The sequence below is a fragment of the Triticum aestivum genome, chromosome 5B, assembly GCF_018294505.1.
Source record: "Triticum aestivum cultivar Chinese Spring chromosome 5B, IWGSC CS RefSeq v2.1, whole genome shotgun sequence".
In the NCBI taxonomy this organism is placed as follows: Eukaryota; Viridiplantae; Streptophyta; class Magnoliopsida; order Poales; family Poaceae; genus Triticum; species Triticum aestivum.
Genome location: NC_057807.1, coordinates 127,112,564 through 127,184,652, shown reverse-complemented (window position 1 = coordinate 127,184,652; position 72,089 = coordinate 127,112,564). Strand labels below are relative to the sequence as shown.

Below are 72,089 nucleotides of genomic sequence, written 5' to 3'. Positions count from 1 at the left end.
CGGCCCGGACCGATTTTACGCGTACGCTTACGCGAGACTGCTTCTACCGACGTACTTTGTACATAGGTGGCTGGCGGGTGTCACTTTTTCCAACTTTAGTTGAACTGAGTGTGGCTACGCCCAGTCCTTGAGAAGGTTAAAACAACACTAACTTGACGAAATATCGTTATGGTTTTGATGCGTAGGTAAGAACGGTTCTTGCTCAGCCTGTAGCAGCCACGTAAAACTTGCAACAACAAAGTACAGGACGTCTAACTTGTTTTTGCAGGGCATTTTGTGATGTGATATGGTCAAGACATGATGCTAAATTTTATTGTATGAGATGATCATGTTTTGTAACAGAGTTATCGGCAACTGGCAGGAGCCATATGGTTGTCGTTTTATTGTATGAAATGCAATCGCCCTGTAATTGCTTTATTTTATCACTAAGCGGTAGCGATAGTCGTAGAATCAATAGTTGGAGAGATGACAACGATGCTACGATGAAGATCCAGGTGTCGCGTCAGTGACGATGGTGATCATGACGGTGCTTTGGAGATGGAGATCAAAGGCACAAGATGATGATGGCCATATCATATCACTTATATTGATTGCATGTTATGTTTATCCTTTATGCATCTTATTCTGCTTTGATTGACGGTAGCATTATAAGGTGATCTCTCACTAAATTTCAAGGTATAAGTGTTCTCCCTGAATATGCACCGTTGCCAAAGTTCGTCGTGCCGAGACACCATGTGATGATTGGGTGTGATAAGCTCAATGTTCAACTACAACGGGTGCAAGCCAGTTTTGCACACACGGAAATACTCGGTTTAAACTTGATGAGCCTAGCATATGCAGATATGGCCTCGGAACACTAAGACCGAAAGGTCGAGCGTGAATCATATAGTAGATATGATCAACATAGTGATGTTCACCATTGAAAACTACTCCATCTCACGTGATGATCGGTTTTGGTTTAGTTGATTTGGATCACGTGATCACTTAGATGATTAGAGGGATGTCTATCTAAGTGGGAGTTCTTAAATAATATGATTAATTGAACTTAAATTTATCATGAACTTAGTACCTGATAGTATTTTGCTTGTCTATGTTGTTGTAGATAGATAGCCCATGCTGTTGTTCCGTTGAATTTTAATGCGTTCCTTGAGAAGGCAAAGTTGAAATATGATGGTAGCAATTACACGTATTGGGTCCGTAACTTGAGGATTATCCTCATTGCTGCACAGAAGAATTACATCCTGGAAGCACCGCTGGGTGCCAGGCCTGCTGCAGATGCAACTGACGACGTTAAGAACGTCTGGCAGAGCAAAGCTGATGACTACTCAATAGTTCAGTGTGCCATGCTTTACGGCTTAGAACTGGGACTTCAATGACATTTTGAACGTCATGGAGCACATGAGATGTTCCAGGAGTTGAAGTTAATATTTCAAGAAAATGCCCAGATTGAGAGATATGAAGTCTCCAGTAAGTTCTATAGCCGCAAGATGGAGGAGAATAGTTCTATCAGTGAACATATACTCAAAATGTCTGGGGGTATAATAATCACTTGATTCAACTGGGAGTTAATCTTCCAGATGATAGTGTCATTGACACAATTCTTCAATCACTGCCACCAATCTACAAGAGCTTCATGATGAACTACAATATGCAAGGGATGAACAAGACAATTCCCAAGCTCTTCGCAGTGCTAAAGGCTGTGGAGGTAGAAATCAAGAAGGAGCATCAAGTGTTGATGGTCAACAAGACCACCAGTTTCAAGAAATAGGGTAAAGGGAAGAAGAAGGGGAACTTCAAGAAGAACGGCAAACAAGTTGCTGCTCAAGAGAAGAAACCTAAATCTAGACCTAAGCCTGAGACTGAGTGCTTCTACTGCAAAGGGACTAGTCACTCGAAGCGGAACTGCCCCAAGTATTTGGCGAATAAGAAGGATGGCAAGGTAAACAAAGGTATATGTGATATACATGTTATTGATGTGTACCTTACTAGAGCTCGCAGTAGCACCTGGGTATTTGATACTGGTTCTGTTGCTAATATTTGCAACTCGAAACAGGGACTACGAATTGAGCGAAGATTGGCTAAGGACGAGGTGACGATGCGCGTGGGAAATGGTTCCAAAGTCGATGTGATCGCCGTCGGCACGCTACCTCTACATCTACCTTCGGGATTAGTTTTAGACCTAAATAATTGTTATTTGGTGCCAGCGTTAAGCATGAACATTATATCTGGATTTTGTTTGATGCAAGACGGTTATTCATTTAAATCTGAGAATAATGGTTGTTCTATTTATATGAGTAATATCTTTTATGGTCATGGAACCTTAAAGAGTGGTCTATTTGTCTTGAATCTCGATAGTAGTGATACACATATTCATAATGTTGAAGCCAAAAGATGCAGAGTTGATAATGATAGTGCAACTTATTTGTGGCACTGCTCTTTAGGTCATATTGGTGTAAAGCACATGAAGGAACTCCATACTAATGGACTTCTGGAATCACTTGATAACGAATCACTTTGTACTTGCGAACCATGCCTCATGGGCAAGATGACTAAAACGCCATTCTCCGGAACAATGGAGCGAGCAACAGATTTGAAATCATACATACTGATGTATGTGGTCCGATGAATATTGAGGCTCGCGGCGGGTATCATTATTTTCTCACCTTCGCAAATGATTTAAGCAGATATGGGTATATCTACTTAATAAAACATAAGTCTGAAACATTTGAAAACTTCAAAGAATTTCAGAGTGAAGTTGAAAATCATCGTAACAAGAAAATAAAGTTTCTACGATCTGATCGTGGAGGAGAATATTTGAGTTACAAGTTTGGTCTACATTTGAAACAATGCGGAATAGTTTCACAACTCACGCCACCCGAAACACCATAGTGTAATGGTGTGTCCGAACATCGTAATCATACTTTACAAGATATTGTGCGACATATGATGTCTCTTACTGATTTACCGCTATCTTTTTGGGGTTATGCTTTAGAGACGGCTCCATTCACGTTAAATAGGGCACCATCAAAATCCGTTGAGACGACGCCTTATGAACTATGGTTTGGCAAGAAACGAAAGTTGTCGTTTCTTAAAGTTTGGGGCTGCGATGCTTATGTGAAAAAGCTTCAACCTGATAAGCTCGAACCCAAATCGGAGAAATGCGTCTTCATAGGATACCCAAAGGAGACTGTTGGGTACACCTTCTATCACAGATCCGAAGGCAAGACATTTGTTGCTAAGAACGGATCCTTTCTAGAGAAGGAGTTTCTCTCGAAAGAAGTGAGTGGGAGGAAAGTAGAACTAGATGAGGTAACTGTACATGCTCCCTTATCGGAAAGTAGTTCATCACAGAAACCGGTTCTTGTGACACCTACACCAATTAGTGAGGAAGCTAATGATATTGGTCATGAAACTTCAGATCAAGTTACTACCGAACCTCGTAGGTCAACCAGAGTAAGATCCGCACCAGAGTGGTACGGTAATCCTATTCTGGAGGTCATGTTACTTGACTGTGGCAAACCTACAAACTATGAGAAAGTGATGATGAGCCCAGATTCCGCAAAATGGCTTGAGGCCGTGAAATCAGAGACGGGACCTGTCGTGGAATTGTCACGTTAGATGTCCTTGTGTAAGGACTTAGTCGCGAGGCCAACGCATCTATGTGGTAGCTTGAGAGGGGTTGAGCGGAATCGAGAGACGCAACACACAAGACGAGGATTTAGACAGCTTCGGGCCCCAGAAAACATCATCCGGTAAAAACCCTACATGCTGTTTGAGGCTAGGTCTCATTATCATCATGAGGGAGTCGCCGTAAACCGGCTCTCCTCTTTGTGTCTAGCCCTAAGATTGTTTCTTCTTGCTTGTCGCTTCTTTGGGGAGCCCTGCCCCTCCTTATATATGTTGAAGGGGCGGGTTACATGACTAGTCCTAGTAGGATTAGGATTACTCTATTACAAGTGGAGTCCTAGTCTTGCTTCCTTTGTAGGAGAATAGTCCTTACGCTTTCCTCATAAACCGGCCCACCATTAAACGTGAACCGGCCTTCTGGGCCTTGGGCCTCGTCATCCATCTAACCCGCCCACCGGGTTACTAATGAACCGCCAAGACCGGGCGGGTAGCCCGTGAACCGTCCAGTCCGGCCGGGTTATACTTCCGGCCAGTTTACGCCACGGGGCATATCCCCGACATTAGCCCCCAGTTTAATTTGGATTTATCCATGTTAAACTGATCCTGTAAAATAAACACAAGAACAAACTTGACAGGTTGTGCTCCGGGTTAAGAATTCTTGTAAACCGGCACCTGATCATCCTTAAGTCCTTGTCATTTCCTCCTTCTAGAAAATCCAGGTCAATAAGCTAGCGTCATACTCAATTTGCTGACATTGGTTTCTCATAGAAAAATATTGTGAAGAATAATCCACTTGAGTCGGCTTCCAAAGTGCCGGTTTAAGAAATATTGGTCTTGAAATATTCATCTGATATTTAGCCGATTTGAAGATGTAAAAACTTGCCGGTTTAACATTACCAAAATGGCTGGGTTATAAAAACTGATAATTCCGGGTCATGATTGTTGCCAACGCCGGTTCATGATTATTGATGACGCCGGGTTGCAGACACAGGGTCGTAATGATTGGTGACGCCGGGTCAATTCGGTTTGCTCAAAACAGAGAATTTGAAAATAGTTCTTCGATAATAATATAATACCTGTAGCCCCCAAGTCTTGAGCAGAACAAAGTGATGGCTTAAGACTTGCTTCAATATAAATACTGCCACTTAAGAAGAAATCCATGTTGTTCATCCCAATCACTTAGTAAAAACTGAATAGTCCATATTAGGTAGCCGCCAGGTGTCGGGTTGTCCTGCTTGCAGCAACCTGGGACTTGTAATTGTCTTATACTCATAAAAACTTCAACTAGTGTAGCCCCCAAGGGCCGGGTCATTATGCAATAATGAGCAGGGACTTTGTAAATATAATCCTGTAAACTTTGAACAGCAACGGTGTAGCCCCCAAGGGTCGGCTCAGTAAGATAATATTGAGCTGGGACTTGATATATACTTCAATGAAAATAACATCATATGATGTAACCCCCATCATGGGGATTGAATCCATGTCCACAAGGTTAAGAGCCTTTTGCTTTACCAACTGAGTAGTGGACCCATCAATGATAAATGAAAATTTGTGTACCTTGAATTGTTGACAGGAGCAATTGGTAGCTTCCAAGGGCCAGCTCATTACGATGTGATGAATCGGGTCTTCAATAAGGTGAGCAAACAATGACTTTGCATTAGCCCCCAAGTGCCATGGTGCATGGTGGCAGGGACATGGGACTTGCATATTCGATGTAATCTCAATTTGAATAATGTAGCCCCCAAGTGTCGGGTCGTAAGCCTGCAGCGACTCGGGACTATTCCTTTCGTTGTAGAATAAATCACATCCGTTGATAAAATAATAGCCATTGCGCTAAAGCGACTTTGAAAACCTCAATAATAACGGTTATTAATAACAATAATAAAAATCTAGCCATGTTGGCTATTCAAGATAATACAATCTGGTATGAAAAACCTTATTCATTCAATATCATAATGACAATTCAGCCAAGTTTGTCTATTTGAATAATATAACCCAATGATTTATAATAGCATGATTCCAATGGCGCAATCCAAATATGTAGTGGCGACTTATAGTCCAAAGCCAGGCCGGGTTAACAAACACCGGATAATTTCTCATCATATACTGGCGACTTATCGTCTTAAAGCCAGGCCGGTTTAATAAACATCAGATAATTTATCATCATGCTTTATTCAACCTGTCTCTGCATACAACAAGTTTAAAGTGTCCTGGTGGTTTACCGCCGGACGGGTCATAATGCCCAACATATAACCCAGGTTTATAACCAAGGCTGCACTTAAGAATAATCAAATATGAAATATATCATACCTGTGACATTGAATCTCATCATTGGTTTACCAACTTTTTGTAGTAAGGGAGATAACCCCAATCTTGAGTAATGATAACTCCTTTCATACTGTGCCGTTTTATGATAAAACCGTACCGGGTTGTGATAAACACCAGTTTAACCATATATAATATTGGCGACTCATAGTCAAACCAGACCGGGCTGATAGTCTCCAGATTATGATTTGATCATGTACTGACAACTTGTAATTGAAAGTCAAGCTGGGTTAATGTACACCGGTTTACTCCATATAAGATGGTAACATAAAATCAAACCGGGCAGCTAGTCTCCGGATTAAGATTTGACCATGTTCCGCCAACTTGCAATTGACAATCGAACCGGATTGACAGTGTCGGTTTAAAAAAACGCAACAAAAATAATAGTCATTTAAGAAAAAGACTGAAGCAAAAGGCAATGATAAAAACGTTTGCAAGAAAAAAAATGCTTTATTGAGCTGATCAGATGGTGTTACCATGGTCAGACAGGACCAAGCCCCCAATAGGTATGGCGATGGTTCAAGTCAGCCAGGTCCCCAAATGAAACCGTGGCATTTATGCCGATCAAAAGGCATGGCAATGGTTCGGGTTCGACCAAGCCCCCAAGTGATTCTGTGGCCTTAGGCCGATCAAGAGGCGTGACTGGTTCAGACTTGACCATGTCCCCAAGTGATCTGGTGGCTTTCGCCTATCAAAAGGTGTTGCATTGGTTCGGACGCGACCAAGCCCCCAAGTGACATTGTGGCATTGCACCGATCAAGAGGTGTGACTATGGTTCAGACATGACCAAGCCCCCAAGTGATCAATAACATGATAAGCCAATAAGGCATGATACCCATTTTTGAACCGCACATCATGGCAGCAGGTCCTCTTTGGCACCCTTTAACTTTTTGCAAGAGATAAATCCTTCTTGAGCCGGACGTTAAACCGGATATTGAGAGCTTCAAAGCTTTATGGGAGACATCTTTCCCTTGAACCGGATTTTAAACCGGAATCTTCATTTTCAGCCGAAAATTTTCTGACGGCCTTTAAACTCGAACTTGCGAGAAGTTAATTCCTTCTTAAACCGGAAATTCTTAAACCGGATTTGAGAGCTTCAGTGAGACTAGCTTCCCTTGAGCCGGATTTTAAACCGGAATCTTTTCTGATGACCCGGAACTTCTTCATTGAGCCGGGATTTTGTAATTGTCATATACTTTCTAAGCCGGAAATTTTCTGACAGCCTTCAAATAACAGTAGCCTCCGGGACCGAGTTATCTTTCCCTCCATTGTCCTGGGGTTTTTAAATTTGCTGAAACTGGCAAGACTTGTTGCGTCATATCATCGTACCCCCCGAGTCTCAAGGTGACTCGAAGAGTTGGCTTGAGATTCTCCATATTTGACCGTCATATAAACCGGCATAACTTGTATATCATTGGTGTTGATAGCATGATGTGAATCCACAGAAGGTTGAGGTGACTGCGGCGGGTTATAAATGATCCCGTATGAGCCTGTCAGCAACTCGGCCAATGGTTCCTTCCAACTGGTGATTTGAAGTTAACCAAACTGTAATGGCGGCGACTTGTGCGCCTGCCCAGTGAACCACCCAGTGCAGATAGCGGTTGATAGTATATGATAATTGCCTCCATTTTGCTTGAAAGAAAACCGGGCTACCCAAGCTGTGACTTGCTCATACTCAATAAACAGCTCATGCAGACAGGTGCGGCCCGGTGTGTTGATGTAGACCAGGCCACGAGAGGCGGACGAAAAAGATGACCTTGGCATCAGAGGTGGCTCAAACAGATGAATCGGCCGTGGTACTGTAAGCCGGTGCGGCCGAGTTAACCACGTCGTTTTGATGTAGTGGACAATTGTCCTGCATCAACAATATTGCAGACCAAGGCAAAGATAAAACTGCTCTTCGACAAAAATAATATGTGACAATAAAATATATTTTAGATGGATACCACCTGACTCGTCCGGACAGTAAATGAGTCAGCTGTGGCATGGTAAGCCGGTGCGGACGGAAGAGTCGACCGCGGTGCTGTAAGCCGGTGCTGACGAGCGAGTCGGCCGCCGCGTTGGAAGCGGCGCAGACGCGTGCGAATCGGCCGCGGGCGCGGATGACGAGTCAACCGCGTGCGTTGATGTAGCGGGGGTGACGACTCTCTCATCCGCGCTAGTGCAAAAAATAATACTGGCGCACATCCCTTTGCGACACCTTTATAACGAATAATAGTCCTGCGAAAAAATAGCACAGACCAGAGTAATTGTTCTTAAACAATTTAATACATGCTGATACTATATAAAAAAGATAGCACCTGGTGGTTTGTGCCTGGATGAACAGGACACTGGTATTGGATAAAGTTGGACGCAATCAGATGAAAAAGATAGCCTCAGTGATGCACGCCTAATTTTGGCAATTGTACTTTGGCTCGATTTTTCTTGTGGCTAGCCTTGATGCCCCCCCCCCTTTTTTAACGCCTTCATCTAGTGGTATTTGCCTGAAATTGACTGCAGCTTCACGTAATCACATGACCGAGTACTAGTAGTAGTTGGATTTGACTAGTCTTGTCTTCCACGTGATGGATGATGGTCCTTCTTGGAGATTGTGCCATTGTAATTCCGTTTCAATTAGCACTAGTAGCAAGTCTTTGGAAGTAACTGCCATGGAGACACGGGAAAGCGGTCAGGTTGCAGCCTTTTTCTTTTTTAATGTAGATGACTGCCGCTGATCCATAGTATTTTGCCCTTTGACTCCTTGCGTACTAGTAACAACATCTGGTGTCATGTTGGTTTGATCCATAGACTGTCTTTTTCTGTGATCTGTAGTGCCTTCGTGGCAGAAGAAAAGGCAGCAGTACACGTTTGATTTCTACGGCCTGGGATTTGTGGATGTAGAGCAGCAGCGATTCAGAGTTGATTCGGTTTAAAAATGCGAAGTTGACTCGGAACAGACCGGCGATTCGGACGAAACTGCAGTGAAGCGACGGTGGCTTGGTGCGGCCGTTCAACTAGGGTTGACCCGCCGGTTAAAACATTGCCTTGGTAATTTCTGACTGATGGGATTTGATGCCTACGTGAGTGGCAGCTTTCCTGGTGCGGGTCCCTCCATACTAATTAAGGAAAACGCTGCAATCTTTGGCCACTTTCAATCGTATTCCACGAACCGTGTCGGACTTTCTTGGGATATTGAAATTTTCGTGGACGGCAACCACTCGTACGTGGCCGAGCGGACAGCCGCCCGACACAGTAGTCATCAGACCCGCTCGCCGATTCTCCGCTGACAGCTCTTGTAGCAGTAGTTTTGGTTTTGACGAGAATAATTCCTTCTCTTGATCTAGGTGAGTTATGGCAGTAGCAATGATCCAGCCCTAATGTTCTCTTGATCTTGAATCTCGAATATACCGTTTGACTGTTCGTCGATGATGTAAACTTCTGCGCCGGTTCTTTTCCATCCAGCAAACCACGAACTTCGCAATCCCTAAAGAGATCCCTCCAAGATCTCAACACCACCGTGCGCGGGCCCCACGGTGGGCGCCAACTATCGTGGAATTGTCACGTCAGATGTCCTTGTGTAAGGACTTAGTCGTGAGGCCAACGCATCTATGTGGTTGCCTGAGAGGGGTTGAGCGGAATCGAGAGACGCAACACACAAGATGAGGATTTAGACAGCTTCGGGCCCCGGGAAACATCATCCGGTAAAAACCCTACATGCTATTTGAGGCTAGGTCTCATTATCATCATGAGGGAGTCGCCGTAAACCGTCTCTCCTCTTTGTGTCTAGCCCTAAGTTTGTTTCTTCTTGCTTGTCGCTTCTTTGGGGAGCCCTGCCCCTCCTTATATATGTTGAAGGGGTGGGTTACATGACTAGTCCTAGTAGGATTAGGATTACTCTATTACAAGTGGAGTCCTAGTCTTGCTTCCTTTGTAGGAGAATAGTCCTTACGCTTTCCTCATAAACCGGCCTTCTGGGCCTTGGGCCTCGTCATCCATCTAACCCGCCCACCGGGTTACTAATGAACCGCCAAGACCGGGCGGGTAGCCCGTGAACCGTCCAGTCCGGCCGGGTTATACTTCCGGCCGGTTTACGCCACGTGGCATATCCCCGACAGGACCCATGTATGAGAACAAAGTGTGGACTTTGGTTGACTTGCCCGATGATCGGCAAGCCATCGAGAATAAATGGATCTTCAAGAAGAAGACTCACGCTGACGGTAATGTTACTGTCTACAAAGCTCGACTTGTTGTGAAAGGTTTTCGACAAGTTCAAGGGGTTGACTACGATGAGACTTTCTCACCCGTAGCGATGCTTAAGTCTGTCCGAATCATGTTAGCAATTGCCGCATTTTATGATTATGAAATTTGGCAAATGGATGTCAAAACCGCATTCCTGAATGGATTTCTGGAAGAAGAGTTGTATATGATGCAACCAGAAGGTCTTGTCAATCTGAAAGGTGCTAACAAAGTGTGCAAGCTCCAACGATCCATTTATGGACTAGTGCAAGCCTCTCAGAGTTGGAATAAATGTTTTTATAGTGTGATCAAAGCATATGGTTTTATACAGACTTTTGGAGAAGCCTGTATTTACAAGAAAGTGAGTGAGAGCTATGTAGCATTTCTAATATTATATGTGGATGACATATTGTTGATTGGAAATGATATAGAATTTCTAGATAGCATAAAAGGATACTTGAATAAGAGTTTTTCAATGAAAGACCTCGGTGAAGCTGCTTACATATTGGTCATCAAGATCTATAGAAATAGATTAAGACGCTTAATTGGACTTTCAGAAAGTACATACCTTGATAAAGTTTTGGAAAAGTTCAAAATGGATCAAGCAAAGAAAGGGTTCTTGCCTGTGTTACAAGGTGTGAAGTTGAGTCAGACTCAATGCCCGACCACTGCAGAAGAAAGAGAGAAAATGAAAAATGTTCCCTATGCTTCAGCCATAGGCTCTATCATGTATGCAATGTTGTGTACCAGACCTGATGTGTGCCTTGCTATTAGTTTAGCAGGGAGGTACCAAAGTAATCCAGGAGTGGATCACTGGACAACGGTCAAGAACATCCTGAAATACCAGAAAAGGACTAAGGATATGTTTCTCGTTTATGGAGGTGACAAAGAGCTCGTCGTAAATGGTTACGTCGATGCAAGCTTTGATACTGATCCGGACAATTCTAAATCGCAAACCGGATACGTGTTTAGTGTTTATATCGAATGGTGGAGCTGTCAGTTGGTGCAGTTCTAAACAAAGCGTCGTGGCGGGACCTACGTGTGAAGCGGAGTACGTAGCTGCTTCGGAAGCAGCATATGAAGAAGTCTGGATGAAGGAGTTCATATCCGATCTAGGTGTCATACCTAGTGCATCCGGTCCAATGAAAATCTTTTGTGACAATACTGGTGCAATTGCCTTGGCAAAGGAATCCAAATTTCACAAAAGAACCAAACACATCAAGAGATGCTTCAATTACATCTGTGACCCAGTACAGGTGGGAGACATAGAGATTAGCAAGATACATACGGATCTCAATGTTGCAGACCCGTTAACTAAGCCTCTCTCACGAGCAAAACATGATCAGCACCAAGACTCCATGGGTGTTAGAATCATTACTATGTAATCTAGATTACTGACTCTAGTGCAAGTGGGAGACTGGAGGAAATATGCCCTAGAGGCACTAATAAAGTTATTATTTATTTCCTTATTTCATGATAAATGTTTATTATTCATGCTAGAATTGTATTAACCGGAAACAAAATACATGTGTGAATACATAGACAATATAGTGGCACTAGTATGCCTCTACTTGACTAGCTCGTTAATCAAAGATGGTTAAGGTTTCCTAACCATAGACATGAGTTGTCATTTGATAAACGGGATCACATCATTAGAAGAATGATGTAATTGACTTGACACATTCTGTTACCTTAGCACTTGATCATTTTAGTTTACTGCTATTGCTTTCTTCATGACTTATACATGTTCCTATGACTATGAGATTATGCAACTCCTGATTACCGGAGGAACACTTTGTGTGCTACCAAACGTCACAACTTAATTGGGTGATTATAAAGGTGCTCTACAGGTGTTTCTGATGGTACTTGTTGACTTGGCATAGATCGAGATTAGGATTTGTCACTCCGATTGTCGGAGAGGTATCTCTGGGCCCTCTCGGTAATGCACATCACTATAAGCCTTGCAAGCATTGTGACTCATGAGTTAGTTGCGGGATAATGCATTACGGAACGAGTAAAGAGACTTGCCAGCAACGAGATTGAGCTAGGTATTGAGATATCGACGATCAAATCTCGGGCAAGTAACATACCGATGACAAAGGGAACAACGTATGTTGTTATGCGGTTTGACCGATAAAGAACTTCGTAGAATATGTAGGAACCAATATGAGCCTCCAGGTTCCGCTATTGGTTATTGACCGGGGACATGTCTCGGTCGTGTCTACATAGTTCTTGAACCCGTAGGGTCCGCACGCTTAATGTTCGGTGATGATCGGTATTATGAGTTTTTGTGTTTTGATGTAACGAAGGTAGTTTGGAGTCCTGGATATGATCACAGACATGTCGAGGAGTCTCGAAATGGTCGAGACATAAAGATCGATATATTGGATGACTATGTTTGGACTTCGGAAGTGTTCCGGGCAAGTTCGGGCATATACCGAAGTACCGAGGGGTTACCGGAACCCCCCGGGGAGTGTAATGGGCCTATTGGGCCTTAGTGGAGAAGAGGAGGGGCGGCCAGGGCAGGCCGCATGCCCCCTCCTCCTCTAGTCCGAATTGGACAAGGAGGGGGCCGGCGCCCCCCCTTTCCTTCCCCCTCTCTCCTTCCCTTCCCCCTTCTCCTACTCCTACTAGGATAGAAGGAGTCCTACTCCCGGTGGGAGTAGGACTCCCCCTTGGCGTGCCCTCCTCCTGGCCGGCCGCCTCCCTCCTAGCTCCTTTATATACGGGGGCGGGGGGCACCCGAAGACACAAGTTGATCATTGATCTTTAGCCGTGTGTGGTGCCCCTCTCCATCATAATCCACCTCGGTCATATCGTAGTGGTGCTTAGGCGAAGCCCTGCGTTGGTAGCTTCATCAACACCGTCATCACGCTATCGTGCTGACGGAACTCTCCCTCAAAGCTCTACTGGATCGTGAGTTCGTGGGACGTCACCGAGCTGAACGTGTGTAGATCACGGAGGTTCCGTATGTTCGGTACTTGGATTGGTCGATCGTGATGACGTACGACTACATCAACCGCGTTGTCATAATGCTTCCGCTTACAGTCTACGAGGGTATGTGGACGACACTCTCCCCTCTCGTTGCTATGCATCACCATGATCTTGTGTGTGTGTAGGAATTTTTTTGAAATTACTACGTTCCCCGACACCCTGGTGGGTTGTGCTCACCCAGGGCCGCACCTCCAGTGGTTCTTGGCTCCAGTATTTTTCTTTTATTGTTTAAAATTCTCGAAAAAGTTTCGTTCCATTCCAAGAACTTTTATTTCTGCACAAAAAACAACACCATGGTTGTTCTGCTGAAAACAACGCCAGTCCAGGTTAGTATCATCCAAATCATGCAAATTAGAGTCCAAAACAAGAGCAAAAGCATTACGAAAAGTAGATACGACAGAGACGTATCAACCCTCATTGATGACGAGGGCATCACCGTGGGTGTGACGCCCGAGCGGCGTCTCCACGGGCGCGGTCTTGACGCTGGCGAGCGCCGGCGAGCCGGAGGAGCGGGAGGAGGAGGAGAAGGACGATGACATTCCTGCCATGCGCCTCGACAGCCAAATGTCGCCGCTCCGGCGGGGCACTGGGGCCGGGGCCGCCAGGTACTCGAGTGGCGGCTCGTTGCCGCCCTCGTGGTGCTCGGGGACGTAGTGGAGCGTCCGCCCGGGGACACCCCACCACAGGCGGCGGTCATCGGTGTTGTGGCGCCCCCTCACCGGCGCATTGTTGTTGGAGGCGACCTGCTCCTCGTGGCGGCGTTGGAAGTACACCGCCCAGCTGGCATGGTTGTTGGTGGCATACTCCGAGCGGCCGCGCACCTCCTCTAGCAGGGAGGCCCGAACGCGCAAGATCTCGCCATGGAACCAGTCAGCGTCGGGCTGGGGGGAGATGGGGACGCCTCCGACGCTGAGCCTCCACTGCCCCGACACGTGCATGTCAGGCGGCTCCGGGTAGTTCGCCTCGTGGAGGAGGTATGCCTCCCACTTGTGCAGGGTGCGGCGACTGAAGCCGTTGGCCGCCACACCGTCGGGGAAATGCTCTCCCATCGGCGAATGCAGACGAAGTGGCTGGAGACGGGGAGAGAGAGACGAGATGGGGCGTCGGCGATGAGAGAGGGACTGCGGGGTGAAGGAGAGTGCACCCACTAGCGAGGGAGGGATGGCTTTTTATAGCTGCCGGGGGATGACAGGCGTGTGTGTACGCATGGCGGGAGGGGGACGGCGCGTCACCGCGCCATCACTGCGTGGCCCGTGAGGAATCAATGAAGGCTGACCGGCGGCTGCCTTGGCATGGATTCCCCACGGGAAAATGAGGCGATGAGGAAGACGAGACGCGGCTGGTCGCTGACTCGGCGGGCCCACCAGGCTTTCACGCCAATAACGCTTCCCCCGGCGCCCCCAGCGCACCGGGTTTGGCCTGGGTCCGCCGACGCCAATTTTGGCCCTAACCGTCGAAAACTGGGCTTCTCAGGGCGCGACTGGGCCGATTTTTAGACGCCGGCGATAAAAAGGGCCTTGGGGGCCTGTTGGGGGGCGAATGGAGATGCTCTAAGATCCCAGTAGAAGTATGTGCTTAAGTGTGGACAATCTAGAATTGCTCAAATAATTATAGATTAATAAGATGAAACCGTCAAGCTTTTAGTATGTTATTTCAAAACTAGGGGGGGCATTTTGGCTCCTAGGAGTATTTTCTCCCACATGAACAGTAAATTCAAAAATAAATAGCATTTTAAAAAATTGATTTGTTTGTAGATGTTCGTCTTAGTGTCGCGAGCATGTTTGACAATTTTCATGTGAAACAAAGCAGCAGCGATTGGTCACCGATAAATTGAATTTGGGTGTGACATTTGGCGTAATTTGGTGTTTATTTTTTTAATTTTTTTGCACAAGCCAAAATGCTTAACCTTTTTCTTAAAAATTTACATGTAGCATTTGCATATGACTACGAACATGTAAATTTTTGCTGAGAGTTTTTCTGACAATTCAAAAATCATTTTCACGTGGAGGAGGACGTGCACCAGCAGCCAAATTGGATTTCCATATCGATACATGATATTCCATTTGGCAAGTCAAGGCATGCAACGGCGCCCATAGCCTTTTTGTGGAGCCATTGGGAGGCGGTCATATGAGCTACGTTTAACTGGTCCAGATAGTGACACAGTAATAGGATCCGTGAATCAATTATGTAATTAGAGCATCTCCAATAGAAGATGTAAATTTAGAGACGTAAAAATTTACATGTTCAAAAAGTGCTATTTACGTCTCTAGAAAAAGGTCAAATCCAACGAATGATGCAAAATGGAGATGTAAAAGAGCAACTCCAATAAAAGATGCAAACTAGAGATGCAAAACCGGCCGCCTACTGATAACCCACAAGTGTAGGGGATCAATTGTAGCCTCTTTCGATAAGTAAGAGTGTCGAACCCAACAAGGAGCTAAAGGTAGAACAAATATTCCCTCAAGTTCTATCGACCACCGATACAACTCTACGCACGCTTGATGTTCGCTTTACCTAGAACAAGTATGAAACTGGAAGTACTTTGTAGGTGTTGTTGGATAGGTTTGCAGGAATATAAAGAGCACGTAAATTAAAGCTAGGGGCTGTTTAAATAAAGAAGCAATAAACTAAATATAGCGTGTGTGGAAAAGTGGTGGTAGGAGTTATGAAATTGTCCCTAAGCAATTGACTACTTTACTAGACCGATAGCAAGTTTTATGTGGGAGAGGCATAAGCTAACATACTTTCTCTTCTTGGATCATATGCACTTATGATTGGAACTCTAGCAAGCATCCGCAACTACTAAAGATCATTAAGGTAAAACTCAACCATAGCATTAAAGCATCAAGTCCCCTTTATCCCATACGCCACAACCCCCTTACTCGGGTTTATGCTTTTGTCACTCAAGCAACCCACTATAAGCGAATCATGAACATATTGCAACACCCTATAACGGGAATCCCTCATGCTTGCGCGACACGGAGGGTACAATAAGATAGCAACATAACCACAAGCAAATTAAACCAATCATAGCAATTAACCAATCACCGGTAGGACAATGAAAATCTACTCAGACATCATAGGATGGCAACACATCATTGGATAATAATATGAAGCATAAAGCACCATCTTTAAGTAGAGGGTACAGCGGGTTGCGGGAGAGTGGACCGCTGAATATGGATGGGGGAAGGTGATGGAGACATTGGTGAAGATGATGGAGGTGTTGGTGTAGATCGTGGTGATGATGATGGCCCCCGGTGGCGTTCCGGCGCCACCGGAATGAAGGGGAGAGAGCCCCCTTCTTCTTCTTCTTCTTCTTCTTCTTCTTCTTCTTCTTCTTCTTCTTCTTCCTTGACCTTCTCCCTAGATGGGAGAAGGGTTTCCCCTATGCTCCATGGTCTCCATGGCGTGGGAGGGGCGAGAGCCCCTTCGAGATTGGATCTGTCTCTTTGTCTCTCTCTGTTTTTGCATTCCCTGATTCTGCCCTTTCACCGTTTCTTTTATATTCGGAGATCCGTAACTCCGATTGGGTTGAAACCTTCGCCTAGATTTTTCTCTGAAAATTAGCTTTCTTGCGGCAAAAGAAGAGCATCAACTGCCTTACGGGGTGCCCACGAAGGTCAGGGGCGCACCCCCTGCCTCGTGCCCCCCTTGGGCACCATCTCGCGTTGATTCTTCCTCCCAAATCTCACAAATATTCCAAAAATATTCTCCGTCTGTTTTATCATGTTTCATTCCGTTTGATATGGAGTTTCTGCGAAACATAAAACATGCAACAAATAGGAACTGGCACTGGGCACTGGATCAATATGTTAGTCCCAAAAATAGTATAAAAAGTTGCCAAAAGTATATGAAAGTTGAATAATATTGGCATGGAACAATCAAAAATTATAGAAACGACGGAGACGTATGAACATCCCCAAGCTTAATTCCTGCTCGTCCTTGACTAGTTAAATGATAAAAAGATAATTTTTGATGTGGAATGCTACCTACCATAATCTTGATCATGTAATCTAATCATGGCATGAATATTAAGACACGAGGGATTCAAAGCAATGGTCTATCATTTGACATAAGAACAATAATACTTCGAGCGTACTAATAAAGCAATCATGTCTTTTCAAAAACAACATGCCCAAAGAAAGTTATCCCTACAAAATCATATAGTCTGGCTATGCTCCATCTTCATCACACAAAATATTCAAATCATGCACAACCTCGATGACAAGCCAAGCAATTGTTTCATACTTTTGACGTTCTCAAACCATTTCAACTTTCAAGCAATACATGAGCGTGAGCCATGGATATAGCACTATAGGTGGAATAGAATATGATGGTGGGGGTTATGTGGAGAAGACAAAAAAGGAGAAAGTCTCACATCGATGCGGCTAATCAACGGGCTATGGAGATGCCCATCAATTGATGTCAATGCGAGGAGTAGGGATTGCCATGCAACGGATGCACTAAGAGCTATAAGTGTATGAAAGCTCAAACTGGAAATTAAGTGGGTGTGCATCCAACTTACTTGCTCATGAAGACCTTGGGCATTTGAGGAAGCCCATCATCAGAATATACAAACCAAGTTCTATAATGAAAATTCCCACTAGTATATGAAAGTTATAACTCAAGAGACTCTCTATATGAAGAACATGGTGCTACTCTGAAGCACAAGTGTGGTAATCGGATAGTAACATTGCCCCTTTTTTTCTTTTTTTCTTTTTTTTTTTGGTGGGCTTCTTTTCCCCCCTTTTTTATATTTAGGCTTCTTTGGACTCTCCTTTTTTTGGATAGGGCAATGCTCTAATAATGATGATCATCACACTTTTATTTACTTACAACTCGATACTAGAACAAAGATATGACTCTATAGGAATGCCTCCGGGGGTGTACCGGGATGTGCAATGATCTAGCATAGCAATGACATCAAAAAACGGACAAGCCATGAAAACATCATGCTAGCTATCTTAAGATCATGCAAAGCAATATGACAATGAATGCTCAAGTCATGTATATGATGATGATGGAAGTTGCATGGCAATATATCTCGGAATGGCTATGGAAATGCCATAATAGGTAGGTATGGTGGCTGTTTTGAGGAAGATATAAGGAGGCTTATGTGTGATAGAGCATATCGTATCATGGGGTTTGGATGCACCGGCGAAGTTTGCACCAACTCTCGAGGTGAGAAAGGGCAATGCACGGTACCGAAGAGGCTAGCAATGATGGAAGGGTGAGAGTGTGTATAATCCATGGACTCAACATTAGTCATAAAGAACTCACATACTTATTGCAAAAATTTATTAGCCATCAAAACAAAGTACTACACGCATGCTCCTAGGGGGGAGGTTGGTAGGAGTTAATCGTCGCGCGCCCTCGACCTCCACACAAAGGATGACAATCAAAAAATATCTCATGCTCCAACTTCGTTACATAACGGTTCACCATACGTGCATGCTACGGGAATCACAAACCCCAACACAAGCATTTCTACTAATCCACAGTCACCCACTAGCATGACTGTAATATCACCACCTTTATATCGCAAAACTATTGCAAGGAATCAAACATATCATATTCAGCTATCTACAAGTTTATGTAGGATTTTATGACTAACCATGTGAATGACCAATTCCTGTCATCTCTCTAAATAAATATAAGTGAAGCAAGAGAGTTTAATTCTTTCTACAAAAGATATGCCCACGCTCTAACAAATATAAGTGAAGCAAAAGAGCATTCTACAAATGGCGGTTTTCTATGTGAAGAGAAACAGGCAATCCAAACTTCAATTGATATAAGTGAAGCACATGAAGCATTCTATAAAGCCATACTCAAAAGATTTAAGTGAAGTGAAATGAGCATTCTATAAATCAACCAAGGACTATCTCAAACCAGCATGGTGCATAAAAAAAAGTGAAAACTAAATGCAAAAGACGCTCCAAGATTTGCACATATCGCATGAACGAAGCGAATCCAAAAACATACCGATACTTGTTGAAGAAAGAGGGGATGCCTTCCGGGGAATCCCCAAGATTAGACGCTTGAGTCTCCTTAAATATTTACTTGGGGTGCCTTGGGCATCCCCAAGCTTGAACTCTTGCCTCTCTTCCTTTTCCTCATATCGAGACCTCCTCGATCAAACACTTCATCCACACAAAACTTCAACAGAAAACTCGGTAAGATCCGTTAGTATAATAAAGCAAATCACTACTCTAAGTGCTGTTGTTTCATGGCTTAATCCACTGATAGAAATTGATAGTTTTAGCAAAACAAGTAAACTATGCATCAAAAACAGAATCTTTCAAAAACAGAACAGTCTGTAGCAATCTGAGCATTCACCATACTTCTGGTACCCCAAACTTCTACCAAAATTAGGAAAAATAAACAATTTGTACATAAAGACAGTGCAAAAAGTTTCAGAACCGTTTGACATCCAGTAGAAAATGTAAAATCGCACACTACAGCCAAAGTTTCTGTCCTGCACCGTACAAACCAACAAGCATTGTAAACATCCTAAAGGCAAAACTTAGCACATTATTTTTATAATACAATAGAATTGTACAAGGGGATAATTATTTTTGATGAAAAATTTCTGTAATTAAGATTCACAAAGTTTCCGTGAGCATGAACAAAGTTCAAGGAGCTCTCCCACTTCAACAATGCTTGGCTCTCTCACTTTCACTTTCCTTTTTGAAAAGTTTTGGGTTCCCCTTTTTTTAGACTATATAAAAGCACTCAACATAAATAAACGACTCTCTAAAACTTCCGGGTTGTCTCCCTGGCAGTGCTTTCTTTAAAGCCATTAAGCTAGGCATATAGTGCTCAAGTAATGGATCCACCCGGATCCCAAGGTATATCAAAGCCAATTTTAATTAACAATGATTTGTAATTTAGTAGTGAGCACAAATTAACATATATCATGCAAAAACAAAGTCTAACTCTCTTCCTATGCATCGGCATGTCATAAAAGAACAATTCATGCACACCAAGTAAAGACCAATGCATAGTATAAGCAGTTTCTTGCAATTCTATCATGTTGGAAACATACAGAGGTGGAGATATAGTTCCTCTCTCATAATAATTGCAAGTAGGAGCAGCAAGCACATGCATATTATATCTATCAAAATCATCATGTGTAGTAGTAAAACGCAACCCATCAATATAATCCTTAATAAGCACAAACTTCTCCGATAAAGTGTAGTTTGGAGAATTCAAAAAGATAATAGGACTATCATGTGTGGGTGCAATAGCAACAATTTCATGTTTAACATAAGGAACTATAGCAAGTTCATCTCCATAAGCATCATTCATATTTGCATCATGGCCACAAGCATAGCAAGCATCATCAAAAAGGGGTATTTCAAAAGAATTAAAGGGATCATAGCAATTATCATGGCAATCATCCTTCGGTAAGCATGAAGGGGAATTAAAAAATGTATGAGTTGAATAGTTACTATCATTAGAAGGTGGGCACGGGTAGCTAATCCGCTCTACCTCCTTTTGTTCTTCGCTCTCCTCATCATCTTTTTCATCCAATGAGCTCACAGTTTCATCAATTTCTTCTTCCATAGATTCCTGCAAAATATTAGTCTCTTCTTGGACAGCGGAGACTCTCTCAATAAAATCATCAATATCGGAATTGAATTCATAATTCTCATAGAAATATTTAAGCATAGCAAAATTTTCAGGTCTGTAAACAGCATCATCAAGATTTTCACACTCTTTAAACAAAGATTCAATTTCATAAGCACCTATAAAAGCAACGAATTCTTCTATTTGTTCCACATCATAGTAATCATATATACCATTAGCATAAGAAGCCAAGGTTTTATTATTATTGAATTTCCATGAAAAGGGAAGGTGTTGAGCCTTCATCCTAAAGCAACAAGTATAATCATATCTCAAGCATAGTTCCCGAGCATACCAATGCAACATATGAATTTGATCCCATAATAGTTTCCCTTTTTGTGTCAAGTGATAAACCCTAAAGTATTCATGTTGATCCAACGTGTCTCCCATAACATAATTGAATGGGGTTTTCTCAGGATTATCAAAGTAGTACATAATATTTTTCACATAACCAGCATCAAGGGTTTTAGGAGGTTCCCCATATCCATGAGTAGCAAGTGCACCTAATTTTTTTTGGTATTTCGTGTTCCATATCCATAACTAAAGATAGAGAACAACTTAGAACAACAAATAAAAATTACTTAGTGATAAGGCAAACAATCACACACGAGAATATTCACCCCATGCTATGACTCCCCAGCAACGGCGCCAGAAAAAGGTCTTGATAACCCACAAGTGTAGGAGATCAATTGTAGCCTCTTTCGATAAGTACGAGTGTCAAACCCAATGAGGAGCTAAAGGCAGAACAAATATTCCCTCAAGTTCTATCGACCACCGATACAACTCTACGCACACTTGACGTTCGCTTTACCTAGAACAAGTATGAAACTAGAAGTACTTTGTAGGTGTTGTTGGATAGGTTTGCAAGAATATAAAGAGCACGTAAATAAAAGCTAGGGGTTTTTTAAATAAAGAAGCAATAAAGTAAATATAGCGGGTGTGGAAAAGTGGTGGTAGGAGTTATGAAATTGTCCTTAAGCAATTGACTACTTTACTAGACCGATAGCAAGTTTTATGTGGGAGAGGCATAAGCTAACATACTTTATCTTCTTGGATCATATGCCTTATGATTGGAACTCTAGAAAGCATCCGCAACTACTAAAGATCATTAAGGTAAAACCCAATCATAGCGTTAAAGCATCAAGTCCCCTTTATCCCATACGCCACAACCCCCTTACTCGGGTTTATGCTTCTGTCACTCAAGCAACCCACTATAAGCAAATCATCAACATATTGCAACACCCTACAACGGGAATCCCTCATGCTTGCGCGACACGGAGGGCACAATAGGATAGAAACATAACCACAAGCAAATTAAACCAATCATAGCAATTCACCAATCACCGGTAGGACAATGAAAATCTACTCAGACATCATAGGATGGCAACACATCATTGGATAATAATATGAAGCATAAAGAACCATGTTTAAGTAGAGTGTACAGGGGGTTGTGGGAGAGTGGACCGCTGAATATAGATGGGGGAAGGTGATGGAGACGATGGTGAAGATGATGGAGGTGTTGGTCTAGATCGCGGTGATGATGATGGCCCCCGGTGGCGTTCCAGCGCCACCAGAAGCAAGGGGGAGAGAGCCCCCCTTCTTCTTCTTCTTCTTCTTCCTTCACCTTCTCCCTAGATGGGAGAAGGCTTTCCCCTCTGCTCCATGGTCTCCATGGCGTGGGAGGGGCGAGACAACCTCCGAGATTGGATCTGTCTCTTTGTCTCTCTCTGTTTCTGCATTCCCTGATTCTGCCCTTTCACCGTTTCTTTTATATCCGGAGATCCGTAACTCCGATTGGGTTGAAACCTTCGCCTAGATTTTTCTCTGAAAATTAGCTTTCTTGCGGCAAAAGAAGAGCATCAACCACCTTACGGGGTGCCCACGAGGGTCAGGGGCGCGCCCCCTCTGCGTCGTGGGCCCCTAGGGCACCGTCTCGCGTTGATTCTTCCTCCCAAATCTCACAAATATTCCAAAAATATTCTCCGTCTGTTTTTATCCCGTTTGGGTTCCATTTGATATGGAGTTTCTGCGAAACATAAAACATGCAACAAACAGGAACTGGCACTGGGCACTGTATCAATATGTTAGTCCCAAAAATAGTATAAAAAGTTGCCAAAAGTATATGAAAGTTGAATAATATTGGCATGGAACAATCAAAAATTATAGATACGACGGAGACGTATCACCAACCGCACGACCACTATAGCTACTATGTAGTTGTTGTACTGCCGCTGTTTAGCCGCACAAATTAAAATAAAACATCCGAAAATCAACTTAAAATTTTCACATGTCCACAATATGAAATTATTACATAATTCATCAAACCTGCAAGATCAAATGTAGCATACATACAACATAGTTTTGCACAATACAACAAACATATAAATGAAAATAGGCCGCTCTTTTGTCATGATATTTCCAATACTCCTTGAACAAATCCTTCTGAAGTTGATCATGCGCATCGGAGTCTGTAATTTCATTATACACTTTCAAGAAGCGTTTGATTCGCTCCTCTCTTCTCATCGGCATAAAGCTTATGCCCATCAACTGATAGAAGTTGTGACCTAAACCATGTCCATGCTCATTCTCAATGATCATGTTATGCATGAGCACGCAAGTAGTCATGATATGCCAAAGGGTTTTTTTATCCCAGAACCTAGATGGTCCTCACGCAATAACAAATTGGGATTGGAAAATCCCAAAAGCCCTCTCAGCATATTTCCTAGCCTCCGCTTGTGCATTGTGAAAGATGAGTTCTTTCTTACCTTGGTGTTTTGCAATTGGCTTGACAAAAGTACTCCACCTCAGGTAGATCCCATCCGCAAGATAGTACCTATAGTTTAGATCATGCTTATCATCTAGAACATTCCCTCACAGCAATAATGGTGCGCGCATCAAAACATCCAAACACTCATTGGAAAGGATCATTCCTTGTTCAAGAGGAAAAATGATAGTTCAACCTTATTGAAATAAAAGCTGCGAGCTAGTCTCGACTTGCTAGAAATAAATGCATACGAGTAAAGATACAAAGTACACTAGGATATCCCCCAAGCTTACAATCAAGTCTGAGAGATCTAGGTACTTAGTGTTTATGCTCACTCCTTGGTATCCTTGCAGGCAGTGCAGATGTTCTTGAAGCGTCCTTTAATCTCCTCAATCGCCCTCTACTGATCGTCCACGATCTGGGTCAAAAATTGAAGTTCTGTAGTATTTTGATAAAGAGTATCAACCATGAGACCGATCTTATGGAAGAGACCATCGACCATAATCACTCTAGGTCTTTGATCATCAACCAATAAGAATTAATCCCTTCTCTAATAGTGTTCACACACACTTTAGAAACTTGCTCTAGATTCTTGATCTTTTCCTTTATCTTCTCTGGGATTTGTGGTTCCTTTCCTAGTTCTTTTGAGAGGCCCCAGAGGAAATAACGGAATAGATCCTCGAATATTGAACTAATAAGGGTTTGGAGGATACTCATCTAGAGTGGATTCATCACCCCCCCCCTTGTTGTTTTGGTTCTTCCTCCTTGATCTCCAACACCTTCATCTTGTGGTTGGTCCCTCCTCTCGACATGGTTCATCCTTGAGACTCATCTTCCTGAAGTTCTCCTATCCAATAATCACCACCTCTTTTAGGAAAAGGGATGATGCTGATGGAGGATGAAGTTCATGGAGGCCCCTGCGTTCGTCATGATGCCTCATTCTTCCATCTGGTCATCAGCGAGGTATAGCTTCAAGCATTGACCGTTTATGATCCACGGGGCATATTTTCCTCCTTTTAACCTAACGTCTCTGGAATTGTAAACTTCTTCAATCTCATAGTCATAGGGCTGTTCCCACCAAGATCTGAGCTTCCCTGGAAACAACTTAAGAAGAGAATGAGATAGGAGGACTTTGTTCCCCGCAGCAAATGTTCGTTTCAAGATCTTTTGATTGTGCCACATCTTAACTTTTTCTTTAAACAACCGGGCACTTTCTTACGCATTGTTCCAGAGCTCTCCTAAGGTGTGCATATCTAACAGTCTCTTCTCCCCTACTTCTTTAAGATCAAAATTTGCATTTTGACTGCACAATAAGCTTTGTGCTCTAACTCTAGGAGTAAATGGCATGCCTTACCATATACCATCTTATATGGTGTCATACCCATTGGGTTCTTGTAGGCAGTGAGGTAGGACCAAAGGGTCTCATTTAACTTCCTTGCCCAATCTTTTCTGGATTTCTACACCATCTTCTATAGTATCATCTTTACCTCCTGGTTTAAGAGTTCAACTTTGCCACTTGTTTGAGGACTATAAGAGAGAAGCTACTCGGTGAGTAACTCCATACTTATGAAGGATCCTCCTGATTTTTTTTATAAAATGAGATCCACCGTTAGTAATAAGAACTTTAGGTACTCCAAACTTGGGAAGAATGATGTCATTTATCATTTTTAGTGAGATTCCAGCGTCAGCGTGGTGCGTAGGGATTTCTTCAACTCACTTGGTAACATAATTTATAGCCACAAGAATGTGAGTATTCCCATCGGTGACTGGAAATGGTCCCAAATAATCTAGGCCCCAAACATTTAAAGGTTCACAAACTAGATTATAGTTCATATGCATTTGTTGTTTTCTACCTATGTTTCCTATGCGTTGACATGCATCACAACTTTTAACAAACCTGTGCGCATATCTGAAAAGTGTAGGCCAATAGAATCATGATTGAAGTACTTTGGTAGCGGTTCGGTCCCCAACATGATGTCCTACATAAGGGCTACTGTGGCACTTATCGACAATGGCGTTCATCTCGTGTTCTGGAACAAACCGTCCAATCATGTTATCTAGACCATGACAACAATGATTCATCCCAGAAGCAGTACTTTAACTCACTGAAGAACTTCTTTCTCTGATGATAGTTTATATCCGATGGCATGTACTTTCCTACAAAAAAGTTAGCATATTCTGCAACCAAGGATCTATCTTTTTAATCATAGCCAAACTCTCACCTGGAAAGGACTCATTTATGGGAACGGGTTCGTAAGGTATGATCTCCATGTGTGATAGGTGATCTGCCACCGGGTTGTCTTCGCCCCTTCGATCTACTATATGCAAATCAAACTCTTGAAGCAACAGTATCTATCAAATCAAACAGGGCTTAGTGTCCTTCTTAGTAGCATGATAAATAAGGCACGATGATCCATATGCACAATTACTTTAGATTTAATAATGTAAGGTCTAAATTTGTTACAAGCAAAGACAATGGCAAGTAATGCTTTCTTAGTTGTGGCTAAGTCCTTCTGATCATCATCCAGACTCCTACTAGCATAAAAGGCAACGTTAAGTTTTTTATCATCTCGCTGTCATAGGAGATCCAACAGCATAATTGCTAGCATCACACATTATCTCAAAAGGTTCACCCCCACTTCAGGGGCTGGATGATGGGAGTCGTAATCAGTGCATCCCTAAAATTTCATAAGACTGTGTATAATTCTCATCAAAATAATATGGTACATCTTTCTGCAAGAGGTCAGTCAAAGGTATGAAAGCTTGGAGAAATCTTTAATAAACCTCCAGTAGAAACTAGCATGCCCCGTAAAATTTTGCATTTCTTTTACATCTTGGGGGTAAGATAAATTTTCTGCTACCTCAATTCTCTCTCTATCTAAACAAAACCAGAACCACAATTAGACACTTTAATATAAATCCCACTTCCATAACTTCTTCCACTAGTTGGATTAATATTTTCTCTATGTCTTCGTTGCACACATTGTTGCAGTTCTCTATCGGCTTCTTGAGCTTGCACACTTCATTCTTCCCCGCCTCCATACAATTGGACATTGCATCGTCTCTATTCTCATCTCTTGTCTCAACTCTAGCAAGTAGTGTACGAGCATCTAGTAAGTTTCTTGCTACCAATAGATCGATGTACTCTTCTTCCCAATACCAAAACTTTCATTCATTCTACCCACACTTTTGAGCAAACAATAAGCTACAAATTCTGAAGAACAACCGGAGAAACAAGCACTCAGCCCATCTTTTTTGCACTTGAAGAACACCTATCCTGGATGTTGCGGTGCGGTCGAAACTCGGCGCAACACCTGTCACGGTTAGGGGTCACACTTGATGACCAACAACGGGGAGCCGGCGAGCAGTTGGGCTAGGGTCGAGCCAGGCTGACGGCCACCGTGTGTAGTTGTGTCGGTGGTCGGTCGATGACTGAGCTCCGAGCGCCTAGGGGAGGAGGCCATACCGAGATGCGGTTCAGAGTCGTTGCAGGGGTTGCGTGAGTTGGTACCCGTCAAATCCATCCCAAACGTGATGTCGCAGATGAGAGAGGCCCAAATTCGGGTGGGTGAGGACCGCGGTAGGTCTTCTAGAGCGTTGGCGATGGCGGGTGGTCACCGGTGAAGGTGGGAGTCGACAAGCCGGAGTAGATGCGGCGTGGGGATTATGTGGGAGCGGTCGAAGTGGGGGAGAGAAGATTTGTTAGTATGCCGCTCGGCGGAGGAGTATATTTAGGCACGTGCCAAGTCAAGGAGTAATTTTTTAATCCTTTATAGTACAGTTTATGAGTTCGGCTAGGTGCCGATTAGAGGTGTAAAACAAAACTTTTACTCCTCTATAGCCTTTTAGGGTTCGACTAGAGATGACCGGTAACATAGATGACTAATTATTAGTCTAAATTACTTCCCACTATGACTAGCCTTAGGCTGGCCATAGTGGGGGTGAGGGAGTTCTGGATTAGGGGGTATCCGGACAGCCGGACTGTGTACAACGTTCAGACTATTGAAGCGTGAAGATACAAGACTCAAGACTTCGGCCCATGTCCGGATGGGACTCTCCTGTGCGTGGAAGACAAGCTTGGTGATCCGGATATTGTGTTTCCTTCCTTGTAACCGACTCCATGTAAACCCTAGCCCTCTCCGGTATCTATATAAACTGGAGAGGTTGGTCCTTAGAAGGCCGATCACAATTACAATCATACCATCATAGGCTAGCTCTTAGGGTTTAGCCTCTTTGATCTCGTGGTAGATCTACTCTTGTACTACCCGTATCTTCAATATTAATCAAGCAGGAAGTAGGGTTTTACCTCCATCAAGAGGGCCCGAACCTGGGTAAACATCTGTGTCCCTTGCTTCCTGTTACCATCAGCCTTGACGCACAGATCGAGACCCCCTACCCGAGATCCGCCGGTTTTGACACCGACATTGGTGCTTTCATTGAGAGTTCCTCTGCATCATCGCTGCAAGGCTCGATGGCGCCTTCAATCGTCAACAAAGCGGTCCAGGGAGAGACTTTTCTCCCCGGACAGATCTTCGTGTCCGGCAGCTTCGCACTACGGCCCAACTCACTTGGCCATCTGGAGCAGATTGATGGCTACGCCCCTGGCCACCAGGTTAGGTTCGGAAACTTGAACCACACTGCTGATATTCGCGGAGACTTGATCTTCGATGGATTTGGGCCTGCGCCAGGAGCACCAAACAGTCACGACGAGCACGGCTTAAACCTTCTGTCGTACAAAGCTTGGGATCTAAACCCGGAGCAAGTTGCGTTGCCTAAGGACGGAGGGGTGGACCTCGCCCTGCGGGCCACACACTCATCGGCGACGGAGCCGAACACGGGTCTCACCTCTATGGTGGCCTGTGACTTCGGACCCCCGGATTCACATCCGGATGTTGCTTCCTGTCCGCACGCTCCCGAGCCCGCCGAGCCTGGTTGGGCTCCGGTAATGGAATTCACCGCTGCGGATATCTTCCAGCACTGGCCCTTTGGCGACATGTTGAATTCGTTAAAAACTCTCTCTTTGACAGAAAATCCCGGGCCAAACTATGTCCGGCTCGAGTGGGAAGCAGGTGACGAAGAAATTCGTTACCCACCCACCACCCACTTCATAGCCACGGTTGATGATTTAACCGACATGCTTGACTTCGACTCCGAAGGCATCGACGGTATGGACGACGAAGCAGGAGAAGATTCAGAATCTATGGGGTACCAGACTTCCGCCTCGTCACACGACATATACATGGTGGATACGCCCAAGGAAGATGATGGTGACAATCCGGAAGATGAAACCCCCGGGCAAAAGCCAAAGCGACGGCACAGACGCCGTTCCAAATCCAGCAACAGTAGAAATATCAGCAAGAGCGCCAGAAGGATCGACACTCCGGTTAACCCCGAAGGCAACAACGACCATACAGAACCAGCGGTGGAGCAGGATGAACCAAGTCACGCCGAACACAGTTCGGAGCAGACAAAGCGGCTACCGACGCCGCACACGATCTACATGAGCACCTGGATAAGAAAGCTGGCGCAGCTAGGTCCATCTACGGGTCTAAAGGACACACCCCGGCGAGGGGCTATGGTCATCAAAACGATTATGCCAATCAAATACCAGTTCGGAATAAACACCGGACACAACAACAGCCGACGGCATATGCCACATCACGTCCAGATACAGAGGGGCTGCTCACCCCCTATGCTTTACCGAAGAGGTACTGGACCATGAATTTCCATAGGGCTTTAAACCTGTGAACATAGAGGCATACGACGGAACGACAGAGATCGAGGACTTCATCCTGCATATACACAAGGCTCGCGGGGATGACCTCCACGCCATCAAATACCTTCCCCTCAAACTGAAAGGACCAGCTCGACACTGGTTGAAAAGCCTCCCCGAAAATTCAATTGGGAGTTGGGAGGAACTCGAGGACGCTTTCAGGGCCAACTTTCAAGGGACTTATGTCCGTCCTCCGGATGCTGACGATTTAAGTCACATAATCCAACAACCTGGAGAGTCCACCCGCAAGCTTTGGAACAGATTTCTCACTAAGAAGAATCAAATTGTCGATTGTCCGGATGTCGAAGCCTTAGCGGCACTTAAACATAGCATCCATGACGAATGGCTCGCCAGACACCTCGGCCAAGAAAAGCCAAGGACAATGGCAGCCCTAACAAGCCTCATGACCCGCTTTTGCGCGGGTGAAGATAGCTGGCTAGCCTGTAAAGGCACCAGCGACCCCAGCACATCCGAAATAAGGGATGGCAACGGGAAGCCACGGCGTAACAAAAATAAACGCCAAAACAAGGAAGAGAGCCCGGACAACACAACGGTTAATGTCGGATTCAGGGGCTCTCGACCTGATCAGCAAAAGAAGCCATCTAAAGGAAGCAAAGAGGGACCGTCCAGTCTGAACAGAGTCCTGGACAGACTGTGCCAAATTCATGGCACCCCTGACAAACCTGCGAACCACACACACAGAGAGTGCTGGGTCTTCAAACAGGCCGACAAATTAAATGTCGAACACAAGGGAAGGGAAACACCAAGTGAAGATGAGGATGAACCTCGCCAGCCGAATACTGGGGGGCAGAAAAAATTCCCGCCAGAGGTTAAAACAGTGAACATGATCCACGTAACTCGTATATCCATGAGAAGGCACGTACGCATGCATAGAGACGCGCGCGATATAGAGCCCATCGTACCTACACCTAACTACTGGATGTCTTATCCAATTACCTTCGACCGCTTGGACGGCCGAACTAGTATTCGACGCGAAGGATCAGAGGTCTTGGTGCTTGACCCAATAATCGACGGATACCATCTCACCCACGTCCTCATGGACGGCGGCAGCGGTCTCAATCTAATATATGAGGACACCGTCCGCAAGATGGGGATAGACCCATCCAGAATTAGTCAACGCATAACCACCTTTCAAGGGGTGATACCAGGCGTTGAAGCCTACACTGGGGCTCCGTCATACTGGAGGTAACATTCGGCTCTCCAGGCAACTCCAGAAGCGAAGAACTACTCTTCATCATCGCACCCTTCCAAAGCAACTATCAGGCAGTGCTTGGAAGAATGGCCTTCGCCCGCTTCAGCGCATTGCCGCACTATGGCTACCTTACACTCAAGATGCCCGGTCCATGGCGTCATCACCATTAGCAGAATAACATAGCGCTCTTCACGCGCAGAGGAACACGCAACAGCCCTAGCGACCGAACTATAAGCGGCCTCCAATACCAAAAAAAACATGACTGGTCGTTACGACAACAGACACGGTTAGACAAGTCCGGTAGCCCAGATAAAATCGAACCAGGGCACCGTATATGTAATCCCATAGCGGATACCAGGGGCTATAAACACTTAATAAAGCCCCACACTTGGCTCAACCTTATTGGCAGGCCAACATCTTACACTTTTACTATCCATCGCATACTTACGTTGTACTCCCCTATGAGTTTTCTTTTTCCACAGACAACGTTCGCGCGATACCCTTCCAGGATACGGCACAACAAAGACAAAGGCGCAGACGTGCAGCAGGGCCCCGTTCAATAGGTTTTTTTTAGATTAAGCCCCTGTGTAAACCTTTTCTATTGCCTCTTGTTGCTTAACCATCCCATGGGTTCCATACCCACAGAGGATACTGTCATTTTTTGCATTTCGCCACGACAGATTAATGCATGTACCTGGAAACACAGGGTTTATAATGAATGGGCATTGTTGAGCCCATCGTCTATTATAAAGTCTGAATACCTTCGGGAGTGTTTGGCGTCACGAGTTTGGCCTTATATGCATCAGCTCCGAATCATGTCTTTGGTCAAATGTTGGGTTAGCCCGGCTCCTGGGTTTGCTGCCTTACGTTCCGTTATTATCGGCTAAGGTCGCCAAAGGAGAACTATTGCGATTGTGCCCTGGTTATTCCGGATGAGCACCTCAGTAGAGAAAGCCGAAAACTGATTGTCATGATACAGCGAGAGACTGATCAACCACTCGAAGGCTCATCGGAATCTTTAGGATTCCTCCGCATTAACGAAGGGCCATTTCCCGGCCATGTACATACGCGCCCGTATTCAGATGCACGCGAAGGTACAAGGGGCTACATAGTAGACCCACCGTTAGACTCCCGTGGCTAAGCGAAAGTGTTACAGCTATATAGTCCGGTTGCCTAGTTCGACGTGCGATCACCTCCTTAATGGACCAAGGCGTTGGATCAAGTGTGATTAAGCATATTTTTCGCGAACACCCCCGCATTGTATGCGTGGGGGCTGAAGCCAACGACTGCTAACTTTCGGATTACACACACACACACACACACACACACACACACACACACACATGTATATATATATATATATATAAACGGCCGCATAGGGGACACAATCATATTTTCAGGAAAACGGTATAAATATAGCCTTATAATCAAAATAAACATTGTTTTTACAATGATTCGATTTATCACTCGAACAAGACATTCTTCGAGCACTGCACCTCTACTAGACGGGCACCCTCTGTGACCTGCGCCAAGTAGTGCTCGGCCGGATATTGGCCCCCCGCCGGATCCTGGGTCGCTATAATGGTGGCCTCCATATCCGTCCAATAGGCTTTAATGCGGGCAAGAGCCATCCGTGCACCTTCTATGCACGCCGACCTTCTCATGGCATCGATCCGGGGCACGACCCCAAGGAATTGTTGCACCAAGCCAAAGTAACTGTCCGGCTCAGGCCCATTCGGCCAAAGATGGTCTATCACGGACCGCATTGCAAGCTCGGACAGCCTGTGAAGCTCCGCTACAGCAGCCATCTTGTCACTTAACGGCAGCGGGCAAGTGGGAGCATTGAATTGCGACCAGAAAAGCTTCTCCACTTCCTTATCACCTTGATCTTTGAAAAACTCGGCAGCGTCAGTCGTACTCTTCGCCAAATCCGTATATGCATCCGCAGGATTCCAGTGTCCGTCCAGGGGAGCGTACTTCGGATCGAAAAACTTCGTCCGCAGCAAATAGGAGCCCCCAGCCGCAATTTTATCGGCATGTTGAAGTTCCTCCCGCGCACCCCTGAGCTCGGTCCGTATTTCCTTGGTGGCATTAACTTGTTCAGGTCGGCCGAATTATCCGCATGCTCCTTTTTAAGGAGCTCATACCGGTCAGCGGCATTTTTTAACTCGACAGCCATTTCAACTATCTTTTCCTCGCTTCGGCGATGAGCAGCCTGTTTGGCCCTCAATTCCTCGGTCGCCTGTAGGGAAGCCGCATTGCTCACCCGAGCTTGTTCCTTGGCTAGAGCAAGTTCCTCCCTCAGGTCCTCCACGGCAGCAGCACCATCTGCATTCCAAACATATTACATTAATATCATGCCACCTTAATATTTTCCTATACAAAGGAAGGCAGGGCAAATACCTTGTGATTTGTCCAGCCGCTCATTCACCAGCGTGATATCGGCATCAATCGATCCAATATGCCTTGTTAGTTCGGCAACTTCAACAGACTAGTCGGCGGTCGGACCCACAGTTACCTGCACGTATTTATAAATCAATCATTGGTTTATGATCCCCCGTTTGCCACCTAGGGCGGGCAACCAGAGTCTCAGGGGCTACTATCTATATGGAGCACACCTAGCGCGTGCCTCTCAGCCATAAAATGGTGTATTCTTCACTACATACCTCAAAGCCTCTAAGCAGGCTTGTAAATGCTTCATTCCAACCGCTTGTAGCGGATGAAATCTTCTTGAGCACCGTGCTCATTAATGAGCGGTGCTCCTCCGAGAGCGCAGCTCGCTCCAGTAGGCCTGTTAGTGCATCCGGTCGGACATTAAACTGTGCTAGACCCTCCCCATCGCCCCTCGTGGGAGCCAAACGCTCCGGGCTTAGGGCTGCTGACGCATTGACTTCCGGCTTCGACAGATCCGGACTCCTCCGTGACGACACCTCGGTGTCGCCCGCTTCATGAGTCGGAGAGGTGGGTGGGGTCTCGCTCTCCATCATCTCCGGAGGAAGATCCCCCAAAGACGAACTCTGTCGAGAAGAGCTGCTAGCCGGACTGCACAAGGCGAATCCTGGTTACTTATCTAGGAGAAGTACAATACCTTCGAATTAATGATTGACTTACAGCTCGGTGGAGGGCTGGCCCGTTGGCGGGCATAACGCGATGAGGATGCCCGTCGCGGCAGAGCCCCTTGGTGATACCTTCTTCCCTTGCTCGGGCATCTGCGTCTCCCAGTCTTCGGAGGCGGCCATCTTCTTCCCGTGCGGGGAGGAGGCCTTAGCCTCCCCTTCCCGACTATCCTCCCTAGGGGAGGTAACAATTCCCCTGGTTCGGGTGCGTAGCGTGTGGAGTTTGTTTTCTTCATTCTTCCCCTTATCCTTCCCCGAGGGCATTCTGCTGAGTACCCGGTCAAGCATCTTGGCCATGGTGGGACCAGGCGAACCTTCGGGAAGGGGCGCCGGACACCTGATTCTCTCCGCCTTGCTGAGCCATTCCTGGCCACGGATGATTTTCAGAATAAACAATTATGACAAATTCAAAACAAGGTGTCCGGTATCAAGGCTACTTACTTGGGTATCTAGGCGATTGCAGCTTAGGCCCGCATCCTCGGTGGTGTCCAGACACTCTACTTCCTATCCGAAGAATAATTTGCACATCCCTTCGAGCTTCAAGCCGAAGAAGTGCTTGACGCTACGTCTCGAGCTTGCGTTGGTTTTCCCCGAAGAGGAAGGGATGATGCAGCACAGTAGCGTAAGTATTTCCCTCAGTTCTTGAGAACCAAGGTATCAATCCAGTAGGAGGTCACACGCAAGTCCCTCGTACCTGCACAACACGATAGCAACTCGCAACCAACACTTAGGGGTTGTCAATCCCTTCACGGTCACTTACGAGAGTGAGATCTGATAGAGATAATATTTTTGGTATTTTTGATAGATAGATGCAAAGTAAAAAGTAAAGGCAAAGTAAAAAACAAAGCAAGTAAATAAAGCGATATAGATTGATATGATGAGAATAGACCCGGGGGCCATAGGTTTCACTACTGGCTTCTCTCAAGAGCATAAGTATTCTATGGTGGGTGAACAAATTACTGTTGAGCAATTGACAGAATTGAGCATAGTTATGAGTATATCTAGGCAATGATCATGTATATAGGCATCACGTCCGTGACAAGTAGATCGAAACGATTCTGCATCTACTACTATTACTCCACTCATCGACCGCTATCCAGCATGCATCTAGAGTATTAAGTTAAAAACAGAGTAACACTTTAAGCAAGATGACATGATGTAGAGGGATAAATTCATGCAATATGATAAAAACCCCATCTTGTTATCCTCGATGGCAATAATACAATACGTGCCTTGCAACTCTTTCTGTCACTGAGTAAGGACACCGCAAGATTGAACCCAAAGCCATGCACTTCTCCCATTGCAAGAACTACCAATCTAGTTGGCCAAACCAAACGGATAATTCGAAGAGACTTGCAAAGATAACTCAATCATACATAAAAGAATTCAGAGAAGAATCAAATATTTTCCATAGATAATACTGGATCATAAACCCACAATTCATCGGTCTCAACAAACACACTGCAAAAAGAAGATTACATCGAATAGATCTCCACGAGAGAGGTGGAGAACATTGTATTGAGATCCAAAAAGAGAGAAGAAGCCATCTAGCTACTAGCTATGGACCCGAAGGTCGGAAGTAAACTACTCACACTTCATCGGAGGGGCTATGGTGTTGATGTAGAAGCCCTCCGTGGTGGATGCCCCCTCCGGCGGAGCTCTGGAACATGCCCCAAGATGGGATCTCGTGGATACAGAAGGTTGCGGCGGTGGAATTAGGTTTTTGGCTCCTGTTCTGATCGTACGGGGATACGTAGGTATATATAGGAGGAAGGAGTACGTCGGTGGAGCTCCGAGGGGCCCACGAGGTAGGGGGCATGCCCAGGGGGGTGCCCTCCAACCTCGTGACCGCCTCGTGGCTTTCTTGACGGAGGGTCCAAGTCTCCTGGGTCTTATCCGATGAGTAAATCATGTTCCCGAAGGTTTCATTCCGTTTGGACTCCATTTGATATTCTGTTTCTTCGAAATACTGAAAAAGGCAAAAAAAAACAACAATTCTGGGCTGGGCCTCCGGTTAATAGGTTAGTCCCAAAAATAATATAAAAGTGGAAAATAAAGCCCAATATAGTCCAAAACAGTAGATAAAGTAGCATGGAGCAATCAAAAATTATGGATACGTTTGAGACGTATCAAGCATCCCCAAGCTTAATTCCTGCTCGTCCTCGAGTAGGTAAATGATAAAAGGAATTTTTGATGCGGAGTGATACTTTGGCATAATTTCAATGTAAATCTTCTTAATCATGGTATGAATATTCAGATCTGAAAGATTCAAGACAAAAGTTCATATTGACACAAAAATAATAATACTTCAAGCATACTAATCAAAGCAATCATGTCTCCTCAAAATAACATGGCAAAAGAAAGTTCATCCCTACAAAATCATATAGTTAGGCTATGCTTCATTTTCTTCACACAAAGATGTTCCCAACTTCTATACCCCCGATGACAAGCCAAGCAATTGTTTCATACTTAAATAATCTCAAACTTTTTCAACCTTCACGCAATACATGAGCGTGAGCCATGGATATAGCACTATGGGTGGAATAGAATATGATGATGGGGATTGTGTGGAGAACACAAAAAAGGAGAAAGTCTCACATCAACGAGGCTAATAAATGAGCTATGGAGATGCCCATCGATTGATGTTGATGCAAGGAGTAGGGATTGCCATGCAACGGATGCACTAGAGCTATGAATGCTCAACAAAAGAAAACTAGTGGGTGTGCATCCAACTTGCTTGCTCATGAAGACCTAGGGCATTTTGAGGAAGCCCATCATAGGAATATACAAGCCAAGTTCTATAATGAAAAATTCCCACTAGTATAAAAAGACAACTTATGAGACTCACTACATGAAGAACAAGGTGCTACTTTGAAGCACAATATATGAGACTCAATACATGAAGAACAAGGTGCTACTTTGAAGCACAAGTGTGGAAAAAGAGATAGTAGCATTGCCCTCTTTTGGCCTTCTTTTTTTTGGCCTTTCCCTTTTTTTATTTGGGCAATGCTCTAATAATGATGATCATCACACTTTCATTACAACATATGAATTACAACTCGAAACTAGAACAAGATATGACTCTATATGAATGCCTCCGGTGTACCGGGATGGTGCAATGAATCAAGAGTGACATGTATGAAAAATAATGCATGGTGGCTTTGCCACAAATACGATGTCAACTACAAGATCATGCAATGGCAATATGACAAAAGTAATGTATGTCATGAATATGATGATGAAAGTTGCATGGCAAAATATCTCGTAATGGCTATGGAAATGCCATGATAGGTAGGCATGGTGGCTGTTTTGAGGAAGATATAAGGAGGTTTATGTGTGATAGAGCGTATCGTATCACGGGGTTTGGATGCACCGGCGAAGTTTGCACCAACTCTCAAGGTGAGAAAGGGCAATGCACGGTACCGAAGAGGCTAGCAAAGGTGGAAAGGTGAGAGTGCGTATAATCCATGGACTCAACATTAGTCAAAAGAACTCATATACTTATTGCAAAAATTTAGAAGTCATCAAAAATTCAAATACTACGCGCATGCTCCTAGGGGGATAGATTGGTAGGAAAAGACCATCACTTGTCCCCGACCGCCACTCATAAGGATGCACAAGCCAGGTACACTTCATGTTTCAAATTTGTTACATAACTTTAACCATACGTGCATACTACGGGATTTGCGAACTTCAACACAAGCATTCTTTGAATTCATAATTACCCAACTAGCACGACTTTGATATTATCACCTCCATATCTCAAAAAAATTATCAAGCGTCAAACTTATCTTAGTATTCAACGCACTCAAAAGAAAGTTTCACATATCTTGAATACCAAGTATATTAACATTAAGCAAATTACCATGCTATTAATGACTCTCAAAATAATCTAAGTGAAGCATGAGAGATCAAGTTTCTTTAAAACAAATCCACCACCGTGCTCTAAAAGATCTAAGTGAAGCACTAGAGCAAAAATTATCAAGCTCAAAAGGATATAAGTGAAGCACTATGAGCAAAACTATCAAGCTCAAAAGATATAAGTGAAGTACCTAGAGTATTCTAACAAATTTCAATTCATGTATGGCTCTCTCAAAAGGTGTGTACAGCAAAGATGATTGTGGTAGACTAACAAGCAAAGCCACAAATAATACAAGACGCTCCAAGCAGAACACATATCATATTGGTGAATAAAAATATAGCTCCAAGTAAATTACCGATGGAAGTGGACGAAAGAGGGGATGCCTTCCGGGGCATCCCCAAGCTTTGACTTTTTGGTGTCCTTGGATTATATTGGGGGTGCCATGGGCATCGCCAAGCTTAGGCTCTTGCCACTCCTTGTTCCATAATCCATCAAAAGAATTCACCCAAAACTTGAAAACTTCACAACACAAAACTCAATAGAAATCTCGTGAGCTCCGTTAGAGAAAGAAAACAAAAGACTACTTCAAGGTACTGTAATGAACTCATTCTTTATTTATATTGGTGTTAAACCTACTGTATTCCAACTTCTCTATGGTTTATAAACTAATTTACTAGCCATAGATTCATCAAAATAAGCAAACAACACACGAAAAACAGAATCTGTCAAAAACAGAATAGTCTGTAGCAATCTGTAACTAACGCAAATTCTGGAACTCTAAAAATTCTACCAAAATAGGAAGTCCTGGAAATTTTTTTATTGATCAGCATCAAAAAGAATCAATGCAAAAGCACTCTCCAGTAAAAAATGGCAGCTAATCTCGTGAGCCCTAAATTTTCTGTTTTTCAGCAGAATCAAATCAACTATCATCGTAGGTTATCCTATAGGTCCTACTTGGCACAAACACTAATTAAAACATAAAACCACATCCAAACATAAGGTAGATGGATTATTTATTACTAAGCAGCAAGGAAAAATATTGGGTTGTCTCCCAACAAGCGCTTTTCTTTTAAGCCTTTTTAGCTAGGCATTGAGATTTCAATGATGCTCACAAGAAAGACAAGAATTGAGGCACAAAGAGAGCATCATAAACATGTGACAAACACACTTAAGTCTAATATACTTCCTATGCATAGGCATATTATAGGCAAACAAATTTTCAAGGCAAGCAAAAACTAGCATATGCAAGGAAGAAGAAGGAGATGATAGCAATCTCAACATGAAGAGAGGTAATTTAGTAACATGAAAACTTCTACAACCATAATTTCCTTTATCATAATAATTACATGTAGGATCATAAGCAAATTCAACAAAATAGCTATCACATGACATATTCGCAACAGGATCCACATGCATGTAAAGTTGACACTCTTCCAAAATAGTGGGATTAACATTAACTAAAGTCATGACCTCTCCAAACCCACTTTTATCAAAAATACCATAAGATTGAACATTCTCCAAATATGTGGGATCTAAAGTTGACACTCTTCCAAACCCACTTCCAATAATATTGCAAACACTATTATCAATCTCATATTCATCATGGGGGTTAAATAAATTTTCGAGATCAAAAGAAGAATCACCCCAATCATGATCATTGCAACAAGTAGTAGTCATAGCAAAACTAGCATCCCCAAGCTTAGGGTTTTGCATATTATTAGCATAATTGACATCAAGAGGATTTATAGTAAAATCATTGCAATCATGATTTTCATCAAAGGAACTATCAAGTATGGGTGCAATAGCAACGATCTCATGTTTAACATAAAGAACTATAGCAAATTCATCTTCATAAATACTGGCATCATGTAACGCCCCGAGACCGATGTGCCAGGTGTCATGCAGTTATTCGATGTTGTTGCGTTGTCTTTTTCTTGCGTGTTGCATTCATCATTGCATCATGTGCATTGCATCATGTCATCATGCCATCATGTCTTTTCTTTTCTTACTCAACTAAATAAATTTTATGGATCTTCGATCCATTTAAATCGAGGGAAGGATGACTTCTCTTTATAATATATCCTCCCGATATTAGTGGAGCTATTATAAAATAATCCATTCTTTGGAGTCACCATAACACACTTGCAAAAATCCCAATGCCTTTTATTATTTCAATTCTTGGCCTCTAACTTTGCCATATATCATTTCGTCATTTTCCGGAGCTCCACCTAAATTCTCAACATTTTTTGGACATTTCTAATTCCTATCCCTTGTTCAAACCTTTTCAATTAAATTCAAATGACTTTGAATTTAATTCTTGCAATCATGTCCAATCCTACTTTTCTTTGACCGGGCGCATTTTTGTGAGTCCGGAGAAATTAACCACATGCCATAATTCTTCTTCCAACCTTCTCTTGTCTTCTTTCCTTTCTTCTAATTCCCTGTTAATGAAAAGAGAGAGGAGGAAGAGAGAAGCCCAGCCGCCACTTGTGTCCAGCTAGGCCCATTTGGCCCAAGGCCTCCCGCAGCCCACTCCCTAACCTAAACCCTAGCCCGACTCCCTTCTCCCTCTCGTTTTCCCCTCGCGCCACCAGGAGAGCCCCCGCGCTCGATCCCATCTTCCCCATCTTCTCGATCCCATCTCCCTTTCGATCTCTTCCCTACTCGCTGCCTCTTTTCCCTCGTCCTCCTCCCAACACTTGCACGCAGAGGAGCAGCTTCCCATTCCCCCGAACCCCTTGTCCACTACCTTGGCCTCCGGCCATGGCGCCCGCACCGACCGCCCAGCAGGCCATGCCCCTGGCCGGAGCCACCTTTCCGCGCCTCCTCCTCACCAAGCTCCCCGTCGCCCAGGCGCCCGAGGAGAGGAGCTCCTCGAGCACCTGCGCCTGCAGCCATCGCGCCCGTCGCCGGCGCCACAAGTCCGCGTCGCCGAGCCCCTCGTCCTGCCGGAGTTGCTCCTTCTGCCGCACGCCCACCGAGCTCCATCGCGCCCGACGCCATCGACCTCGAGCTCCAGTGCCCTGCCTTTGTCCGTGCGCCTGTGACGAAGCTCCGGGAGCAGCCATGGCCGTGGATGCCGCCCGCCGCCTCCAGTCTGAAGCTCCGGCGTGCCCAAGCCTCGGAGTCGACCGGATCGACCTCCCCAAACCCCCGTCGCTGGCCTACCCTATTTCTGCTGCGCCGAACGATGACGACCAGCGCCATCCCCCTGCTTGCACTCCTGCCGCGCCTTCGTTCCGTCTCCTAGCGAAGGAGATGACTAGCAGCACCCAGCCCCGTTGACCGCTGCACGCGCAGGCCCAGTGCACTCACCATGGTCTCCCCTCCTTGTGTGGGCTGCGCCCCTCTCCATGGCCAAGACCGGGACACCGTGAATGTCAAGTTCCTCCACAGGCGCCTGAACGACTACGCGGATTCGCCAAGTACATCTTCTCCAAGACCGGACCGACAAGTACCACGACGTCCGTGAACCACTACCGTCGCCCCGAAGATGTTGGATTCGTCAAGTACCTCTCCGAAAAACGAACGTGTACCACTACTTCCACAACGCCCGTGAACGTCTACCTCCACGACGACCCGTGAGCGTCTACGGGATGTACCACTACCGTCGACCCGTGAACGTCTACTTCCCTCTACGAACTCGATCCGCCCCGAAAACGCACGCTTCAAAGGTATAACCCCGAGACGCCGTCCGTGGACCGAATGCATGTGTTGTATGAGATGCACCCTATGTTTGCACCGTGCCTGTTTGCTTCATGCACGTTCCTCCTTGTTTTCCATGCCACTAACCCGTGGGAACCCGGTAGTCGGGATCACCCCACCATCTTGCATGACTCACTCACGTCACGCCTCCTTTTGCACCGGTATCTCTGTGAGCTACCGGAACCGATATGTTGTTGTGGCATCATTTTCGGAATGTTGCCGTGGCACCATTTTTGTTTCGCCGCCGTGGCACCCTTTTTGTTCCGCCATGGTGACCAAATGCTTCTTAATGCTCTTGTCAACATTTTCATAAAAATTGCATAAAACTTGTATATGTCATCCGCATCATGATAACAACATTTAAAATGTTTAAACTTGTTGTTGCATTAAATTGCTAAATGCATATGGGGATTTACCGGATTTGTTGTTTTTATATCCGGCCCCATTTAAATTGTTTAGATGGTATAGTTTATATTATGCTTCACCTCTTGCCATGTTAACCAACATTTAATATTGTTGAGTACATAAACGAGATCAAACTAAATAACTTGTTGTGGTGTTTCGTCAATATGCAACTCGTTGCATATTGATCTCCACTTAATTTGTAGAACTGCTTTGTGCACTTTGCCATGCCATGCTTCATTAAACCGGACATGCATCATACTCGTTTGTGCATCATGCCATGTTGATGTGTTGGTTATTTACTATGTTGTGTGCTTCTTTTCCGGTGATTGCTTCTTCGGGTTGGTTCCGATAACGTCGCGTTTGTGAGGATCCGTTCAACTACGTCCGTTTGTCTTCTTCATGGACTCGTTCTTCTTCCTTGCCGGGATTTCAGGCAAGATGATCATACCCTCGAAATCACTACTATCTTTGCTATGCTAGTTTGCTCGCTCTTTTGCTTTGCCACTGCTACGATGCCTACCACTTGCTTGTCAGCCACCCAAATTGCCATGTTCAGCCTCTAACCCACCATGTCCTAGCAAACCGTTGATTGGCTATGTTACCGCTTTGCTCAGCCCCTCTTATAGCGTTGTTAGTTGCAGGTGAAGATTGAAGTTTGTTCCTTGTTGGAACATGGAGTTCGTTCCTTGTTGGAACATTGTTTACTTGTTGGGATATCACAATATATCTTACTTAATTAATGCATCTATATACTTGGTAAAGGGTGGAAGGCTCGGCCTTATGCCTGGTGTTTTGTTCCACTCTTGCCGCCCTAGTTTCCGTCATATCGGTGTTATGTTCCCGGATTTTGCGTCCCTTATGCGGTTGGGCTATAATGGGAACCCCTTGACAGTTCGCCTTAAGTAAAGCTTCTCCAGCAATGCCCAACATTGGTTTTACCATTTGCCACCTAGCCTTTTCTTTCCCTTGGGAGTCGCGCTCCTGAGGGTCATCATTATTTTACCCCCCCGGGCCAGTGCTCCTCTGAGTGTTGGTCCAACTGTTAGCTACCGGTGACCACCAGGGGCAACTCTGGGTTGGCCTACCCGTACCTAAGACAATCTGAGTGTGCCCTGAGAAAGAGATATGTGCAGCTCCTATCGGGATTTGTCGGCACATTCGGGCGGTGTTGCTGGTTTAGTTTTACCCTGTCGAAATGTCTTGTTGTACCGGGATACCGAGTCTGATCGGAATGTCTCGGGTGGAGGTCTATTCCTTCGTTGACCGTGAGAGCTTGTGATGGGCTAAGTTGGGACACCCTGCAGGGATTTGAACTTTCGAAAGACGTGCCCGCGGTTATGGGCAGATGGGAATTTGTTAACGTCCGGTTGTAGAAAACCCGAAGTTGACCTTAATTAAAATACATCAACCGTGTGTGTAACCGTGATGGTCTCTTTCCGGCGGAGACCGGGAAGTGAACACAGTGTTGGAGTTATGCTTGACGTAGGTAGTCCAGGATCACTTCTTGATCATACTTTTATCGACCGTGCTTTGCCTTCTCTTCTCGCTCTCATTTGCGATAGGTTAGCCACCATATATGCTAGTCGCTTGCTGCAGCTCCACCTCATTACCCCAGCCTTCCTATAAGCTTAAATAGTCTTGATCTCACGGGTGCGAGATTGCTGAGTCCCTGTGGCTCACAGATACTTCCAAAACCAGTTTGCAGGTGCCGATGAGTTCGTGCAGTTGACGCAACCAAGCTCAGGAGGAGCTCGATGAAGATCTTGCCCTTTGTGTTGTTTCGTTCTAGTTGATCAGTAGTGGAGCCCAGTTGGGGTCGATCAGGGACCTTTGTCGCATTTGGGGTTCTTCTTTTATTTTGGTTCCGTAGTCGGACCTTGATTGTATCTGTATGATGTAATGCTTTACTCATGTAATTGTGTGAAGTGGCGATTGTAAGCCAACTATGTATCTCTTTCCCTTATGTATTACATGGGTTGTGTGAAGATTACCTCACTTGCGACATTGCTTTCAATGCGGTTATGCCTCTAAGTCGTGCTTCGACACGTGGGAGATATAGCCGCATCGAGGGCGTTACAAGTTGGTAATCAGAGCCTTCCCCGACCTTAGGAGCCCCATTGCTTGATCGTTTTTAGCGGCCGAGTTTGAGTCTAGAAAAATGTTTTGAGTCATTTAGGAATTATATATCGGAGAGTTTAGGAATTCTTTTTACTTCTCAGTCTCCTCATCGCTCTGGTAAGGCATCCTGACGTAGAGTTTTGACTCTTCTCTTCTCAAATTTCACTAAATTTTTTTTTAGGATCACGCGGGTATCTTGGAATCGTTCCGATGGTTTTATGATGAGAACATTGTCTTGGTGCCTCCTGTCAGGGGTTTAGTGGAAGTGTCCCGGGGAGTTGAGCTCTGAGGTGTTGTCATCATAATTTTATCGTTGCAATTCTGGAATACCTGAGTTTAGTACGCCGACATCGAAAATCTCTTTTATGCAGTTGTTGGTGAGATAACCCCGATAACCCAGTACTGAGGTGAGTACGGGAGTATTGCCATGACTTGTATAACAGATGATTTTCGAAGGTTGAGGTAGATGATTTCCGAAGGTTTCTTGGTTATGTGTTGAAGGATGGATACAACTGGATGTAGGATTTGCTAGTTTGGGTGAGATATTATGCTTCCCCTATATCCCCAACACCTGATTGCATAACCGGAAAATTTCGGGAGTTTCATAGGTGGGAATTCAAGTAGCTCTTAGGATATCTTTCTGACAGATGTATGATATGAATTGGGGTTCGACGTCTAGTGGTCCGCCTATTCACGGTCGATTTTACAGTGGTCTCGTTGTGTCTTAAAGAGTCCTTGGCTATGCCGACTCGGGGACGCTTCGTATGTCATGTGCACTGCCTTGTACATGATGGTGTTGTACGATCGAGCCCGTGTAGGCCCCACCACAAAAACTTCGGACGAAATCTCTATCATATGTTTGTTCCGGCTTATTTTGCAAGCCAATCTTTTGTTTTGTTTTATTTGTGGTATTCGAGTTGCTTCGAAGTCAAATGTTGATTCCATACCTTTTCCAAATGGTGTTCTCATATTCCTATGTGAATACTAATCCTTCTTGATCATCGAGCCTGTCTTGTCAATCCTTTTTTTTAACCGGTGTGTCTCTCCTCAAGTGGATCCGTTCACGTCAACATTTGCAAGATCATTTATCACTTCTTCTCAATGGTGTTTGTTTCATCCGTCTCCAAGTTGCCTTTGTTTTTCCCACCCTCCCTCCCTTTTGTTTTTCTTCAAGGACTAAGATTTCTTCTTCAAGTATCCATTTTATTGATGGGAAGTTTCTCCATTCTTTTCCGTCAATGTTCTTATCCGGTGATTCTCATGAAGATTCTAATGGAGCTTCAAGTTCATCATTCCTCGTTCTTTTCTTCTCCGGTGGATTTAATTCAAGCTTTGGTATTAAGCATACTCCTTTTCTTTTTTTTCCAATGCTTTTCTTATGCCGGTGCACCTCTTAATCATCCATCTCTCGCTATTAAATTGTTCCGGAGTGCTCAAGATATCTCGAAGATTCGTGTTTCCACTCTGCATTCGTTCAAGATCTTTCGAGGATGTTCTCTCATTCAAGTCTTTTATTTCAACCGGTGCATTATCTCTCTTCAAATTGTCCAACGGTGTTTCTTTTGAGTGGGCCCTAACCCACAGGTCTTTTCCCAGGATCTTACCTGACTCTTCTATTTTCCCAGAGCTATCCTAAATTCTTCTCTAAGTTTGACGTAAGAATGAGTTATCATCAGTCAAATGCTTTTCTCCAAGATCTTTCAAATTCTTTTCATAGTTGGCTCAACCTCTTCGCTTTTGATTCTTCCGGTGTGCCTCAATAATTCTTGGTGGTGTTTCTCGTTGTCATTCTCATCATTTGAAGTCCGAAGAAGAGTTTCTCTTTAATCATGCTCTATTCTCTTCAAGATTCTTGGTGCTAGCTTGATGCCATCCTCTCATAGTTGTTTTCGATTGTCAGAATTCTTTTCACTCATCCGGAGTAATTCAGAGTATTTTTCTGTCAGATTATCCGGAGCCCATCGTCTAAGATTGACTCAGTCCAGCTTTCAGCTCGCATACTCTAAATCATACTGGTGCTTCGTTCAAGTGATCTTTAATCGGCTCGTGATCTCGTCGTTCTCATGTATCTAAATCCTCTCAAGCATCTTCGTGTATTTGCTAATTCTTCCCGGTGTCTTCCTTATCTTTTCTTTGTTCATTTTTAATTCTTACCGTGGTTCTTTCAAGATCTCTCTTCCTTGTTCATCATATCAATTCATTTGTTGTTCCAATCCTACCGGTGGTTCGTTGAAGACCTTCTCAAGTTTACGCTATATCTCTTTTAATCCTTGATACGAGAATGAGTAGTATGCCAAATCCATTTTTTGTCATCAATTTAATTGGTGAAGGATAGGCATAATGTAATTCTTATTCTTGTTGCATTGACTGAACTCTATTCCCTATTCTGGAGGCTCATCAAATTCTTGATTTCTTTTGTTCATCTTTCTTTTCCCGGAGTTCCAAGTTCTCTCAATTATTTCACCATGGAGATTCATCTAAATCATTACAAGGTTTTACCTTGTGTTCTCAACTTCTCTTTCTTTTCGTTACCTTTTCTTTACCGGAGTTCTCATGAAGGTTCTACATGAGGGTTCATCAAGGATTTATATTCCTTCTTAAAGTGTTCATCAAGATTCTCTTCCGAGGAACTCAAGCATTCTTCATCTTGCTATCCGGAGTGCAATTTCTTTCTACCGTATCTTTGGAGGTGGTATTATGTCCTTCTTGATAATTCCCCTTCGTTGCTTCGTGATTCATAAGTTTTCAAGAGTGACATATTTAAATCCATCTTTTTTTCTCTTTGTTCAAGAGATCTTTTCAACCGTCAATCTCTTCATTGGAGTTATCTTGGTATAGATTTCACCTAAAAGCCTTCCATTGGAATGTTGCTATTTGTGGTGCTTGCCAATGATCCAAGTTATCTCTTTTCCATCTTGATGGAACAAGTTTTCATCTCTTTGTTAATCTCAAGCAAGTAATTGTTCCGTTAGTGGCCGGTTGTCACCTCATAATGTTGAGATGTTTCCATAAGCCCATATCAAGATTATTCTTTTCGTTGTTGGTTTTCAACGACTCCATTCTAGCATTTGTTGTATCTGTGATCTCTCAACATCTTGTTTCCCTTCGTTCCGGAGTCATTGTGATGCTCCTCTCTGCAACCCATCTTCTTGTTTTGTCAGGATCATGTTCTTTTCTTGACTTATCCATTCAACCGGAGTGTTGTGTTCCTTTTGCTCAAGTTCTCTCATTTTATCAAGTCTTGCATCTCTGTTCAACCAGAGTGCTGCCCGAATTCTTCCTCTCTGATCTTGTTTTAACCGGAGTGATTTCGAATTCTATCCTGTCCATCAAACTCTTGATTCATGTCTTTGCAACCTTCAAGTCCTCGTAATGTTCCTTGTTCCTCTTTTCTAACGGATTGTTTGCAATCTCGTTCGTCTCTGCTGTACTCTTTCTTTTAAATTGCTCAACCTCTCAAGGTTCATGGTTTCACTCATTGGTCAAAGAAGCAACTTAGTTTTACCGCTTCTCTTTCCCTTTCGTTTTCCCTCCGGTGCCATTCTAGATCTCGGGACGAGATCCTCTCGTAGTGGTGGAGTGTTGTAACGCCCCGAGACCGATGTGCCAGGTGTCATGCAGTTATTCGATGTTGTTGCGTTGTCTTTTTCTTGCATGTTGCATTCATCATTGCATCATGTGCATTGCATCATGTCATCATGCCATCATGTCTTTTCTTTTCTTACTCAACTAAATAAATTTTATGGATCTTCGATCCATTTAAATCGAGGGAAGGATGACTTCTCTTTATAATATATCCTCCCGATATTAGTGGAGCTATTATAAAATAATCCATTCTTTGGAGTCACCATAACACACTTGCAAAAATCCCAATGCCTTTTATTATTTCAATTCTTGGCCTCTAACTTTGCCATATATCCTTTCGTCATTTTCCGGAGCTCCACCTAAATTCTCAACATTTTTTGGACATTTCTAATTCCTATCCCTTGTTCAAACCTTTTCAATTAAATTCAAATGACTTTGAATTTAATTCTTGCAATCATGTCCAATCCTACTTTTCTTTGACCGGGCGCATTTTTGTGAGTCCGGAGAAATTAACCACATGCCATAATTCTTCTTCCAACCTTCTCTTGTCTTCTTTCCTTTCTTCTAATTCCCTGTTAATGAAAAGAGAGAGGAGGAAGAGAGAAGCCCAGCCGCCACTTGTGTCCAGCTAGGCCCATTTGGCCCAAGGCCTCCCGCAGCCCACTCCCTAACCTAAACCCTAGCCCGACTCCCTTCTCCCTCTCGTTTTTTCCCTCGCGCCGCCAGGAGAGCCCCCGCGCTCGATCCCATCTTCCCCATCTTCTCGATCCCATCTCCCTTTCGATCTCTTCCCTACTCGCTGCCTCTTTTCCCTCGTCCTCCTCCCAACACTTGCACGCAGAGGAGCAGCTTCCCATTCTCCCGAACCCCTTGTCCACTACCTTGGCCTCCGGCCATGGCGCCCGCACCGACCGCCCAGCAGGCCATGCCCCTGGCCGGAGCCACCTTTCCGCGCCTCCTCCTCACCAAGCTCCCCGTCGCCCAGGCGCCCGAGGAGAGGAGCTCCTCGAGCACCTGCGCCTGCAGCCATCGCGCCCGTCGCCGGCGCCACAAGTCCGCGTCGCCGAGCCCCTCGTCCTGCCGGAGTTGCTCCTTCTGCCGCACGCCCACCGAGCTCCATCGCACCCGACGCCATCGACCTCGAGCTCCAGTGCCCTGCCTTTGTCCGTGCGCCTGTGACGAAGCTCCGGGAGCAGCCATGGCCGTGGATGGCGCCCGCCGCCTCCAGTCTGAAGCTCCGGCGTGCCCAAGCCTCGGAGTCGACCGGATCGACCTCCCCAAACCCCCGTCGCTGGCCTACCCTATTTCTGCTGCGCCGAACAATGACGACCAGCGCCATCCCCCCTGCTTGCACTCCTGCCGCGCCTTCGTTCCGTCTCCTAGCGAAGGAGATGACTAGCAGCACCCAGCCCCGTTGACCGCTGCACGCGCAGGCCCAGTGCACTCACCATGGTCTCCCCTCCTTGTGTGGGCTGCGCCCCTCTCCATGGCCAAGACCGGGACACCGTGAATGTCAAGTTCCTCCACAGGCGCCTGAACGACTACGCGGATTCGCCAAGTACATCTTCTCCAAGACCGGACCGACAAGTACCACGACGTCCGTGAACCACTACCGTCGCCCCGAAGATGTTGGATTCGTCAAGTACCTCTCCAAAAAACGAACGTGTACCACTACTTCCACGACGCCCGTGAACGTCTACCTCCACGACGACCCGTGAGCGTCTACGGGATGTACCACTACCGTCTACCCCTGAACGTCTACTTCCCTCTACGAACTCGATCCGCCCCGAAAACGCACGCTTCAAAGGTATAACCCCGAGACGCCGTCCGTGGACCGAATGCATGTGTTGTATGAGATGCACCCTATGTTTGCACCGTGCCCGTTTGCTTCATGCACGTTCCTCCTCGTTTTCCATGCCACTAACCCGTGGGAACCCGGTAGTCGGGATCACCCCACCATCTTGCATGACTCGCTCACGTCACGCCTCCTTTTGCACCGGTATCTCTGTGAGCTACCGGAACCGATATGTTGTCGTGGCATCATTTTCGGATATGTTGCCGTGGCATCATTTTAGGAATGTTGCCGTGGCACCATTTTTGTTTCGCCGCCGTGGCACCCTTTTTGTTCCGCCATGGTGACCAAATGCTTCTTAATGCTCTTGTCAACATTTTCATAAAAATTGCATAAAACTTGTATATGTCATCCGCATCATGATAACAACATTTAAAATGTTTAAACTTGTTGTTGCATTAAATTGCTAAATGCATATGGGGATTTACCGGATTTGTTGTTTTTATATCCGGCCCCATTTAAATTGTTTAGATGGTATAGTTTATATTATGCTTCACCTCTTGCCATGTTAACCAACATTTAATATTGTTGAGTACATAAACAAGATCAAACTAAATAACTTGTTGTGGTGTTTCGTCAATATGCAACTCGTTGCATATTGATCTCCACTTAATTTGTAGAACTGCTTGTGCACTTTGCCATGCCATGCTTCATTAAACCGGACATGCATCATACTCGTTTGTGCATCATGCCATGTTGATGTGTTGGTTATTTACTATGTTGTGTGCTTCTTTTCCGGTGATTGCTTCTTCGGGTTGGTTCCGATAACGTCGCGTTTGTGAGGATCCGTTCAACTACGTCCGTTTGTCTTCTTCATGGACTCGTTCTTCTTCCTTGCGGGATTTCAGGCAAGATGATCATACCCTCGAAATCACTACTATCTTTGCTATGCTAGTTTGCTCGCTCTTTTGCTTTGCCACTGCTACGATGCCTACCACTTGCTTGTCAGCCACCCAAATTGCCATGTTCAGCCTCTAACCCACCATGTCCTAGCAAACCATTGATTGGCTATGTTACCGCTTTGCTCAGCCCCTCTTATAGCGTTGTTAGTTGCAGGTGAAGATTGAAGTTTGTTCCTTGTTGGAACATGGAGTTCGTTCCTTGTTGGAACATTGTTTACTTGTTGGGATATCACAATATATCTTACTTAATTAATGCATCTATATACTTGGTAAAGGGTGGAAGGCTCGGCCTTATGCCTGGTGTTTTGTTCCACTCTTGCCGCCCTAGTTTCCGTCATATCGGTGTTATGTTCCCGGATTTTGCGTCCCTTACGCGGTTGGGCTATAATGGGAACCCCTTGACAGTTCGCCTTAAGTAAAGCTTCTCCAGCAATGCCCAACATTAGTTTTACCATTTGCCACCTAGCCTTTTCTTTCCCTTGGGAGTCGCGCTCCTGAGGGTCATCATTATTTTACCCCCCCCCCCCAGGCCAGTGCTCCTCTGAGTGTTGGTCCAACTGTCAGCTACCGGTGACCACCAGGGGCAACTCTGGGTTGGCCTACCCGTACCTAAGACAATCTGAGTGTGCCCTGAGAAAGAGATATGTGCAGCTCCTATCGGGATTTGTCGGCACATTCGGGCGGTGTTGCTGGTTTAGTTTTACCCTGTCGAAATGTCTTGTTGTACCGGGATACCGAGTCTGATCGGAATGTCTCGGGTGGAGGTCTATTCCTTCGTTGACCGTGAGAGCTTGTGATGGGCTAAGTTGGGACACCCCTGCAAGGATTTGAACTTTCGAAAGCCGTGCCCGCGGTTATGGGCAGATGGGAATTTGTTAACGTCCGATTGTAGAAAACCCGAAGTTGACCTTAATTAAAATACATCAACCGTGTGTGTAACCGTGATGGTCTCTTTCCGGCGGAGACCGGGAAGTGAACACGGTGTTGGAGTTATGCTTGACATAGGTAGTCCAGGATCACTTCTTGATCATACTTTTATCGACCGTGCTTTGCCTTCTCTTCTCGCTCTCTTTTGCGAATAGGTTAGCCACCATATATGCTAGTCGCTTGCTGCAGCTCCACCTCATTACCCCAGCCTTCCTATAAGCTTAAATAGTCTTGATCTCGCGGGTGCGAGATTGCTGAGTCCCTGTGGCTCACAGATACTTCCAAAACCAGTTTGCAGGTGCCGATGAGTTTGTGCAGTTGACGCAACCAAGCTCAGGAGGAGCTCGATGAAGATCTTGCCCTTTGTGTTGTTTCGTTCTAGTTGATCAGTAGTGGAGCCCAGTTGGGGTCGATCAGGGACCTTTGTCGCATTTGGGGTTCTTCTTTTATTTTGGTTCCGTAGTCGGACCTTGATTGTATCTGTATGATGTAATGCTTTACTCATGTAATTGTGTGAAGTGGCGATTGTAAGCCAACTATGTATCTCTTTCCCTTATGTATTACATGGGTTGTGTGAAGATTACCTCACTTGCGACATTGCTTTCAATGCGGTTATGCCTCTAAGTCGTGCTTCGACACGTGGGAGATATAGCCGCATCGAGGGCGTTACACATCATGGCCACAAGGATAGCAAGCATCATGTTCAACAAGGGATATTTAAATCAAATCATCGGAATCATCATTATCTATAGATTCATGCATATCATTATTTCCTTCCAAAGCAGCGATCATTCTCTCAATAAATTCTTTGACATTGACATTATGAGCATAGTTTTCATAGCAATATTTAAGTATGTCAAAATTTTCAGATTCGTAGAGAGTAATATCATACTTTTCAATCAATGAAGCAACTTCATAAGCACCCTTAAAAGCAACAAATTCTTCAATTTGTTCGATATCATAGTAACTATAAACACCCTTTGCATAAGAAGATAAGATTTCATTTTCATTAAACTCACATAGGTAAGGAAGGTGTTTTTTAGGTTTCTTAGAGCAACAAGTAAAATCATAAATTTCACAAAGATTCCAAGCATAGCACAACAATCTGTTTATTTGACTCCATAAGAGTCTCCCTTTTTCAGACAAACGGTGACGCACATAATAAGCATGCTCATCTAAAGATTTCCCATCAACTAGGCTAGTTGGGGTTTCAGCACGAGTGCATAAGGATCAAAGATGATCCAAGTAGAACACTTTAAGTGGATCCATATCAATAGATTTTTAGCAAGCAAAGATGCAAGCAAATAGAAGGCACATGGTAACACAAGCAAACAAGAAGCAAGCGGAAAGGAGGAGGAGATTTGGAAAGAGAGGACAAATAAAACGGCAAGGGTGAAGTGGGGGAGAGGAAAATGAGAGGCAAATGGCAAATAATGTAATGCGAGAGATAGGGATTGTGATGGGTACTTGGTATGTTGACTTTTGCGTAAGCCTCCCCGGCAACAGCGCCAGAAATCCTTCTTGCTACATCTCGAGCTTGCGTTGGTTTTCCCCGAAGAGGAAGGGATGATGCAGCACAGTAGCGTAAGTATTTCCCTCAGTTTTTGAGAACCAAGGTATCAATCCAGTAGGAGGTCACGCGCAAGTCCCTCGTACCTGCACAACACAATAGCAACTCGCAACCAACGCTTAGGGGTTGTCAATCCCTTCACGGTCACTTACGAGAGTGAGATCTGATAGAGATAATATTTTTGGTATTTTTGATAGATAGATGCAAAGTAAAAAGTAAAGGCAAAGTAAAAACAAAGCAAGTAAATAAAGTGATATAGATTGATATGATGAGAATAGACCCGGGGGCCATAGGTTTCACTAGTGGCTTCTCTCAAGAGCATAAGTATTCTACGGTGGGTGAACAAATTACTGTTGAGCAATTGACAGAATTGAGCATAGTTATGAGTATATCTAGGCAATGATCATGTATATAGGCATCACGTCCGTGACAAGTAGATCGAAACGATTCTACATCTACTACTATTACTCCACTCATCGACCGCTATCCAGCATGCATCTAGAGTATTAAGTTAAAAACAGAGTAACACTTTAAGCAAGATGACATGATGTAGAGGGATAAATTCATGCAATATGATAAAAAACCCATCTTGTTATCCTCGATGGCAACAATACAATACGTGCCTTGCAACTCTTGCTGTCACTAAGTAAGGACACCACAAGATTGAACCCAAAGCCATGCACTTCTCCCATTGCAAGAACTACCAATCTAGTTGGCCAAACCAAACGGATAATTCGAAGAGACTTGCAAAGATAACTCAATCATACATAAAAGAATTCAGAGAAGAATCAAATATTTTCCATAGATAATACTGGATCATAAACCCACAATTCATCGATCTCAACAAACACACCGCAAAAAGAAGATTACATCGAATAGATCTCCACAAGAGAGGGGGAGAACATTGTATTGAGATCCAAAAAGAGAGAAGAAGCCATCTAGCTACTAGCTATGGACCCGATGGTCTGAAGTAAACTACTCACACTTCATCGGAGGGGATATGGTGTTGATGTAGAAGCCCTCCGTGGTGGATGCCCCCTCCGGCGGAGCTACGGAACAGGCCCCAAGATGGGATCTCGTGGATACAGAAGGTTGCGGCGGTGGAATTAGGTTTTTGGCTCCTGTTTTTATCGTACGGGGATACGCAGGTATATATAGGAGGAAGGAGTACGTCGGTGGAGCTCCGAGGGGCCCATGAGGTAGGGGGGCGCGCCCAGGGGCCCCCTCCACCCTCGTGACCGCCTCATGGCTTTATTGACGTAGGGTCCAAGTCTCCTGGGTCTTATCCGATGAGTAAATCACGTTCCCGAAGTTTTCATTCCGTTTGATATTCTGTTTCTTCGAAATACTGAAAAAGGCAAAAAAACATCAATTCTGGGCTGGGCCTCCGGTTAATAGGTTAGTCCCAAAAATAATATAAAAGTCGAAAATAAAGCCCAATATAGTCCAAAACAGTAGATAAAGTAGCATGGAGCAATCAAAAATTATAGATACGTTGGAGACGTATCACTTGACAGTCCGCGGACCCTCCGGATTGAACTCCCACATCTGGAGAGGCCGGCGTTGGCACGGCAACATCCATCGGATTAACATCACTTGCATTATGCTGACGAGGTTAATGTCCCTCTCAAGAAGCTCCTGAATGCGATTCTGCAGTACTGATACATCACCAGCGAGCCCCCAATTCCGTCCTACATCGGTCCAAGATGCTAGTTGTGATGGAGGGCCCGAGCGGAACTCGGGAGCAGCCACCCACTTTGTGCCTCTGGGAGCCGTGACATAGAACCACCTCCGTTGCCATACATCGGATACTTCTGGGAAAGAACCCTCTGGCCATGGGGCATCGGCGTTCCTGCTTATTACGGCACCTCCGCACTCCACATGTCGCCCCTCGATCATCTTCGGCTTCACATTGAAGGTCTTGAGCCATAAGCCGAAGTGTGTGGTGGCGTGGAGAAAAGCCTCGCACACGATAATGGACGACGAGATATGGAGGATAGCGTCCGGAGCCAGATCATGAAAATCCAACCAATAGTAGAACATGAGCCCCCTCACAAACGGATCGAGGGTGAAGCCCAAGCCGTGGAGGAAGTGAGGGACGAACACGACGCATTCATTGGGCTCCGGTGTGGGGATGACCTGCCCTGGAGCAGGTAGCCTGTGCTGGATGTCGGTGGTCAGGTATCCGACCTCCCTAAGCTTCGCAATGTCTTCCTTTTGAATCGAGGAGGCCACCCACCGGCCTTGAGGGTTAGATCTGGACATATTGGAGGATCTGGGGGGTTGGAGCTTAGGTTTCGGGTGTTAGAACTCGAGGTGCGAGAGGGCGCGAGGAAGGTGGAAAGGAGGCATAGGCCTCGACCCCTTTATAAAGAGGTGAATATCAAGAGTCCTCGGTGTAACCATTTGAGGCTTATCTGAAAACACGCGGAGTTATACCAATGGCCGTCGTGGGGTCACGCACGCCCATATTTGTGGAAAATCCCATAATAAGAGGAACACGATCTCTGCCTCGACGGGACGTGCCAATAAAACCGCCTCGTAACCCGAGTCAAGGTGGGGTAAGAAACGCCGGTTCGCGTTGGACCAGGCCACGATGCAAGGGCACGACGCACGAAGATTGCCAGCAGATCAGATTTATGCTATGTGAAGATCATCTTGCAGATCCAGACACGATCTACGTGTTCGATAACCACTTTGGAGTATTCGGAGAAGGAACCCGCCTTGCAATACCGAAGACAATACTGCGCGCCGGACTCATCGTCATTGAAGCCTGGTTCAGGGGCTACTGAGGGAGTCCTGGATTAGGGGGTATCCGGACAGCCGGACTATGTACAATGTCCGGACTATTGAAGCGTGAAGATACAAGACTCAAGACTTCGGCCCGTGACCAGATGGGACTCTCCTTTGCGTGGAAGACAAGCTTGGCGATCCGGATATTGTGTTTCCTTCCTTGTAACCGACTCCATGTAAACCCTAGCCCTCTCCGGTGTCTATATAAACCGGAGAGGTTGGTCCTTAGAAGGCCGATCACAATTACAATCATACCATCATAGGCTAGCTCTTAGGGTTTAGCCTCTTCGATCTCGTGGTAGATCTACTATTGTACTACCCGTATCTTCAATATTAATCAATCAGGAAGTAGGGTTTTACCTCTATCGAGAGGGCCCGAACCTTTGTAAACATCTGTGTCCCTTGCTTCCTGTTACCATCAGCCTTGACGCACAGATCGGGACCCCCTACCCGAGATCCGCCGGTTTTGACACCGACAGGGCGTAACATAACCGGTATCGTGCACTTGTGACTAGTAAACATGCTTATGTGGCAGAGAATTAAAGAAGAGAGAGAAGGTTAGAGTAACATAGGTAGGTACCGTATCATAATAAATGTTATGCTACTATGTGTCATGCATGGCAATAAATAAGAGAATTTATGGTACTAATATATGATACTCCCTCCGTCCGGGTTTATTGGGCCCTTAAGCCACAACACAAAAACCAAGGAGATACACGCATATGTTCAGATTTAGGAAATAAATCTGCTTAATTTGCTCTCTAACTGCCCTATTAAATTGCCCCGTTAACCAAAGCAGAGCATGCAGCGGCCGGCGTGCGCATGCAGCCTGCATGCATGCCCAATCGGCAAGGTTCCTGCGTCGGCTCCATTGCAACGATGCATGCGTGGGAGAGATTTCAGGTAATAAAGCAAGGTAATTAATGTACGGGCCTAATAAAATGGTACAACCATCTATGGCTCTCGGGCCCAATAAACCCGGACGGAGGGAGTAGTATGCACTATGAAGGTAATATCATAGACATGATACTAATGTACGATGCTCCCCACTATGAGTAGCCTTAGCAACAACAATGCAATACCAATCAAATGTGCCATTATCGAAAAATGTTAGGTGATGTCGATCTTGATTTAGAGCATCTCTAGCCGTCCCCCCAACAGCCCCCCCAGGAGCACTTTTTGCGTCGGTTGTAAAAAAAGGCCCCAGGCGTGCGCCCAAGAGCTCGTTTTCCGCCAGATTTGGCCAAAGTTTCGGCCGGTGCTCCCAGGGGAAACCCAGCGAGCTGGGGACACCGGCGCTATTTTTGCGCATGCAATTGGCCCACAGTCAGCCACCTTTTTCCTCTCTCTCTCCTCTCTTTCAACCTACCCCACGCATCCTCCTGTTGCTGCCGCCCTCCACCAAGTCCCTTCGCCGCCATGCGCGCCTCACGCCCTAGCCCCCATCCTCGCCGCGCCTCCCACCGCCGGTGTCGTCGTTGCCGCTCTCCTCTCACCGCCTCGGCCTTCCTTACGCGTGAGCGCCAGCTCTACGAGATGCACAAGCGCGCCGAGCTCCGCAACACCGTCGCCCACCTCGAGCGGCCCTGGGACCCCGACTTGGCCCACATCTCCGCCGCCGCGCTGGTGCCCAACCTCCTCTCTATCGCCGACCGCTTCCACCGCCCAGGCGGCGTCGACCTCTGGAACGACGGCGATGGGCCCCTGGTCTTCGCATCCCCGGGCACGGGCTTGGTCACAAATTGGCGGCGGCTGGGAGGTGGACTTCGGCTGGGGCGCACCCGACACCGTGTTGCCGCTCTTGTGGCGTCTGCTCGAGATAGGGGAGCTCCACGGCGAGCAGAGGAGCCTTGGGGTAGGGGAGGCAAGGTGGGCGCACGGGAAGGAGAAGAGGTGCTCTCGAGGCACGGTCGCCATGGGAGGCATCCCTATGCGCACGTGCGGAGAGGCGAAGGAAGGGGTGCTGGGGGCCTGCTCGCCGTCGTTGGCAGACGGCATGGCGCGGCGGAGGAGCGGAACCGCGAGGCAGGGCGTGCGGCGGTGGGAGCTTGCGAGAGGGCCATGGTAGGGAGGTGGCGACGACAGGGGGCTGAAGTTGAGGAGGAAGAAGGCCAAGGGAGGCAGCGGCGACGTCCTGATGCTATTATGGCCCTCCGGCGGTCTGGCGCGGGCGCCATGGGGCCACTTTGGGCGAGCGGATCGGGACCATGAGCCCCAACACTGCTCCTAGGGGGCGCAACGATCGGAAAATTTGCCCCCCCCCCCGCCCTAGGCCAAAATTTTCGCCGGCAGCCCCCCAAGCGGCGAAAAAAATGCCTCCCGTGGGGCAAACGAGTGGAGATGCTCTTACCATTGCATTAATGTACCCAATAACTATGCATCCAAAGGTAGTGTTGTGCTTCATCCACTTCATTCACATTTATCATCAAGGGCTAAAACGCAAAACGTCCAACCAGGCTCTCTTAATAAGAAGAGCCTTTCTCACCTTCCCATCTCACTATCCCCACCACCCCACTCGCCTGCGCAATGGCCGCCGCCACGACCGACACCAGCTCCGGCGATCACTTCGCCGGCGCTTGCGGCGTGAGCGTTGGCAGCGCGTGCTCCACCCCCTTCGTCAGCGCGCCGTCCACCCCCGCCCGCGACCCGTCGTTCCATGCCGCCGCCGGCTACTGCTTCAGCGCGCCGGCGAGCCCTGCACGAGGCCCCGGCGACTGCGACTACGATTTCGACTTCGACTTCTCCTCGCAGTTTCCGTCCCCGACCGCCGCCGCGATGTCCTCAGCCGACGAGCTCTTTCACAACGGCCAGATCCGCCCAGTGCGGCTCTCCTCGTTCCTCCTCCGTCCGCAGGCGCCCCCGCCCACCGCCGACCGCCCCAACGGTGATCGGAAGCCGCCGCAGGAGGCATCGTCGCCATTGGACGAGCGCGGCCGTTTCCGGAGCCGGTCGGTGCATCGCAGGTCCCGCTCAGCCTCGCCATTCCGGGCTCATTGGATGTCACCGTTATCTTCGCCTGCCCCGGCGAAAGAATCCGTACGGACGCCTACATCAGCGTCACGGTCGTCGTCCTCGTCATCGACGGCGTCGTCCGGGTCGTCCTCGGCCTCGAGAAGTTGCGGCCGGTGGCGGTTCTTGAAGAAGCTCATCCATCCGAACAAGCCCGACGGCTCCAAGCACCAACGTCCACCAACGCCAGCGTGCCCCAAGGCGAACTCCCCGCTGGCAGCTCCCAACAAGAACCCCACCCCGGCGGTGGGTAAGCGCGGGAGGAGGAGCTCGGCGCATGAGCGGCTCTACGAGGCGAGGCGGGCAGAGGCGGAGGATATGCGGCGGCGCACGTTCCTGCCGTACCGGCAGGCGCTGCTTCTCGGCTGCCTCGGGTTTGGTTCCCGCGGTTACAGCGCCATGCACGGCTTCGCCGCCGTCGCCACCACCGCCAAGTCCAGGTAGGTGTTGACGCCAGACCGCCGACGCCTCCATGGACTCCACTAGCTCACCAGTGTCAAACAAACAATACTAGTAACTTCCCTTGTAAAGTATTTGTGGTGGCAAGAAGCCATGAAATGGAAAAAGAAGGTTGACTTGTGTATAGAAAAGGGATTATTGTTCCCTTTTGTAGTAATTTTATGGTGATGTAAGTGTGGAATTCTGAAGAACAAAATTTGTATTTTATATGTCCCGAATGCTCCTTCTTGTTGTTCTCGTACTACTCCCTACGTCCCATAATATAGAGCGTTTTTAACATTAGTGCAATGTCAAAAAAAAATTATATTATGAGACAGAGGGGGTAGTTCTCAATGTTCATGGTTCCAGGAAGCCAAGAACCAAAGTCGCAACTGCGTTTTTCTGTTTTGAGCTTGCTGTTCTTCACGGTAGATGTTCTGCAATAACTGAAAGATAAATGGTGCACACATTTGTTGGTGAGCTTCTCCATGAACCAGGTTGAAACGAAAGAAGTGAAAGAGGGAACCGGCTCCTCTACCGTGCCGCTGGGCACGGCAGAATGCCGTGCCTTCTCATACGCCCAGCCTGTGCATTGATATGGGCCAGAAGGGCCTCACTCCTGGCCGAAAATCCATCTTAACAGCCCAGCCGTTCATCTGATGCATCACAGTTTCCTCAAAAAAAAAACATGATGCATCACAGGGCTACACAGGCCAACTAATTAACTATTTCCATACAGTCATTTTTTTAATTATTTCCCGGCCCTAAAAACTACTCCCTCCGTCCCATAATATAAAAACGTTTTTGATATTATACTAGTGTAAAAAATGTTTTTATATTTTGAGACGGAGGAAGTAGTTAACTATTTCCCAACCCCTAACAAACTATTTTCTCTATAAAATACTAAGAGCAACTCCAACAGGGCGACCCATTTCGACCGTCCATGTCCGTTTGGGTCGCCGCGGACAAAAACGCCGGCCCAACACGCCGACCCAAATTCAAAATGTGCCTGCTTCGTGTCCACGCGGATGCATTTCAGGCCCCAAGACACGTCGCGCGTCTCCTCGATGTCCGCCGCGGTACCACACGTTGGTCGGCCAACCACCGCACTCCGTCATATTTAACGCGTCCACCTACCGCGTGCGGGCCCACGCGTCAGCGACTAGAAGCTACATGGGTCGTCCTTTTTAAATCTAGCGTGGGGGGGGGGGGGGCACATCCACTTCCGCTTCTGCTGCCCATCCATATTTAGTTGCACGCTCCCTCACCGGTGACATAGCAAACCCTACCCATGGGCTTCTTCGGCGGCCCCGGCAAGAACAAGGGGAAGCTCACCCCTGACAGTTCCTACTCCGTCGTCGCCAGCGCCTGCCCGCCCTGCCAGGCAACGGCTGCACATTCTGGTGCACCAGGCGCGATGGCACTGCCAGTACAGGCAGCTGCTGTCGTAACTGGATGTGACCGTACCGCACGACTGTCATCTGGATCCGCATCGGATCTCGGTGCCGCGGTCGCAGCGGGCACATGCGGTGGAGATGCACATGCGGCGGGAGCTACTCATGTCGGAGCAGCGTCAGATACCGGAGGAGCAACGGCGCCGCAGCATCCAACACCACGACACCAACCCCCGCCGCCCCCAGTCGTCAAGCAGGAGGAGGAGGCTGCCTACCAGGCGGTGTTTGCGGCAGCCATGCAGACCTCCATTGAGGAGGAGCGACGCAAGGCGGAGGCGGACTACCAGCCGCAGTTGGCGGAGGCCCTCGCCCTCTCTGCCGCAAGTAGCATGAAAAAAACAAAAAAAATCCACCAAAAATATAAACGTGCCAATAAAGCTGATAAAACAATAACAAATAAAAATAGAAACTTTATCACATGTCTGTATATATATATATATATATATATATATATATATATATATATATATGTGTACATATATATGTATATATATTAGAAACTTTAACACATGTCTGCTTGAACATGTTGGCTAAAAGAAAAAAAATGAAACGGAACGATACCAATACCAATAAAATCATTTTTTTAGTATGAGTTCATTTCCATTTTAGAATGTTGCTCATATGTATTAATTAATACTCCATCTGTTTCTATATATTAGTCTTTTCAAGATTTTAATATGAACTATATACGGATATATATAGACATATTTTAGAGTATAGATTCACTTATTTTGCTTCGTATGTAGTTCATATTGAAATGTTTAAAAAAGACTTATATTTAGGAACGGAGGGAGTAGGTAATTAGTCTTTTGAGACAATAACAGTAAATTAGTATTTCATAGGAGAAATAGTTTTTTTTAGACAAGGGAAATAGTTTTCTTAAGAGTTGGGAAGTACGTAGTTAATTAGTTTTTTAGCAAAAAAAAATAGTTAATTGTTGACCTGTGCTGCCGCGTGATGCATTAGGAGGCCTTTCTGGCTCATATGTGCACGCTCTTGCGTAAGAAGGCACGGCACTCTGCCGTGCCCAGCGGCACGGTAGAGGAACCGGTTCCGTGAAAGAGCAGTAATTAAACCGAGGCAAGCTTTGTTGGTGTTCCAGCCCATGTAGTAATGATGCTGTTGTGAACTGCTCCTACATTGCTGCTTTAATTAAGGGCAAGGACAGGTGACTGGAAATGATACTTCTTTCTTATCCTGTTGCTTCTTGGGTTTAGTAAAATAATCATAGCACCGGGATGGGAAAAAACAGAAGAGGGTAAGACCAATTCACCGCAATATACTATTCATAAAAAATAATTTATGGCAATATTTTTAACTGTTCTTGCTTCCTCTCTTAGGCCTCTTTTGGTTCCTAGAATAGAAATACTGTAGGAAAGAAAAATCATATGAAATACGATTTTGCTATTTTTCAGGCTCCTAGATTTTTTTTTCCTTTGCGCCAGTCACTTTTTTCTTCTCCCCGAGCGCGCGAGATAGGGAGGCTGGACCTCGCCAGAGAAGAAGCAACCTCGCCGGAGAAGAAGCAGCACCACTATCTATCTTAGGTTAGGGATATGGGGGTGCAGGTTCGCTAGGAGCAACAACCTCATTTCTATCTTAGGTGTACAGGGGTGCAGGGGGATCGCCGGAGTTGTTAACTGCTACGTGGCTTAGAGGGATGGTCGGGCAACGACGGTATGGGAAGGTTGAGGGGAGGGGAGGGCAGGGCGACGAAGCGGTGCATGGCAGCGCCTGCCGGACATGGGTAGTGGAGGCTAACGGTTGGGGCGCGGCAGGCTTGGGAGCGCACGTGAGGAGGAAAAAGGAAGAGAGGAAGAAGATGAATAGTGTATATCTGTTTTGGGCTGTTGATGATAATCTAACGGTTCAGATGAAAAGTGACCGATGCAACACTTTTTGAGGTATCTGACTAATGGACATTCCCTATGAAATAAGATTGCATGTATCTCAAATTTTACTACTCCCTCTATTATATAAGACGTTTTTAGAAAGTTCGGACAGTACCCAAAAAAGTTCGAAGCTAGCTGTCTAAAGCATCTTATAAAGACGAACGGAGGGAGTAGAAAATATATGTCTTGTAGAGAAAATTTCATTAGGACTGGGCTAATGTTTTTTTCTCCTTTGAAATTCGAAGGATGAGAACCACCTACATAAGAATAAGAATTCATTCTACATACAGAGGAACAGAAAGAATTTCGATTTCCTACAAAACCCCTGTCCTGTAGAATTCTTACAAAATTCCTATAAACAAAGGAAGCTTTAACCTTGGTCTCATCTGCAGAACCTGAAGAAAACTGGTGAATGATCATCACCACTGCGATAGAAAAAGGACGGATGTCGCGCACCGCGGAATGATCTCTCTTCTTTCTCCCTTGTGAGATTTCAGCACAAAAAGGCCGACGAATGCATGCCAACAAGTGGGTCCTCCGCCGCACGGGGAACAGTGGCAGTCTCTTTGTTCTGAACACAAGAGTTCTGGGAACAGTGGATATGTTTTTCTTTACCCTTTTCACTGAATACATACATCCTTCCGGGGTTAAGAGAACGGAGACATGCATTCGTCAGGAAAAAATGGAGACATGTCACTGGAAATCTGGAACCGCGGTGTGGATGATGCAGGATAAGGTGGAAGGCGTGCCGATGCTGTATAAACTGCACTAGTGTTGGTACTCTTGCTTTGCTGGGCCTGGGCTAGGACTGGAGCAATTGCCACTTGGTTGGTACAGGAGTACTGTGGCAGCGACACTTTAATGCGGCACGGAAATGGGTCACTCGAATGTGATAAAATATTAGATGCATTCGAGGTCCTAAATTAGTCTTAGTTTTTTAAAATTGCCCATCTAGACGAAAAGTGCAAGCAGAGACCGAGCTCCATATAGTTCTTTATTTTTCTTCAGCGGAAATACCTTTTACACATCTCAAAAAAATATACATGTAGACATACATTTTGTAGTATAAATGTGTAAAATTTCATAAACTTATATATTCATATGTGATGTACATAAAAAATACAAATACACATATTAAAATGAGCTTTTTCTTTGTTGTATTTGGGCCAGATATTTTTCTTCTTTCTGTAGCATGCAAATAATCAAATTAGTTGATGAAAACTTATAAATACTTGAAGAATATGCATTTGTATTTGTAGAAAAGTATTGACATTTTTTTTGAAACTTTTAAATATATTTTGATATTTTTAGACGGGTTCAATGGATCTCGGTCTTTGCAACGCCATTCTCTCCATCTAGGTCCCATTTGTGGAGTAAGCTGTTTCAAAAAGGTCCTATTCTCCCCTAGCGCATTCTTAAAGGCAAGCGTGGCACGTTGACCGCAGCCACTGCAACATGGGCCATCATGAAAATGAAACAAACTGGCATTTTTTAAAATTCTAACATAAAATGAATCCAATCCAAAACATTTCATAAAATGGCGCATGTTTGCATGACGTGTGGCCTGGGGTGCCACGCTAACGCCATCTAGCATGACGCCCTGAGGCAGGGGGGGGCATGCTATCTAACATGGCACCCTAGCCCCGGGTGTCATGAAAATGGATCATTTTGTGAAAAAAAAATCTATTGGATGTATTCCGTGTTAAAGGTTTAGGAAATGATGTTCATTTTCCTAGGCCATCATCCTCAACCGCCCTCGTGAAAGCATGCAAAACGACACACTGTTGCCACACCGAAGCGCGGTGGTGACGACAGAATTGCTCCGATGAGACGGACTCGCATGCTTCTAGCGACCAACCCGCAAAAGTACGTATCTCGTTGAATCTGCGTTAGTCACTTCTTCCGGTCATTCCGTAGTTTGATTCGCCTCTCACATATATTTAAATCGTTAAAAACTTAGCGAGAGTTAACTAGTAGTAATACATATATATGATTCCAAGATACATGGCAGTGGTAATTTGAGGTTGTGGTTTGAGTTCTAATGCCAGGGGTCTGAAATGTCTTCTCTTAAATTTTTTTTTTTGCAATTCATGGATTGAAATGGACAAATTTTTTGCGATTGTATTAATAGGAGCAAATAAATCCCCCGCAAAGAAAAAAGAAGCAAATGAACAGCGGTTCTCTGTAGAAATAAATTTAGTCGTGCGGACTGGCTCAAAAAAGACTTGTAATGATTGCGAAATTGATTTCTTTGATGGATGTGAAGTTGACACATGTCTCCTCTTTATAGCATCCACGGCCGGGCGTCCCAGCCCGCCTCAAACGCCTGGGCAGGTCGTCCAGTCACTGAACGGTCAAAAAAAGATGAGCCAATTGGCGTCCAAACCGGCATCAAACGCTCAGGCTATCCTGCGCCCCCATATCCAGCCCAAATGTAGGACCGATATGGGGTAAACCGGGCGCGTCCACCACGTCGGACCGACCCATCCCTACCCCACTCTGTCCCCACAAAAAAACCGAATCCGAAAAGCCTAACTCAGTTCATTCCGCTCTCACTCCGTCTCTTCTTCTCCCCTAACTCCGATTTCTTCGATTTCGATCCACTCCGATGACCCCCACGCCGTCCCCTACCCCGACCGCTGCTCGACACGGGCGGTGGTGGGTGCTAGTGCACCGTCGACCCGGACGCGCCCGCCGAAATCGAAGGCGCGCACTGCCCCTGCCTGCCGCGAGAGGCAGCGGGCAAGGGAGAGGGATGCAGCGGAGCAGACCGTGCACCGCCGCCGCGGGTTGCTGGCTGAGCCCGCCGAGGACGAGCGGTTGCTCGCTTGGGTCTACCGCCGGCCGCTTACAACGGCGGAGATTGACGCTTGGCGGCTCTGTCGGGAGAACGCCAGGGCGCTCCGGCTTGCCATTGGGCAGTCGGAGCGTGAGGCGGCAGAGGCGGCTCGCTGGCGAAGCTCAAGCGGCAGCAAGAAAGGCCCACCGGCGGCTCAAAGGGCTGATTGTCCTCTCCGACTCCGACTCCACCGACGGTGACGACCACGGCGCCTCGTCCGATGACTCCGACGATCCTCCACCAACCGCTGACTGGCCCGTTCGGCGATCTTCCGTGGCGCCAGCCGTGTCTGGTTTTGTCCTTTTGAGTTCTCCATCAGAGTCGGAGCTGCATTGTCTGGCTGCAAGTCGACTTGTCGTCGATTAGGGTGGGTTTTGCCCTGTGTGTTTCAGTCTATGGGAGTGGGCTTGGCCCTTGTTATTCCGGTTTTTGCCCGGTTTTCCGTAATTAACTGGGCAATTCTCTTCTCCTTAATTAATAGATGAGGCAATCTTTGCCTCCGTTTCGAAAAAAAAGATTTGCCTTCTCCACTTTAAATTCAAGTTTTTAAATGTAGTTTAAATGTGTCCGTCGTATTATGTGTAGTATGTGAACTGTGGCGACCTTTTGAAGATCCGACTGTGATCTTTTGGTGAACGAATTAAGGGGAACCAAGACGCATTAAAGAGTTGTGAATTGAAAAGCTTACTCCAAATGTGGTAAGCATGTGACAAACAGAGGCAGGAATTCAAAAACTAACCACATGATTAAAGAAGGTTTCTTTGTGATGACAATTATGGAACTTTGAAAACCTCTAGGAAAGAGATTAGCTCCACAAGCAGAACATTCATGAACATGTGGAAATTCTGGGAACCAATGTTGTGCGTGTTTATGTGCAATCTAGGTAACAACTCCAGCAATAACATAGCTCCCCCCCCCCCCCAAAAAAATTAACATATACTCGAGAACGGCATTTTGGAGCTCGGCCACCATGGAGGCCGAATTTTTTTTTAAAAAAATCATACTTTTCTTGTTTCAAAAAAATCTGAAAAAAATTGTACAAGTACACAAGGATGCGGTGTGTATGTGTATAAAATTTCAGAATGAAATATCTTGAGATGCGATCTATGCAAAAAGAACAAATTCATGGACTTTTGAGATGAATAGTATCATGTGTTGAAAAGCCGCATATTTGTCTTTTTTGCACAACCCTCAATTCAATGTATTTCGTCCTGAAAACATGTGTGTTATGCCTCCATATATGTCCGTATTTTTTCCAAAATAATTTGAAATGTTAAAATATGAATTTTGTGGAATTTTACAAAAAAACAGCCTTCATGGAGGCTGAGCTCCAAAAGCAATTTTCGCATATACTACCTCTGTAAAGTAATATAAAATTTTGGGTCGCGATAACTGCCACACGTGTGGCATGGATACGAACCCGCCCGCACGCCTCATGTGGCATGAACAGGAACCCGCCCGCACGACCGCGTCCGGGCGCGCAATTGCACAGCCCGCACGTCCGATGTGTGGCAACCCCACCCGCACTACCCCGTCCGGGCCAGACGACCCGCTGCCCGCACGACCCAGCCGTTCCTGGCCTCCGATCGATCCCCACTCTCGACTGCCGCCATCGTCCCCCACCTCTCGAACCCCTACCTCCGTCGTCGGCCTTCTCTGGTTGCCATGGCAACCAGAGCAGATCCGTAGGGCACTCCCACCGCAAACCACACCCCAACCCTCCCCACCCCCAGCCCCCCACTCCAACCCAGCCCTCCAAAGACGATCAGCTAAAATCAGGTGAAATCTCCCGATCTCGTACTGCTTCTCATCCTTCTTCTGGGCAGAAAATTGCAAATTTACAGATGAAGGTGGCCACTGGATCCATGCTATAGGGGTAAAATACTACATGGTTCGGTGTATCTTCGCAATTGCCAAGCAGAATACACTAGATCTGCCATGTACTACGTTTGAGATTAACTTAAGTTCCTAGTTTGATTGACGCAAGTAGTTGGGTATGAAATGGATGAGTAGGAATCCCTAAAAAAAGGAGAGGAATGACAATTTTGGAATAAAGGGGGTGGGAAAAATTAATTGCCACTTGTGTATAACGACAGTTGCCACCTTTCGTTGTCAGTAACTGCCACCAAGTTGACCTGTTGCTTGCCATCCCTATCTTCTATGTGCAAGCAGGGGAAGAATACAATTCTTGTGGATTGTTGATGCGTTCTTGTTCATGCAGTGATTGAGAACACATTGGAAGAAGCGAGACGCGGAAAGAATGAATCACGAAGATGGCGCTGATACTTGGGGTTCTCAAAGGCCAGAAACGCCCCCTTCGGATGCATCAGAGTACAGTCAACTCATTTCTGCAGGGTCGTTGCTGCCACTACTAGAACAGTATGCAGGCATTGGTATGATGCGTGATAACAAAAGAAGAGTGAGGGAGTCCTGGACTAGGGGGTGTCCGGATAGCCGAACTATCACCGTCGGCCGGACTCCAAGACTATGAAGATACAAGATTGAAGACTCCGTCCCGTGTACGGATGGGACTTTCCTTGGCGTGGAAGGCAAGCTTGGCGATATGGATATGTAGATCTCCTACCATTGTAACCGACTCTGTGTAACCCTAGCCCTCTCCGGTGTCTATATAAACCGGAGGGTTTTAGTCCGTAGGACGAACAACAATCATACCATAGGCTAGCTTCTAGGGTTTAACATCCTTGATCTCGTGGTAGATCTACTCTTGTACTACCCATATCATCAATATGAATCAAGCAGGAGTAGGGTTTTACCTCCACCGAGAGGGCTCGAACCTGGGTAAAAACATCGTGTCCCTTGTCTTCTGTTACCATCCGCCTAGACGCATAGTTCGGGACCCCCTACCCGAGATCCGCCAGTTTTGACACCGACATTGGTGCTTTCATTGAGAGTTCCTCTGTGTCGTCACCTATAGGCCCGATGGCTCCTTCGATCATCAACAACAACACGGTCCAGGGCGAGACTTTTCTCCCCGGACAGATCTTCGTATTCGGCGGCTTTGCACTGCGGGCCAATTCACTTGGCCATCTGGAGCAGATCGAAAGCTACGCCCCTAGCCATCAGGTCAGATTCAGAAGTTTGAACTATACGGCCGACATCCGCGGAGACTTGATCTTTGACGGATTCGAGCCACAGCCGAGCGCGCCGCACTGTCATGATGGGCATGATTTAGCTTTGCTGCCGGACAGTGCCCTGGAGGCCGCACAAGAGTCCGCTCCGACCCTTAGCTCGGAGTCGACTGCGCCGATCGAGGACGGGTGGCTGGACACCGCCTTGGGGGCTGCCACCTTTACGGCGATAGAGCCGAACACCAACCCTGTCCTTCGCAAAGCCCGTGACTCCGAGGCACCGGACTCCTCTCCGGATTCCGAACCTCCCGCGCCCCTGCCAATCGAATCCGATTGGGCGCCGATCATGGAGTTCACTGCCGCGGACATCTTTCAGCACTCGCCCTTTGGCGACATCCTGAATTCACTAAAATCTCTCTCTTTATCAGGAGAGCCCTGGCCGGACTATGGTCAGGAAGGTTGGGATGCGGACGACGAAGAAATTCAACGCCCACCCACCACCCACTTTGTAGCCACTGTCGATGATTTAACCGACATGCTCGACTTTGACTCCGAAGACATTGACAGTATGGACGACGATGCAGGAGACAACCAAGACCTAGCGCCTACAAGGCACTGGAAGGCCACCTCGTCATACGATATATACATGGTGGACATCCCAAAGGATGGGAATGGCGATGGAACAATGGAGGATGACCCCTCCAAGAAAAAGCCTAAGCGCCGGCGTCAGCGGCGCCGCTCTAAATCCCGCCACAACAAGAATGGAGATGCCGACACCGGAGACAATAACACCCCGGACAGTGCCGAAGACAACACCCTCCATCAGGATTCAGTGCAGGAGGATGGAGAAGACATCCCTCATGAGAGAGCGGCAGACAGAGAGGTAGAGGACGATAATTACATGCCTCCCTCTGAAGATGAGGCAAGCCTCGATGACGATGAATTTGTCATGACTGAGGATCCCGTCGAACAAGAGCGTTTCAAACGTAGGCTTATGGCCACGGCAAGCAGCCTCAAGAAAAAGCAGCAACAGCTTAGAGCTGACCAAGATTTGCTAGACGACAGATGGACTAAAGTCCTTGCGGCCGAAGAGTATGAACTCGAACGCCCCTCCAAAAGCTACCCCAAACACAAGCTGATACCCCGATTAGAGGAGGAAGAACATAAACCTACATCACCAGTGCACAATACGGCCGACCGGCCACCTCGTGGCTGCGACAGAGAGGCCTCTAGGCCCTCTGCTAAAGCCATACCCGGCGTCGCTCGAAAATTACAAAGCCACGGGGGAATGCTGTAACGCCCCGGATTCGATGCGCCAGGTGTATGCCAGTTATTCGCCGTTGTTGCCATGTCATTTGCTTGCGTGTTGCATTTTATCATGTCATCATGTGCATCTCATTTTGCATACGCGTTCATCTCATGCATCCGAGCTTTTTCCCCATTGTCCGTTTTGCAATCCGGCACTCCTATGTTCCACGGCATCCCCCTTTTGTCTCTTGTTGTGAGGGGGTGTTAAACTTTCTCGGAATGGCCCGAGGTTTGCCAAGTGGCCTTGGTATAGCACCGGTAGACCGCCTGTCAAGTTTCGTGCCATTTGGAGTCTGTTTGATACTCCAACGGTTAATCGGCTAACCGCAAAAGCCTCTTTTGTCTTGCAGCCCAACACCCTTTCAAAATGGCCCAAAACCCATCTAACTCCCCTCCATGCTCTCGGCCGTTCGATCACGATCGTGTGGGCGAAAACCGCTCCTCATTTGGACTCTCCTAGCTCCCAGAATCTATAAATAAGCCCCCTCCCCCGAAATTCGCGGATGATTTCCCCCTAACCCTAGTCTTCTTCCTCCCCGCCGCCACCAGACACGTCCAGCCGCAGCCGGACACGTCCGCCCTCGCCCTCGCCCAACCAGGAGCTGTCACGCATCCCCGAGCGTTCCCACATCGCCGCTGCCGCTCGGGGCCCAGATCCGGCCCGCCCCGGGGCCGAACCTGGCCGCGCCGGGCCCGTCCTCCGCCGCCGCGCGCCCGCGCTGGTTCTCGGCCGCGCCGCCGTGCCTCGCCGCCTTCGGCGCCCCTCCGGCCACCCGGCGCCGCCGGAGCTCCTCCCGAGCGGCCGCGCCCTGCCGCCCGCGACCCCGCGCCGTCCCGCCGCCTCGGCATCAGCCGACCTCGTCGCCTCGTCTCGCGCCTGGCCGCCGCCGCGGCTCCGTCGCCCCTCGCCACCGCCGGCCAGACCCCGCCTCCCGCGCCTCCGGTTAGCCGTCGACCTCGCCGCCCTTCTTCTCCCCACCTCACCCGGTCTCTCTCTCTCTAACCGCTCTCTCTCTCTCTCTCTCTCTCTCCGCCATGGACGTCGGAGCTCAAGCTCGCCGGAGCTTCGCCGGTGCCGCCGGAGCCAGATTCGGTCCAAGTGGGATGAGATCCACCAGTCCCTCCTTCCAAACGCCTCCCCATGCCCGGATCCCTACGTCCCGGGTCGAACCCGTCCCGCGTTGACTTTTCGCGGAGGTAATTTTGCCCAAGTCCCTGATTTTCAACCTTTTGGTGCTATGTTTGACCTGCCATAACTCCTTGCATACTGCTCCGTTTTGTGTGTGTAATATGTCAAATTTTTCGTATCAACGAGTACTTCATTTCATTCCATTGCATCATGTTCATTTGAGTCCATCTTGATGCCCGAATCATCGTTGTAAGAGTGCTATATAATGTTATCTGCTGTCTGTTAACAGAACATGCTCATTTGTCATTTTTGCCATGTTTGATGTGTGCATCCTATGACGTTGATGTCTACTTGTGTTTTGAACTATGTCATGCCATCTTCACAGTGGTGCCATCCATGTATTTTTGTGAGTTGTGTAGTGAGTGCATCAAGCTTGTTAAGTAGGGTCCTTGCTGTTGCTGTTTTGCTAGTCTGATTCTGTTATATTTTGTTGCTATGTAAACCTGCTGCTACAAGTCATTAGATGCATAATCTGGAGATGTCCACTAAGGATGATTTGTTACACATGTCATGCTCTATCCATTCATGCCCCTGATTGCATATATAGCCTGCTGTAACCTGTTGTAATCTTGCTCTCAAGTAGCTAAATAATGTTGATGTCAGCCTGTTAACATTAAGTTCAATGTTGCCATGTTTGTTGTTAGTGATCCATGCACCCTATGAACTTGTTCTTGACATGCTTAGCTTCTCAAACATGTCTTATTGCTGTTGGTTACCTTGTCATGCCCTGTATAGCTCTGTGGTGAGTGGTTCAAGCTCACCAACATGCCTGCTTATTGTTGTTCCTGCCATGTTTGAATCTATCATATAACTTGCCATGTTTACATGGGTGCCATCATATTTTCTATGCCTTTTTGGCTCATGGTCAGTAAGGGACTTTTGTTATATGCAACAAGTAGATTCATGACATGCCTTTGTTTGCCATGATAAGTTCCTGCAACTTCTTGTTTGATAGCTCTAAACATTGCAACCTGATGTTATTTTCTGCTAAGTCTGAAACTGTTAATATATGCAATCTTGCCATGTCCTTTTGAGCATGTTCTAGTAGTTTCTAGAGATAGCTCAGTGTTCATGTTTTGTCATGCTTTACCTGTACTTCATGCCCATGCCTTTTGTTCTTATGTTGGGGTGCTGTAGCTTATTGTTTTGATGCTTGCTAGATGCCTAGTTGCTGTTTTGGACAGCTTGTCCTTTAAACTTGTATAGAGTGTATGTGTTGAACCGATGCTCCGCTTTGAGTGTGCTCTATATGAAACTTGCTTAGATTTGCATGTAGTTTCATATTATCATGTTGCGTCCATGTTTTGAGAGTGTTTGCTTGATGTTTGAATGCCTTTTTCATCAATGTCATGCTTATCTTGTTTTGCTCATATCTTCTAGGCCGTAGCTCCGAACTAAATGAACTTTATATGTAACTTGACTAGAATTTCATGTAGATCCTCTTGGTGCTCTTTAACTTGCTTTTTAACAACTTGAACATAAGGTTTATTCAGTTCTGG

General features: G+C 46.1%; 1 protein-coding gene across 1 annotated transcript; it reads left to right on the top strand.

Moving 5' to 3' along the window:
* Positions 1–57,853: 57,853 nt before the first annotated feature.
* On the top strand, positions 57,854–59,053 carry LOC123115824 (mucin-1). The gene has a single exon (XM_044536908.1). It carries the CDS (start codon positions 57,899–57,901, stop codon positions 58,823–58,825), a length of 927 nt encoding a protein of 308 aa, XP_044392843.1. The 5' UTR covers positions 57,854–57,898; the 3' UTR covers positions 58,826–59,053.
* The last annotated feature ends 13,036 nt before the right edge of the window (positions 59,054–72,089 follow it).

Bases quoted from the DNA above. Each gene is read 5' to 3' on its own strand.
- LOC123115824 (XM_044536908.1), top strand. From the start codon at position 57,899: ATGGCCGCCGCCACGACCGACACCAGCTCCGGCGATCACTTCGCCGGC.